The sequence below is a fragment of the Pelophylax lessonae genome (genome assembly GCF_965119305.1).
Source record: "Pelophylax lessonae genome assembly, chromosome: 1".
Taxonomy (NCBI): domain Eukaryota; kingdom Metazoa; phylum Chordata; class Amphibia; order Anura; family Ranidae; genus Pelophylax; species Pelophylax lessonae.
In genome coordinates this window covers 293,535,015-293,607,103 of record NC_138768.1, presented here as the reverse complement: position 1 = coordinate 293,607,103, position 72,089 = coordinate 293,535,015, and positions in this window count along the sequence as shown.

Sequence of the window (72,089 nt, the reverse complement as noted above, 5' to 3'; positions counted from 1 at the left end):
CCTCCTGTCCTGCCTGGGCCTGTACTCGGGGCCTAGGGATCCCTCCTGGGTCCCTGTAAGCCTTGCAGTGCTGCGCAGGGCCGTCATTTTGCTGTAGCTTGTGTGTTACTATGCACAGTGGCCATGTTTGTGTAGTCTGGCGGCGATTTTGCAGTGTTTTGTCATTGAAAATTGCGGTGGCCATGACAGTGAAGCCCTGTGGGCAACAATTTTGTCGGTGGAAGCCCCTGGTGCGGACTCCTGTATTCTTTCACTTCCTGATCACCACAAGTGAAGTTCAGTTTATCCTGGTGGCTGCAGGTGCCTTTCTCTGCTGGGTAGTGAGTCTGATGGGGTTCTCTCCCTCTCTTCTGAGGATTGTTTGGTGCTTTGTGCCTGGCATCTGGGTGGTGCTGCCAGCATGGTGGGGGTCCTCAAGGAGTCTTTGGAGCACATCTCCCCACCTGATTCCCCTCTTTAAGGCTGTGGATCCCTCTGGGTCCCAACCATCCATTGATGCACTGACGGTGGTCCTGGATTCCTTTGTGTCCCAGGTAGAGGCGGCTTTCAGCGACGGGCTAGCAAAAAGTCCTCCCCCCCATTTCCCCTGCCTCATCTGTCTCATCAGATCCTGAATCTGATTCGGCCGTCGCAGACACGGGTCACCCTGCTGGGTCTGCAACCACGCGCCCGGAATCCTCTAACAGTGAAGATAATTCCTCCACATCTGCAACTGTGCACAAAAAGGCGCTGGTGGAAGCACTGATTGTATATGTGCGTGAGACCTTGAAGATGGAGGACACAGCAAGCCATTCAGAGTGGCAAAGGTGTTTCCTTTCCCGCCTATTTTGACTGAACTTTTGCTAAAGAGTGGGGACGTGAAAACAGGGTATGCAGCGCTTAATAAGATAAATTAGCAGAGGCTAAAAAATGAAAACAATTCCATGCAAATGATGGCATCATGTGTTAAAAACATAACAGTCCCATACACCAGATAATAAAGTGATGATGAAACCTCCACCAGACACCAATGAGTGTGGCCTCTTACCAGATGCAGTTGATCCCCATTACAGGGATCAACAATCACTTCAAATGGCAATCTTCACAACTGCAAATAGGTGGACAGATGGATGATCCCTCCTGCTGATCAGACCTCAATACACTCAAGCATAGCAGACCCTCATGGATGATAGTGACAGCTCAAAAACATACCATGGATTGCAAGGAAAGAAATCCTCATAGTGCAGTAAGTTTGAACTTTAATAGCTTAAAAAATCAATTCAACACTCACATTTGCCAAAGGTATAAAAGGCGTCAATAAACAGGGTCCTCCAGGGGTGCATTCAGGCTAGTAGTGTGGAAGCAGCAGACAACAGCATCGATCCTGTATGGGAAGACGCTGGGGAGATGTATGCGGTGCAAATGATGCCGGTCTCCTACCGGTTTCGTCAGACACTGACGTCATCAGGGGACGACCAAAGCGTCTCCTAGGGGGTCCCTAATGGATTTTCTAGGTGTTACCCCTATAAGGAGTCCCTTATTAAGAAGTGGACTATTCCTCCGGAGGTGGACCCTCCAGTTTCCACATTCAAAAGGCAACCAGGATTCCAGTTGAAGAGTCACCGGCCTTTAAGGATCATAGAGATAAGTTGGTTCTATGCCCCTGTTCCTCGTTCCTCCCAAAGGTTGCCTCTGATTTTCATTTGAACGAAGACATTGTGTTGACTTCCCTGTGTCGCAGGCCTAAACATCTGAAGGAAATTGCCTTGCATGTCTTGAATGTGGTCCAGCAATTAGGGTGTACCTGGCAGCTACGGAGTCTTTTAGGAAGTCAGCCTCACTATTTGTGCTCACGGATGGGCCTCGTAAAGGGTTGTCTTCTTCCTCTGCGACCATTTGAACATGGATCAGACAGACGGTTATTCAGGCCTATTCTATCAGGGGTCAGGTTCCTCCTTTCCCTGTCAAGGCACATTCTACTCAGGCGCTTAGTGCCTCCTGGGCTTTCCGTCATCAGGCGTCAGTGACGCAGGTTTGCAAGCGGCCACCTGGTTGTCAGTGCACACTTTCACAAAGTTTTTTAAAGTGGATGTGTTGGCATCTGCGTATGCTTCTTTTGGCTGCAAGGATTTGCAGGCTGCTGTTTAGAGGACCTGATCCTCTTTGAGGGTATATTGTTTTTTTCAGATGGGCTTGGGTTTCTGTTGAGCTCCTGTTGCCTGGTTGGCTACCGTTTAGCCTTGGGGATTTTTTTGCTGTTCCCACCCCTCATGTTTAACACTGCTTTGGGATATCCCAATGGTTATGAAGATTAGGAGCTGTGTCCATCAATAAATGAAAGAGAAAATGGGATTTTTGACTTACTGTAAAATCCATTTCTCTGATGTTCATTGACAGACACAGCACCCACCCCTCTGGAGTTTTAATTCTTCTGACACTGCTTTTAACTAGACTGAGTACCTATAGCACAGAGAAGGAGTATACCCCCTGGGACTGCTCCATAGGCATAGCCATATTCTTTGTCTGCCTAGTGTCCTACTCCTGTAGGAGGCAGTATAACCCAATGGTTAAGAAGACCAGGAGCTGTGTCCGTTAATGAACATCAGAGAAATAGATTTTTCAGTAAGTCAAAAATCCCATTATTAGCTGCAATATACTTACTGGTTTGTTATTGAACTATGCAGACTACCGACCAAGAGCCTGCTGAGGAATATGAGATAGATGGATCCTTGCTATTTAATCTTCTTTTGTAACTCATTTTTAAATATGCAGCACATGTCTACTTTCTGACTCACAAAGTGTCTTGAAGTGATCAGACAAGGCAATTTTGTGCAGAGAAAAGGTAAATGCAATCTGTAAATGTTGTGCTTTTGTGCTGTCACAATGGTAGAGGTCAGTGAGTGACTTATGATAAATGCAACCCATAATAGAGGAGAGAGTGGCATAAGTAGCTGAAAAATAGACATGTAAGTCAACAGCAAGAAATCAATGAAACAGAAAAATAGGTTAGCATGTGCCTAAAGAGCTGGAGTTAGATTATTGAAAAACCAAGGTTCTCGCAAAGTAATATGGAGACATATTTTTAAGTCTAAGTTTACCTTTAGAACATGTTACCCGTCCCCCGCCCCCTCCTGTGACATCTAGTGGGTGTTCTTCTCCCCCGAAGCCACTGTCACATTTACAATCAGTGTGGCTGTGCCATTCATTCACAGAGATTTTTAACTGAACAAACCCTTGTAGTTTTCAATAGAATATAAGCAAGCTGAACAGCATGCTCACAGTCTATTCACTTTTCCTTTAGCTTTCTAACTGAAAGCCTGTACAGATGTACAGGCAGAAAGTTAGAGGGAGGAGTGACATTGAACCAGTTATCCACTGATCGTAGGTGCAATACTTTGCATGCTCCTGTAGAAAAAAGTAATAAATAGGCTTGAGCGAACACGGACTGTATTGTTCGGGATCGTACCGGACTTTTGGGTGTTCAGTACCTGGACACGGACCCGAACATTTTACTGTATGTTTGGGATACAGTCCGTTGTTCGGTAATTTATTTCATGTTTTGGCACGGTTTTAATGGCGCGGTTTCAACAGCTGCAGGGCAGCCAATCAACAAGCTTTTAACTAGTGTGCCCCTAGAACCCATCACAGCCATGCCTACTAATGGCATGGCTGTGATTGGCCAGTGCAGCATGTGACCCAGCCTCTATATAAGCTGGAGTCACGTAGCGCCGCACGTCACTCTGCTCTAACTACTGTAGAGAGAGGTTCCTGATGCTGCTGAGGGAGAGATAGGAGATTATTGTAGGGGCGGGCTGGAGATTGCTTTCAGGGAAAGAATAGCAAGAATCTTCTTTAATCAGACAGCGATCTACATCGATTTTATTGTGTGGGGGTGCAGTGTACAATCTTTTTGCCCTGACCTGAGCCATTGTTTAGACACTGCTGTTCTAATCTACTATTCAAAAAGCACCAATTTAAGGGGAAAAACATTTTTTTTTTTAAATCCAGATTAAGCAGACACATATGCACTGAGCTTGCATTACATGGCCTGCAGCACGCCGCACGCCGCCAACCTAACAGACTGATAAAAGTTTTTTTTTTTCTCCCTCCTCCTCACTGGGCTCAGGTCAGGGCAAAATACATATATACATATATATAAAAGACACATATGCACTGAGCTTGCATTACATGGCCGCTACACACCGCACGCCGCCCACCTAACAGGTTGGATACTGTTGTTGTTCTATTCCGCTATTGAATAAAAACCCATTTGAATGAAAAACTGAAAAATAATGATTTTTCCCTAAAAACTGAAAAATAATTATTTTCCCCTTAAATTGGTGCTGTTTGAATAGCAGATTAGAAGAGCAGTGTCTAAACACTGTATGTCACTGTAAAATATGAAGGACAAAACGTTTTTTTTTTTTTTAAATCCAGATTAAGCAGACACATATGCACTGAGCTTGCATTACATGGCCGCTACATGCCGCCCACCTAACAGGTTGGATACTGTTGTTCTATTCCGCTATTGAATAAAAACCCATTTGAATGAAAAACTGAAAAATAATGATTTTATCCTAAAAACTGAAAAATAATTATTTTTCCTTCATATTTTACTGTGACATACAGTGTTTAGACACTGCTGTTCTAATCTGCAATTCAAAAATCACCAATTTAAAGGGAAACATTGTTTTTTATTTTTTCCTTTATATGTCACTGTGAGATAAAGCCTTTAGACACTGCTGTGTTCTGCTCTTCATTCATATGTTACTGTGAGATACACCCTTTTAATACTGTTGTTCTATTCTGCTATTCAATAAACACCCATTTAGGGAAAAAAAAATTGTGGCCTAGTCTGCATATTTTACTGTGACATACACCCGTTGGATACTGTTGTTCTATTCCGCTTTTCAATAAAAACCCATTTAGGGAAAAAAAAATTGCGGCCTAGTCTGCATATGTTACTGTGAGATACACCCGTTGTATACTGTTGTTCTATTCCGCTATTCAATAAACACCCATTTAGGGAAAAAAAATGAAATTGCGGCCTAGTCTGCATATGTTACTGTGAGATACACCCGTTGGATACTGTTGTTCTATTCCGCTATTCAATAAACACCCATTTAGGGAAAAAATATTAAATTGCGGCCTAGTCTGTATTTGTACGTGTGAGATACACCCTTTTAGATACGTGAAAAAATAGTCTAAAGGGCTATTACCAAGGTGAAAAGTTGCTAGCGCACAATAACTGATAAACAAGTCATACAAATAAAAAGAAAAACATAAGTGCAGCGCTAATATAAATAAGAATGTGTGAAATCAAATTAATGACTGTGACATCAATTGTTGACATGGTTGATTGAAACAAATCAATGAATCAAAAACAGTAAATAAAGTCGCTTCCACCTACACCGCCACATCCACCGCCACCTCAACCTCCTACTCCATATGGGCCTCGTCCTCCTAGATCTAGATGATTATTTTTCTGTTTTTTATGTTATTTTAAGTTATTTCCCTAACCACATTTGTTTGCCATTTGCAGCCCTCTAGCCCTTTCCATGTTTTTTTTAGAGCCATTTTAGTGCTCAAACGTTTGGGTCACCATTGACTTCAATGGAGTTTGGGATCGGGGTAAAGTTCAGGTTAAGTTCGGGTCACGAACCTGGACTTTTTTTTCAAGTTTGGCCGAACCTGCTGAACCCGGACATCCATGTGTTCGCTCAACTCAAGTAATAAATGCACATTTTTTTTCTGCAAAAATATGTGCATTTAATAGTTTAACCTTACAGATGAACTTAGCCTTTAAACTCACAGAGAGGAATATCCAGCACTCAATAAAATATGCAATTTTACCATGTACCTGGGAAATAGTAAAAAACATGTACAGTTGGGCAAAATAAATGTAAGGGTTGCCCAAAAAATTCCTAATGTCACTATTAAGAGCGGTCCTAAAAATCATGATGTGGTCATTTTCCAAATGAATTTGTTCACAGGCTCATACTCTGTTTTTCATTGGAAAGTTTCTTTTATCTTAAAATAGTTGGTCCTAGCAAGATCAATACTATTATTAGTGGTGCCAAAATACTCAAAATACATGTATGTTAAGATTGGGAAACAGATGGTAGTCTGAGGAAGTGGTCACCAACCTTTCGGACCTCACAGACCACTAAACTCAATTATGAACAACAGTTTTAAATCCCGCAGACCACTAACATAAATGTTACATGCCTTATACACACAATGTTCCAGCTCTCTGCCTCCCTCCCCCTGGATCACACTGCTGCCTTATACACACAGTGCTCTGGTTCTCTGACCCCCCCATCTGCAATCTGCATAACATCTCATCATTGGATCTCACCTCATTAGCCAGCCATGTGATTGAGCCCCATGCTCCCTCCCACAGTCTGTGCTGAGTGCTGCTATCAGAAGTCCCCTCCTTCTTCACCTCCCGCTTTCTGCACTACTCCAGCATGCATTGAGAACAACACTAAAACAACATTGGGTAGTACACTTCTGCCACAATGTTGATTGATGACAGAACCCCTGGGGACCACCAACTTTTCTCTTGGTCCACTGGTTAATGACCACAGGTCTGAGGGACTAAAACTCAAGAGAGTAGGGTGGATGATGAAACAGTTCCATCCCTAATTTACTGGCAATCATGTCAGTAATCATGACAGATGTTGGTGTATGAATTATCTTGGTGGAAAATCCCCTCTTTGGCCAATGTTTCTCACAGTTTATCCCTTAAGATCATTTCAAAGTGTGCTAATGCATTATGCTTCATTTGTTGTTCTCATAAAGCAATGCATCATCAAAACCTCCTGTGCAACCCATCTAACCACCTTAGACCTGTGCAATAGGCGGTAGATGGCTACAATGCGGCTCTCTCGTTCTAAGAGGGTGTCCATGGATGTCCTCCTAGAACCAGGCATGTGATCGACAGCCACGGCAAGTCTTTACCATGTAATCAACTGTGTCCAATTACAGCTGATCACATGTAAACAAATGTGTTGGTTATTGGCAACCCTTTCCCCACGTGCTGTCACAGCAGAAGGTGACGAGATGCAGTAATCAGCAACTGTGAGAGGGGACAGTTTAAACAGATATTTAGGGCACTGATCATCAGTGCCTGATTATTAGTGCAGCCCAATCAGTGCCAATCAGTGTTCATCAGTGCTGCCTATCAGTGCCCATTAGTGCTGCCTATCAGTGCCTCCTCATCAGTGCCACCTATCAGTGCCCATCAGTGTGGCCTATCAGTGCCAACTATTAGAGCAAATCAGTGTTGTCTATCAATACCCATCAGTGCCGCATATCATTGCAGCCTCATCAGTGCTCCTCATCAGTGCCGGCTCATTGGTGCCCATGAGTTCAGCCTATCAGTGCAGCCTCATCAGCATACGTCAGTGAAGGAGAAAAATTATTATTTGCAAAATTTTATGACAGAAACGAAGAAACTTTTTTTTCAAAATGTTCAGGGTGAAAGTGCCCGGTATTGAAGTGGTTAAAAGGTATAATCACCTTTCCTTTATAAAAAAAATAAAAATCCATCTTTATTGGGATCACTGATAGAGATGGCCTTGCGGTTCGCGGCAAATTTTGCTTGTTCGCTACCCGCCAATTTTGCGAACACATGGTGTTGTTCGCGGCAGCCATATTAGTTTACATTGGGGAGAACTTTGACCCATGACACAGCCGTCAGGTGGAACGGGACAGCCAATTAAAACATTTCAGCACATAGACATGCCCCCTACCCTATGAATAGACCTAAGCTATCGGGCATTTCACATTCTGCTTTTTGCCAGCGTAGGGAGAGATTGCCAGACACAAATAGCTCTGTGAAGATCCACAAAAGTCCTTTTCAGGGCTGGTATTTCGGTATAGGTCTACTAGTATGTTTTCAGGTTAGGGGCAGGTATCCAGTCAGTGCTTTAGGGGCAGTTAGAGATCGGCAACAGTCACACAAATCGCTCTGTTAGTGTCCACAAAAGTCCTTTTCAGGGCTGGTATTTCGGTATAGGTCTAGTCTCTCTACAATATAGGGATAGGTATCCAGTCTGTGCTTTTAGGGGCAGTTAGAAATCTGCATTTGCAGTGACACAAATCGCTCTGTTAATGTCCACAAAAGTAATTTAAAGGGCTGCAATTTCGGTATAGGTCTATTACAGTCTCTTCAGTATAGGGACAGGTATCCAGTCTGTGCTTTGGGGGCAGTTAGAGAGATCGGCTGCAGTCACACAAATTGCTCTGTTAATGGCCACAAAAGTAATTTAAGCTGCAATTTTTGGTATAGGTCCAGTCTCTTTTCAGGTTAGGGGCAGGTATCCAGTATGTGCTTTAGGGGCAGTTCGAGATCGGCAGCAGTCGCACAAATCGCTCTGTTAATATCCACAAAAGTCATTTAAAGGGCTTTGGTATTGCTGTGCAGTGCACTAAAAAGGGGGGGGGTAATCCACAGTATAATATACTTTGTAGAAAGCATATTATAGTGGATTAGTAGTATTATTGTGCACTGTGCAGCATTGTGACAGGTGTGGTGACTGAGCGTTGCTGCAGCAATACTACACACAGTGACAAAAGCACTTATAATGTATTATAACTGGTGTGATAGACCAATGCCCCCCCCCCAATACCACATATTGAAGTGGGGCGTTATCTGAGTATACTTGTGTATTTGTGTCCTGCAACAATATTGCCTCTTTTGCTGAGTTAAGTCTGATACACACAGTGCCAAACTCACTGGCCAATTTTTTTGAACTGCTGTGATAGACCACCATCCATCCATTTGTGAGGACCACCTTCGGTGCCTGCCTGGAACAGAGAGCCTTCACACTTTTGCACAAATGCACTTCCCCTGTGTGTTGTAGGTAAGCGGCCACTACACACTTTACAGCACCGAGATTGGAGCGATATTTATTTGTTGCACCCTCACTGTATTACGTATTGATTTGGACACTATTTTGAAGATTGTATTTATACACAAAGGAGTGCACGATTCTTACACAGCTATCAGCCATCACTGGATTAATTTGGATGTTTATTTGCTAGCACAATTGATTTCTTCTATTTGAGTTATGGTTCACTATTGGATTGATTGATTATATACTATAATATTTGTTATACTGTATATACATACAGCACGTATTTAGATCTACACCATTGATTTTATATTTCCACCGTCCAGTTTTGTTTGAATTAGCACCAATCTTATACACTACACATATTGCAATTCACGGTGGGGACACCGATTCAGATTCGCAGCTTTTTCGTTTTTTATTTTTATTTGTATTTTTTTTTCATTATTTGCTCGCGTTCATCAAACCACTCAGGTAGCGCATTGATCCTCATTCTCATTAGTCTATTTAACAGTATAATTTTGTAAGAGTGTATTTTAGTCCTGCAAAAATTTGGCCTCTTGCTGTGTAAACTGTGCTACACACAGCGACAACAGTTACTGGCCAATTATTTGTAGAACTGGTGTAATAAACCTGTGGCCCCCCAATACCACACATTGAAGTGGGGTGTTATTTAACAGTATCATTTTCTAAGAGTGTATTTTAGTCCTGCAAAAATTTGACCTCTTTTGCTGTGTAAACTGTGCTACACACAGTGACAACAGTTACTGGCCAATTATTTGTAGAACTGTTGTAATAAACCTGTGCCCCCTCCCCCAATACCACAGATTTAAGTGGGGTGTTATCTGAGTATACTTTTACAAGTGTATTTGTGCCCTGCAACAATATTGCCTCTTTTGCTGAGTTAAGTCTGGTACACACAGTGCCAAACTCACTGGCCAATTTTTTGAACTGGTGTTATAGACCAATGGCCCCCCAATACCACATATTGAAGTGGGGTGTTATCTGAGTAAACTTTTACAAGTGTATTTGTGTCCTGCAACAATATTGCCTCTTTTGCTGTGTTAAGTCTGGTACACACAGTGCCAAACTCACTGGAAAATTTTTTGAACTGGTGTTATAGACCAGTGGCCCCCCAATACCACATATTGAAGTGGGGTGTTATTTAACAGTATAATTTTCAAAGATTGTATTTTAGTTCTGGAAAAATGTGGCCTCTTTTGCTGTGTTAACTGTGCTACACACATTGACAACAGTTACTGGGCAATTATTTGTAGAACTGGTGTGATAAACCTGTGGCCCCCCAATACCACAGATTGAAGTGAGGTGGTATTTAACAGTATACTTTTCTAAGATTGTATTTTAGTCCTGCAAAAATATGGCCTCTTTTTTTTTGAAGCCTATACAGGCCGACACTTATTTCTGTATCCTGTGAATGCCTAATGTACCTTCAGCCACGGAATACTACGTTCTTAGCTGTCAGGTAAACCCATGTGGGCTAATTTTTGGGCCCTTTTATGGCCGTGACTTACTTCTGTATCCTCTGAATGCCTAATGTACCTTTAGCTACAGAATACCACATTCTTAGCTGTCAGGTAAACCCATGTGGGCAAATTTTTGGGGCCTTTTATGGCCGACACTCCTATATCCTGTGAATGCCTAATGTACCTTCAGCCACAGAATACTACATTCTTAGCTGTCATGTTAATGCATGTGGGCTAATTTTTGGGGCCTATACTAGCCGACACTTACTTCTGTATCCTGTAAATGCCTGATGTACCTTCAGCCACAGAATACTACATTCTTAGCTGTCAGGTAAACCCATGTGGGCTAATTTTTGGGGCCTTTTATGGCCAACACTTACTTCTGTATCCTGTGAATGCCTAATGTACCTTCAGCCACAGAATACTACGTTCTTAGCTGTCAGGTAAATGCATGTGGGCTCATTTTTAGGGCCTGGAATGGCCGACACTTACTTCTTTATCCTGTGAATGCCTAATTTTTCAGACTGGAATTGAAAATCAATGGGTCTGTAAAGGTTCTGCCAAATTGTGAAATGGACCTATTTTACAGATGTGTGAATGGACCCTATATGTATTAAACATGTATTTACCGGCTGCTGTCAGTTCTGGCTGATTTATGAAAAAAATATATATATTTTTTACTGTAAAAAAAATAAAAATTTTAGGGCAACTTTTTTAATGTTTGTCCATGTGCTGGGACTATTTTTGCACAACTAGTATGTCTTTTGTGGCTGCAAATATGACCTAAAGGTTTTTAAAGTTCGCCTCCCATTAATGTCAATGGAGCCCGCCGCCGCGGACTTTTGAGAAAATTTGCGGCTGACGTTCGCGAACAGCCCCGGCCGATTTTCGTCCATCTCTAATCACTGACATACTTTTATAATTTTTCGTATTGTTTTGACACTTGGGGTATACTTTACATGTGGGTATACAAGTATGAAATACACTGTTACAAATCATTCCAAATTTGCAGTGGGAATTTGGAGTATTGCTTTGTGCATCTTGTCCTGGTTTTCTTGAATGATTGCCTTGTATGGTTTACCTGTCTAAGTGACAACTTCAAAAGTTGTTGTTGCACACTTGATTTTCTATTCACACTGCTACAAAACAATATGAATGGATATGTCCCTGATAATTTTGTTATGCAAGTTGTTTATATCATAGCTTCTCAACGGTTCTTTCTTTGGAACATCCAGTAGCAATTTAGTATATGCTAGCTGCTTGTCTATTGTGCTGACCCATTGGTTTCAATGTTATCAAAGTCATTGCCTTTGAACAAATATACAGATCATGATCTGGGAAAGTGATTTAAAGTATTATAGCAATAGGATCAACATGACAGGCCACATGCATTTTCAGAAGAATAATGGTGGGATTACCTTAAAGTGGGTTTTCCAATTACTTTGGAATTGCATTTTAATCTTGTTTTATTGGGATCAGTTACATTTCCCCATGTGTATGCTTATTCCGCCTGTCAGCATATACTACACCCTTTGAAAAAAAGGAGAAAGTTGAAACGTAATTAAAACTGGTTTCAATGGATAAATATAATAGAATAAGCCAGAAGTGGATTAATGCACTAGGAAATATGACCAATATCAATTACAGTTTGATGGGTGCTGGCACAAAGTCACTTGAGTGCTAACTTAAGTGGCTCAAGAAATTATACTGTGAAGTTTAATTTTGTTAAACAAAAACCTGGAAAAATAAACAGTTTCAGAGTAAATTGCACATGAAACACATTAAAATAATTGATTATTGGAATAAAATATCAAAAGATAAAGTTGGCTATATACAGCTAACTTAAAGTGATTGTAAATGATCACCTTGTAAAACAGCCCATTCAGTTTAAAATAGAATTCAAAGACAAACATTTGTGTATAGATATAAAAAAAAGAAATATATATGAATACCCTTTTTCCCTTGTTTTATAAATAATCACATTCCCTCTGTTTTCAGCTGCTTAAGAGCTTAGGAAGGAAATACAGCAGTACACTGAACTTCCCAGTGAAATGCTGTGCAGGGGTGTGTGTCAGGACAAGTCTGATTATTGGAGGAGAGCACACTAAATTCCCAGCATAGCTAGAGAACTACGGTTTGCTTTCCTTCTTAGTGTGGTCCGTTTTTAATAGAAAAGCAGAGGGATTGACAGAAATACTAGGGATTTCACAAGGAAGCGATACAAGGAGAATGGGATACTTTTTCATAAAAGTACAGAGTACAGCAGGCACATATCAGGATATAAAAAGTTGGGTTTACATATTCTTTAAATGATAATTTGGAATATTTTATTGCTGAGTGTAACTGGCCTGAATTGTGGAGCACAAATGCAATATTCCTTGTCTATTCAATTTCCTTTGCCCATTCACTATACTACCAATTCTACTCTCCTGCAAACAGCTAGCCCATGTTCTGCTATGGAAACAGATGCTGTTAACATGCTAATATGTTTGAGCCATATAGATTGTATCTGAATATTGGCGTTGCCTAAACTTGAGATAAACGTTGATCAGCTCTGAAGTCTGGTGAATGTGAACTCACTGGATCCCACTAGGTGTGATGGCAGCTTGCATTCAGTGTAGCAAATAGCTTTCCAAACTGGAATTATTGTGTATAATTAATGAAGTCTGCACTGCTTTGTCCCTCAGGGGTTTATTGTACACATGAAAAAAAAAAAAAATGCAGCATGCAGAAGACAGCTCCACGTGTTTCACTTAAGAATGTGTTTATTCATTAATAACATAGTTCTTATATAAAAGATATTGTCATGACAATGCTGTATCCTCTTTTACACTTTATCAATTGCTGGATAACAGAACAGCTGTATGGGGACTGCATTTATTATGAGCAAGGTGGACAAAATAAATATGATGGCCTTTCTCTGGAGTAATTTTGATGTAGTGTCTCAGGACATTTCATGTTCTTGTAACATCTTTCATAATTTAGCAGTCATCAAATAAAAGTAGCTAATGATTTAAACCTTTCAGAAAAACAAGCCAATGTTTGGTTGCTATAGGACATCAATTTTCTGTTATACTAGTGTTTAAAAAAAGGCTCACACTAACTTTTTTATGGGCCATAGCTATCTTCTATTAAATAGCGAGCCAACCATTTTTTTTGGACAAAAAAAAAAAAATATGAAAATTAGTACAAATGCCACACACCAGAGGTCCAGACTTGTGAGATTTCTTCAAAAAGAGGAAGTCATTGGTAGTCTTGCAAATGTGATCAAAACATACACTTGAACTGGCCATACTGTATTACCATTTTTATTGTTAAAAAAAGCTATGCCTTTACTACATTTTCTACAACTCAGGATTTTGAAGTCTGTGGAATCATCTATTTATGAGCTCATAAAATACACATGTATGATACAATTAGTATGTTTAATAAATGTAACAATTGTACCAGAATGGCTCTCACCATAGCCTCTCAAAATAACAAACAAAACAAAAAAGGTAGAACTGTTTTCCAAAGAATGTTTCATCCTTTGTGCAAAAACAGCATCCAAGCATTTTAGTCAAAATGAATAGATACAGTTGTAGCACTGCCCCCTTGAGCACTGTCACATTTTCGGATCCCCCTGAGTTACCATTAGCAAACTTGATATACACAGTCTCTCTCTTCTCCTCCTCGGCTCGCTCCAGAAACCAGTCCAGGGGTATGTGGTTGTTTTTATGTTTTATTATAAATTAGGGATGGGAGAAGGGAATAGTGGGATACTCCGAATTAACTATTCACAATGTTGGAGGACCTCTATCTTTAGATACAGCCAGGCTGTTGATTCACCCTGCCACTGATGTGAATTTAGTTTTAAATCTCTTTCTTAAGACGACTTGATGAACTATGTGTTATCTTAGTTACATAGTTACATAGTTACATAGTAGGTGAGGTTGAATAAAGACAATAGTCCATCTAGTTCAACCTGTGTAGTTGTGTGTGGCTGTAATCATCTCACATACCCCTGAATGTTCTGATCCTTGAGATGTAAGTCTAAGAGTCTTTTGAAAGCCACCATACTACCCGCAGAAACCACCTCTTGTGGTAGAGAATTCCACAATCTTGTTGCCCTAACAGTAAAGAACCCCCCGCGTTGCCTGAGGTTAAAACGCTTCTCCTCTAATCGCATTGTATGCCCTCGAGTCCTCATGCAATCCCTTCGAATGAACAGCTTTTTTTCTAAGCTGGGATTCCCATTAAGATATTTATAAATTGCTATCATGTCCCCCCTCAGACGTCTCTTCTCCAGGGAGAATAAATCGAGCGATTGTAGACGCTCTTCATAGTCAAGGTCCTCCAATCCCCTAATTAGTTTAGTTGCCCTTCTCTGGACTCTCTCCAGCTCCAACACATCCCTCCTGAGGACTGGCGACCAGAACTGGACGGAATACTCCAGATGCGGTCGGACCAGAGTTTTATAAAGTGGAAGGATTATAGTCTTATCTCTGGAATGCATCCCTTTCTTTATGCATGCTAATGTTCTGCTGGCTTTGGCAGCTGCCACTTGACATTGCATGCTGTTTTCTAATCTATCATCAACCAAGACTCCCAGATCCTTCTCCATTTTTGATTCCCCCAAGGGCTCCCCTCCTAACGTGTATTGTGTTTTTATGTTTTTAGTCCCCAAGTGCAAAACCTTACACTTCTCCACGTTAAACCTCATTTGCCATGTCGTTGCCCACTCCGTTATTTTGTCCAGGTCATTCTGTAGGATATCTGCTTCATGTTGTGAAGTTATTGCCCTGCCCAATTTTGTGTCATCTGCAAAAACTGATATCGAACTACTGATCCCGACCTCAATGTTGTTTATGAATAAATTGAACAAGGTTGGTCCCAAGACTGAGCCTTGGGGGACCCCGCTTACCACCTCAGACCAGTCTGAGTATGCGCTGTTTATTACTACCCTTTGGACACGCCTTTTTAGCCAGTTCCGTATCCAAGAGCAAACCCTGCTATCGATACCTGCAGACCTTATTTTATCTTCAGGACACTCTCCTCAGTATCCTCTCTCTTGACTGCTGACACCCGTCCACTGACTATCCTGCTCCTGGGGTGGCCCCCCTCAGGTCAGGCCCCTTGACACGAGCCCCTGTACTCGCAATACTGTTTTTCTAGGGTCTCCAGTGTCTCCCCTCCAGTCAGCTCTCCTGGACCTCTGGGTTCAGCTCCGTTTCTCTGGCCCTCAGAACGACCTCCTGCGACCATGTGCCACTGCTACAGAGGAGGAGGCAGCTCCCCCCTTCCCTCCGGGACTCTGCTCTCCAGCCAAAGACCCCGCAGCACATGTGCTCTTGGCTTCAATACAGTATCCCAGAATGCACTGAAGCGACCCACCTCTGCCAATTACCAGGACTGTATCAAAGCCTTTGCATTTGTTTGTCAGGGTTCCTCCCACTGTCCAACATGCCTCCCTATTTGACCAGTGTGAAACACTCTCTAGAGACAATAAATCGCATACTGAGCACAATGAGCAGACCTCACTAACAGACCCTGCTCTCTGGTAAGCAAAGAGCAATATAGCTTTGCCTGCAGCCCCTCTAGTAAGTAGACAGAACCAAAAACTATACTCTCTCACTAGTACCAACCTAGGAGGGTGCTGCACAGTTGATACAGTTTCTAATACATTTATCAGACAGTATTACTTTAAATAGAAAAAATATATATATTTTAAATGATAGAAATGTTAAATATTCAATACCATTTCAATTGAGACTTTTTAGGCAATTATCGCATACATAAAATGTATATTTTTATTTTTACATAAAAAAAAACATGAACATAATTTAAGCCACATAGCAGATTACATTTTTTTTTTTACATTAAAACAATTACTATTTGTTTTACATTATATCATATATTTAATTTTGACTCAGGAGGGATCATATTTAAACTGTTTTATGCTTGAGGTTTCTGTATTTATCCCAAGACCAGGATGCATCTGACATGTTTTGAACAATGTCCTTAGGGGTGAGGGTATGCAATATCTCTACAATTGAATTTTGAAGTTTTTACAACATGTTCCTAAATATTCATCCTTTATAACATCCATCTATGTTCAATATACATTTAAAATTGCATAGTGATGTAAGTAAATACACATCAGCCATTTAAAATCATGATGAATTATTCCTTGCTGAAGGGGCCATTATGGCCACCAGGACTAGAGTGTATGTACATAGAGACCACATGAACAGCATCTGAGGGGCAGCTGCATTGGTAATCAGTTATTAAAAAATAGGGGAGTTATTGCAATCACCGATTTGCAACTGATAGCTGACCAGCAAAAGGGGTTATTTCATTAAAATCCCTGTTTCAAAACATTATGTAACTCTAAGTATAAAGTTTGCCTTTAGCCCCCAATCAGCTATGCATATTTTAAAATCCATACTGTATATCTCAATAAATGTAGGAGGGAGGATTGAAGTGCCCATATAACCATGGAGATAATGTAGTCAGTGCCATGTTCTAACTTTAAAAGTAGGTAATACACATGCATAATAAAGTATGTCTATACTAATGGGGAAACACCGATATATATTGTTATAAAGGAGGTGTATAATCTGACCTTTAGAGAAAGAGAGAGTGGGCAAGTATCAACCAATGAGTTAACTTCATCAACATTGTTCCCAGTATTTTCCCTTCATACATCCCCCTTGGAGCAAAACCAGAACTAAAATATAAAGCACCAGCAACACAAGCAAAATCGCAAATTTGGTTCTACCATATTTAACAATAGTAACTCACATGTGGCCCATAGAAGAGGGCTTCCTAAAAAAGACAGACACCCCAGTTGAACATAACCCCATTTCCTCTTAAATGAAAAGTATCAACATTTTCCTTTCCCCAGTGTCAAACAAAGCTGTTTTTCTCAAACATACCACTAAGGGAAATGCTAATTTAAAGCAAAACTTCATCCAGAAGGGAAAGTTATGCTTGTTTGCCAGCACCCCTTCTCCTCTTTGCCATTTGCCACTTTGTTTTTTTTTAGGGAAACAGGAAGTTCACACCCTCTCCCACCTTGACCTGCAGCCTTTTGGGACACATCACATCACAGTTGGAATCCCTTAGTTAATATGCCAGCACTAGTGAAGAGCAGGCTCAGATGAGGACAGCGCCAGACCCTGGACAGGTAAGTTTCTTTACATTAAAAGTCAGCAGCTACAGTATCCATAGCTGCTGACTGTTATTTTTATTTTTTTTGGGGGGGGGGGGGACTGAAGCTCCTCTTGAAGTACATCTGAGAATAAATAACTACGAGAACTGCCAAAAAATGATTCCCTTACCAATAAACCCTCTGATAAAGGGGGGAATATGGTGGTAATATATAATAGTTAATATGAAACTATGTACAGTACCTCAAGAAAAATATGAACTGGTACAGTCCTATTCCTGTTTCATTAGTAAATAAATTCATTAGGACCAGGTTCCCTAGAATACCAATACTTTGCGGGTTATCCTAAAGCCATAAGAACCCTCAAAGCCCTTCAGGGAAACCAGTTATATTGGACAGAGGCAGCATAGCTTGATAAATGCCCATTTAAGACCACATGTTGTCAGCTTATCCACATACACAATTTGATTTTTTTCTTGCGAATAATTAAACAGTCTTTTAATTCCATAGGGAGCACCTCTCATTACCATCGATGTGGAGGCACTCTACATCTCCATACCTCATGATAAAGGCGTACTCATCAGACATGCCCTTTCACAAAGAATGGCAATATAATGGATTCATTAGAGATGTCCCGAACTATTTCGCCCGCGAACCTCGCTTGTTCGTGTTCGCCGTGGCGGGCGAACATATGCGAAGTTCGGTCCGCCCCTATATGTCATCATTGAGCAAACTTTGACCCTGTACCTCAGAGTCAGCAGACACATTCCAGCCAATCAGCATACTCTCCCTCCCAGACCCTCCCACCTCCTATAAAAAAGCAAGGACAGCATCCATCTTAGATTCATTCTGAAGCTGCAGTGTTAGTTAGAGCAGGGAGAGTGCTGCTGCTGCTGAATTAATAGCTAGGCCAGTGTTCTGTTTCCACTGCAGTCCTCAAAGACCCATCTGCTGTAAGGACAGCGTCCTGACAGCACCCCAAAAAGCCCTTTTTAGGGCTGGTACATCAGTCTGCTTTATATATATATATATATATATATATATATATATATATATATATATATATATATATATATATATATATATATTGCAGTTGCCTGCCCGTGTGTGAGAGGCCACAGGCCCACAGACTGTACTGTGTGCACACCACTCATATAGGGTGGCACAGTAACTTGCGCGGCACACGCGCAGTGCCCTAAATTGGAAGTAAGAGGACCGACCAACCATCTTTTTCCATCTCCCAGTTCCTAAAATCTATTCCATACACTGGCCCCTGATAGGGGATGTAACAGGGATTAAACTGATAAGAATAGTACTACTTAACACACCACTCATATAGGGTGGCACAGTACATTGCACGGCGCACACGCAGTGCCCCAAATTGGAAGTAAGAGGACTGACCAACCATCTTTTTCCATCTCCCGGTTCCTAAAATCTATTGCATACACTGGCCTTTGATAGGGAACGTAACAGGGATTAAACTGATAAGAATAGTACTACTTAACACACCACTCATATAGGGTGGCACAGTACATTGCACAGCGCACACGCAGTGTCCCAAATTGGAAGTAAGAGGACCGACCAACCATCTTTTTCCATCTCCCGGTTCCTAAAATCTATTCCATACACCGGCCCCTGATAGGGGACGTAACAGGGATTAAACTGATAAGAATAGTACTACTTAACACGCAACTCATATAGGGAGGCACAGTACATTGCACGGCGCACACGCAGTGCCCCAAATTGGAAGTAAGAGGACCGACCAACCATCTTTTTCCATCTCCCAGTTTCTAAAATCTATTCCATACACTGGACCCTGATAGGGGACAAAACAGAGATTAAACTGGTAAGAACAGATTTTTTTAATTTAAAAAAAAGAGGACAGCCTCTGCAGAGCTGGGTATTTTTTGGCCGCGTTACTGAACGCTCATGCAAAATGGCTGTAGGCTCATGCGTCCTTTTGCGGAGGTGACAACCCTGGTCAGTCAATCCCAAGGCAACATCATTGACCTCATCCCATATGCGTTTTTTCTGGAGCGTACCCTGCGAGGAGTGCTGGATCAGGCCGTAGATGAGCATGAAGAGGAAGAGTTGTGGTCCCCATCACCACCAGAAGCAGCCTTGTCATCGTCGATTGCTGGACCTGCGGCAACGCAGACCGAGGAGTCTGAAGAAGAGGAGTCAGAGGAGGAAGGTGGCTTTGAGGAGGTGGAAGACCAACCACAGCAGGCGTCCCAGGGGGCTTGTTGTCACCTTTCTTGGTGTTGTACATGGCTGGGTGGAGGAAGAGACCTTCAATGACATCAGTGAGGACAAGGAATGGGACATGGCTAGCTTGGTATCCAACGTTGTGCAAATGGGGAGTTTGCGGTTGTGCAAATGGACTGTTTGCGGTTGTTTGCGGTGCGTTAAACGGGGAGTTTGGTCTGTCAGAGTTTGGTCTGTCACTGTGAAGCGGGCGTAACCCTTACACTATCTGATCGATACAACATCATACCTGATCGTATACACACACTGGATGTTTTAAAGCACGTTATTCCAAACAATTTAGGAATGCTAGGTGATTTATGCCCTTTATGGATTAAAACCAGACTCTGCGTCAACTACGTAATTTTCCATGGGAGTTTTGCCATGGATCCCCCTCCGACATGCCACAGTCCAGGTGTTAGTCCCCTTGAAACAACTTTTCCATCACTATTGTGGCCAGAAAGAGTCCCTGTGGGTCTTAAAATTCGCCTGCCTACGGAAGTCTATGGCGGTTCGCACGGTTCGCCCATTCGCGAACATTTGCGGAAATTCGCGTTCGCCGCTCGCGAACGGAAAATTTTATGTTCGCGACATCTCTAGAGTTCATCCTACAGGCACTAACATTTATTTTTCAGCACAACATATTTATGTTTGATGGTCCCCACTACCTCCAGGTACAGTGCGTAACAGTGGGAACATGTTGCACAGGGAGTGGGGATATTATTTTCTCTCAGATGGGGGTTTCTCTTGCAGAACGGATACACTGGGATGGTAATGAAGAATTAATATCACAGTGCTTAGTAACAATGAACTCAAATGTGTACAATTTGAACTTTACTATGGCCTATTATCCTGTGGTGATTACATTTTTGGATGTGGAAGTACATAGGAAACTTGATAGGTGCCTCTTTAGCAGCCTATATTGTAAAGAAACAGTAGGAAATGCAATCCTGCATGCTGTCCTTTTCCACCCTGGCCCTCTCAATACCTCCATCCCATATAGTCAATATTTACACAAACACATTTAAAAGAGAGGCTGACAAATTGAGAGGATGAATACTAAATAGAGGGTACACAAATACATGCCTTAAAAAGGTGTTTAATAGAGTTAAAAAAAATAACAGTCACATAACAGCCTAATTTTTCAGAAGAAAGCTTCTTAACAAGATTATTTCACAAGAATTCACAATAAATGTAACATTTGCAAGACAGAAAGATCGTTCTAAAATATTGGCCATTACTGACAGAGGATTCAATAGTGGAATAGTTAGTCTCCAAATTGCCATCTATCGCTTTCAAATAGACCACTTCAGTTGGTAGACATGTGGCAACAGTGCATAATTACAGGGCTCCCAAGATTCAAATTTATAGCTCTGGACAGAGTACATAAGCCTATTTCAGGGGGCAACTGGAATAAGCTATAATTACAGAGAGAACTGAGATGGATCCATTGCTTGAAGGCCACAGCCCTCCAAGGCCTCAGTAAGTTAGTTAGCTAAAAACCCTTCATTGAAGGATTTTTATCTGGGGATGGAGAAAAAGATGACCTATGTAGTTCAGTGGGTTCTTCATTGGACAACGTGCATTATATATCTGGATTTGATTATTCTTACAGGATTTACATTTTGTAATAATGTAAATAGGACCGCCCTTTTGTTTCCTTGATGGCCCGGGGCTCTGGGCTTCCACAAAATATGTTAAAGGAGCTACATATTTTTATTGCTTTGTTTTTCTTTTTCTTTTTTGTTTTGCCTTTTTTTTCTTGTGCTTATATATGAATAACTTGATATTTATATGTACCACCCTGTTATGTACTGTATTATACATATTACCACATATTATTACATTATCTCTTTGTAATTTCAATGAGTACAATTATATGCAGGCAGATGTCTTTCCTTGCTGGTGTTGATGAAGTATGGGCTAATGGGGGCCTTGCATGTGCCACTCCGTATGCAAATTATTTTTTTGGGGGGCTGGACCCTCTTTTTGCCCTAGATGAATAGTATTGGTCCCTCCTGAGATACATTGGAAATCCAGTTTCCTGATGCACCTCCTATAGGCAGGCATTGATAACTGCTCACAGCTGTTCCCCTACCAATGATCAGATCAGAAGGGATGGCACCACATTCCTTCCTTGGTGGCAAAGGATAGCAGCTTTCCCCACATGGTGAGAGATACCATGCTATACAAATTTGGAACTGACGCTCCTCCTCCTCTTTTAGGGGAATCTCTTGATCTGATATTAGAGCTGTTACCAGTGGACTAACTAGCTGGAATCTTTATCTTTTATCGGCCACATGAGTTACTTTGTTGTTTGATATTGTGGTACTGAATTTGAGTTTTTTGCTGGAGCTTTATATTTAAGTTCTGGATTTGCTCCATGTGGGGATGTATGGGGGGAATGATACTGGGAACTACATTGATAATATTAACCCCTTTTTCGATACTTGCCCCACCTTTCTTCATCAGGGGGCCATATTATACATCTCATTTCCCCACAAAAAATACCTGGGTTATCCCCATAGTACAAACATACTCTATTGTGGCTATGTATAACTGTTTTAGAACATGGCACTGACTACATTATTTCCATGGTTATATGGTTACTTCTCTCCCCCCTTAAATTTATTGAGATATATGGTATGGATTTTATAACATACATATCTAATAGAGGGATAACAGCAAGGTTTATTCTTATAATATACTTTGGAACAAAGATTGCATTGGGTCCCTTTCTCCTCTCGCTTTTTTTATGAAATGTCAACTTTTGCTGGTCATTTAAAAAATGATGACTACAATCCCCCCTTTTAGGTGATTTCCAATGCAGCCGTTCCTGGATGCTGTACTGCATGCACATACATTGGTTCTGGTGGCCATCTTCAGCAAGGAATAAGGCATCTTGGCTTTTTTTTTATTATTGTATTTTTTATTGAAAATAGAAACAAATACAAGTAACAAACTAGGGGTAGACCACCCCATAAATAGAACATTGCAAAGTATAACATAGCAATCTCAATAGGTGTAAGCATAAAAAAAAAAACACCAGAGCATGAAACAGATCGTAAGAATAAGTAGCATACAGGGAGGAATAGTAAACGAATCAGTATTGTATAAAGGTACAATCATGTCAGATTATAAACATGAAGGTCCCAATCTGCCCAAATAGTATTGAAGCGAGAAACTTCATCATGTACCGTAGCCATCAAGAATTCTATTCTCCGTATCTCTATCACCAATCGCTGCAAAAGAGCCACGTCAGGAGGTCCTGTTTGGCACCAGCACAACGGGATTGCTCTCCTGGCCGCAACTAGAAGGTAGGAGATCAAGCGCCTGGTGGGTTTGGAAACCCCAGGGAAGGGAAGGCCCAAGAGATAATGAAGAGGGTCAAGCAGGAAAGACAGGCCAGTCACCGACTGTATCTTAGACCCCACCATGTCCCAAAAAGGTTGGAGAGGACATTGCCAAAAAATGTGATACAGTGTGCCCAGACCATCGCTTCAGTGCCAGCAGGTGGCCGGACACGATGGATCAATTTTATGCAATCTAGCCGGAGTCCTGTACCAAAACAGCAAAATCTTCAATGTCATCTGTTTCTGCACCACACATCTAGAGGACTTAAAGGCAGAAGCCCAGATCTTGTCCCACAGCTGCAAGGATTAATTTGTAATTATGTAATATATTATATATAGTAGAGACCAAATGTCTCTGATGAGGCCCCTGTGCCGTCAGTTGCTCAAAGGCAGTGGGCCTCTCCAGGGACAAAGACCTCGTCATTGAATGAAAAAGGTGACGAATTTGCAAATAAAAATAAAAAGTGTGTTTAGGAATGTTACATTTCTCCCTCAAGGTTTCAAACGAATACAAGATGCGCAAGACCGGGTGGACAAGATTACAGGGCTGAAAAAGGGGTGCCCGCGTCCATGTCCACACCCGCCCCACCTGCAGACTTTCAGGCATAGAGAGATTAAACAAAACACTAGTGAGCGGTGGGCATGGTGAAGAGAGAGAGTACTTACGATAACACCTGAGCCATACATCTATAGAGCAGAGCATGGGTGCAAGACAAATACCCTGTAAAATTATATCCATGTGGAGGTTGGCAGACCACAATAAAGAGCAAGGATGAACCGGAAAAAGCACACCCCTCTCAATCTCCGACCACCGGTTGGGGGCCGTCAATGAGGACCATGAGGCCGCCACCCAGAGATGGGAGGCAAAATAATACTTAACAATGTCTAGAGCCCCCAGCCCACCTCTGTGTTGTGGGGAGAAGACTACCGAACTAGCTATTCTGTGAACCTTATCATTCCAAATAAAATTCAGAAAACTATGCTGCAAAGTTTTAAGTTGTGTCATTGGAACCTGAATCGGTAGGGTGTCAAAGTAATAAAGCAGTCTAGGCAGGATGGACATTTTAAGAACATTGATCCGACCCAAAAGTGAGAGGGGGTACCCCATCCACTGACGCAGGGAACCTAAAATCTCCCGAAACAGTGGGACAAAGTTGTGTTGATAAAGGGTATCATGGGAGAGCATAAGTTTAATCCCCAAGTATGAAAGGGTTGACGTGCACTATCTATAGGGATAAGACCGCTGCAGCTGGGACAGGTGATCCGGGGACATATGGAGCGGCAAAGCTTCTGTTTTCGTACTATTAACCTTATATCCCGAGATGGTGCTGAAAGAGGACAACACAGAATGGAGGGATGGCAAAAACAACAACGGATTAGTCAAGGTCAACAGGATGTCGTATGCAAATAATGACAAAGTATACTCCCTCTGTCTCATCAGTACCCCGCTGATGTCCGGATGCTGTCTAATTGCCTCCGCCAGGGGCTCCAAGCAAAGTATAAAGAGCAGAGGAGACAGAGGGCATCCCTGGCAGGTACCATTGTGCATAGTGAATGAGGGTGACATAAAGGCAGACGACATCCATACCTGAGCCGTAGCTAGCGAATACAAGGCCTCCAACACCCTATAAAAGGAGCCCCGAAAGCCAAATCGCTTCAGGGTCGCAAAAAGGTACGGCCAGCTCAAGCTATTAAATGCCTTCTGGGCATCCAAACTCAGCACCAAAGCTGTACGGGGGAATCTGTTAATGAGATCGATCAGGTCTCTGGTGCGTCTGGTATTGTCACCCGCGTGCCGGGACGGAACAAAACCTATCTGATCTCTATTGATCAATTTGGGAATAAGGAGAGACAACCTATTAGCAAGGATTTTAGTGAAGATTTTGTGGTCTGAATTTAGCAGTGCTATAGGACGATAATTTTCTGGCAGGCAAGGATCCTTCCCGGGCTTCGGGATAACGGAGATATATGAATGGGTGAATTGGGAATGGGGAATCTTCCCCTGAAGCAAGGAGGTGTACAACTCTATCAAATGGGGTGCTAAAATAGGCTGGAAAGTTTTGTAGTAAAGGTATGGCAGACCGTCCGGACCAGGGGATTTATTGGACAGGAGATCTTTGATCGTAGCAGCGAGTTCCTCTACAGTTATGTCAGCGTTTAGTTTAGATAAGGCAGAGGTAGACAACTTGGGGAGGGATAGGTCCTTAAAAAAATCATCAAAATGTTCCTGAGTGAAAGTAAAGCGATTTTCAGGGGTAAGGCAATTATAAAGTTTGCTGTAAAAGGTACCAAACACTTTAGCCATAGTATAGGCACAGTGCGTAGGGGTACCATCGTGCTGGACCAATAGGTCAGGGATGGAGTGGAAGGGACGAGGTCTAAGTTTATTAACTAACATCCTATGTGGTTTTTTGAAAATTCGTAAAATTTTTTGTTTCGCCCAGGTCAAGGATTTGGTAATCTTTGACAGTTCCAGAGTCTTGATGTGATCCCGAATATGGACAACTTTTCTAAGCTTCAGCACTGAGGGGGAGCCCAGAAGCTGGGATTCCGCCAACTGCAAATCGGCCAGCAGGGAGGCCCTGAGGCTTCCAGCCTCTTTCTTCATCCTGGAACTCTCGGCGATGCAAGAGCCCTGGAAAACAGCCTTGTGTGCCTCCCAAAGCGTGGAAATATCGTCCACTGAGCCCGCATTGAGAGCGAAAAAATCCGCCAGGACAGCAGCCAGTCTATCACGAATGAAGAAGGGGTCTGAAGAAGGTGGTCATTCAGACTCCAATGACAGGCCCTGGTGGAAGAGGGGGCAATAGACAGGTCCAAGATCACGGGTGCATGATCCGACCAAGTGATCGGGAGTATTTCATAGTTTACCGTGCATGGGATCAGTGGAGAGGAGATAAAGAAATGATCCAATCTGGAGTGCATTTTATGAGCCGCAGAGTAAAAGGTGAACTGTTTACATGTGGGATGCTTAACTCGCCATGAATCAAAAAGTTTATGTGCCCAAATGCATTTACGAAAGGCCCTAGACTGAGCCAACAGGCGACGGGAGGGAGTTTCCTAGACAAGGAGCTGTCTATCATGGTGAGGGGACATTACCAAATTAAAATCCCCGCCAACTATCATAAAGGGCTGAGTGAAGTGGGAAACCTTCTCCAACAGCGCTTCTAAAAAGGTTATCTGACCTGAGTTGGGTGCATAAACATTGAGCAGCGTGAAGGAGGTGGACTGATAGTCACAAACCAAGGCAATGGCACGTCCCTGAGGATCCAGATACTAGTCCCGAATCCTGAGCGGACAGGTTTTCTTGATCAAGATCGCCACTCCCCCTTGACCAGAAGGGTCACTGGCAATGTAGGAGGTGGGGAAAAACCTGGAAGCAAACTTAAACGAACCCCCAGCGCGGAAGTGCGTCTCCTGAATCAGGACGACATCTGCACCCGAGGAGCGAAACTCCTTAAGAGCCAGCCAATGCTTCTGTACCGAGTTCAGGCCCTTAACATTATAGGATAGAATTTTCAAAGCCATCTATAAAAGGAACGTGAACAGAGGACAGAAGCAGTGAACACATTATGTGTAACGTAAACATACATCTAAAGCAAGGTAAAGGTACAAACAATCCCTTCAGCTGTCTGTGACAGATCTAACGACCAGGCACAGAGGCACCACCCCAGTGTAACCACCGTGCCCAGAGGGGGTAAGATATAAACAGGCCCAACAAGGACTAGAGAGCAAGTAATACATTGCAATGACAATGCAAATCATTGAAGGAGAGCCTGAGGCGTCGTAACACCTCAGGGCGCGGGGAATTAAATCCCGGGCATAATAGGGCAACATGGGAGCTCCCAGGGGCAAACTCCAAGGAAAGGAAAAGAGAGGAGAGCGGGAGACCCGCTGACATTCCAGCAAATGACGGCGTTGAAACAGATGAAGTAAACGGTACCAGGACCCCCCATAAAAAAAAGGAGGTGAAGTAAAGTGCAGTGTCTACCTGTTGAAACTAGGACATCTTTGAGATCCAGGGGAAGTCCAAAGTACCACTCCGAATGTATGGAAAAAATCAAATGGCAAAAAAAAAACAGTTACCCCATGGGTGGGGGGGTCATAGCTACCCAGAGCACGGTAGCAATAAGCAAACTGAAAGGCCACGTAAGGCACAACTCCTTGAGGGGAGAGAGAGAATCAAACAGCCACCCACAATAGTTGTTTCAGGTGGGGGTCTGGATGGCCTTGAACGCTGAGGAGTGGAAGATGTTCTCCGCTGCTGGCTCTTGGCAGGGGTCCACATGCGATTCGGTGTTGCTGGCAAGGGGCGGTTGGGAGGTGGTTGTTGTGGCAGCTCTTCATCTTGGAGTGGGGGTATGCCCAGACCCTTCACCCTCATGAAGATCACGCATACTGTGTTGAACCCCATCTTTGGAAACAACGAGGCGGAAAGGAAAGCCCCAATAGTAGGGGATGCAATGGCATTGAAAATGAGTGGTCACAGGTCTGAGATTCCTTCGCTTGCCCAGGGTTAGCGGGTATAGATCATTAAAAATCTGGATCCGGGCTCCCTGCTAATCCACCTGGGATCTCGTGCGGGTAGCCAAGGTCAGGGCTGCCTTGCTATTGTAATAGTGGAAACGAATGACAACATCGTGTGGTCTGGCCCCTGTCGGGGGTTTTGGGCCGAGGGACCTGTGGGCCCGATCCAATCGCCAGTCAATATCCACTATATTAGGCGCCAGATTATTAAATGAGCCAAGAAGATATGCACAAAGATTATTGTCCCCCATCGTCTCATGGATGCCCCTGAATCAGAGATTTTGGCGTCTCTCCCTGTTTTCCAGGTCTTCTTGTTGCAACTGGAGCTGTGTCACTGAGTGCTTCAGGGCCGCGTTTTCGCCCTCCAAAACTTGTACATATTGCACCAAATCATCCATTTTAGTCTCCAGGGCATCTGTGCGTTCCCCATTTCAAGTGATTTCCCCCCTAAGCTCCTGAGACAGCTTGCCCACCTCTGCAGCAATATTGTGAGTAATCTGGTATAACAGGGCCTGAAGTTTATCATCCATCATGGCCGGGGTGAGCACCGCTTGATCTGACAGCGGCGACTGGTGCAGCAGGGCCGGAGTACCCAGGGGAAGGGGGATCCGTGGCCATCCCATTTCCTACCCTGTGGTCCGTGGAGGAGAACGGGTCCAGCTGGGAAATCAAGGCCGGGGATTGCGGCCTATTAAGGAACCGGTCCATGGCAGCCTGTGAGCGCGGCTCCAGCGGCGTGGAATATGCCTGCTTTTGCTGGCCAATCTTCCCCATGGGGTGCCCCAGATGTTCAGGGTGTGAATGAGCTTACCCCTGTGGCTTTTGTTGCGGCTGGAAGCAGAGCAGGGGTCACGGAGAGTCGTCAGGGTCCGGAGCTCAAGAGTTACATGTCCACCATGTCTGGAAGCCGCACATGTGCCCAGGCATCTTGCCTTTAAATGTTTGATATGTGTGTACTCACATCACTATAAAATTGTATACTGAATACAGGCGGTCCCCAGGTTACAAACAAGATAGGGACTGCAGGTTTGTTCTTAAGTCAAATTTGTTTGTAAGTCGGAACAGGTACATTTTTTAAGTGTAGCCCCAGCCAAAAGAATATTTTTTAAGGTTTTTGCATAGCATAGGGAAGGGTTAACGCCCCTGTACCATTTGTTTTGCTGTCTGTACCCCTGTTCAGAAGATGTCACCTCACTTTCTGTCCCTAGGACAATTGGATTTTGAAAATTTTGGATTGTTGTGGAAACAAGAATTAGTGATAAAGCTTCAGTGGAGACACTTTTTTCCCCGTGAGAGCTCTTAAAGGAGTGAATTTCCCTTCCTAGGGCTAGATTTCTCCTCACTTCCTGTTGTCTCCCTCCATTTGTAAGTAGGAGTTGTTTGTAAGTCGGATGTTTGTAACTTGGGGACCGCCTGTATAGATAAATGTTATACAGGATGCGTTTCAAGGAACATGCTGTAAAAATGTAATGATTCTTATTATAAATATCACATACCCTCACCCCTGAAGCAGACATTGTTTGAAACGCGTCTAGTACATCCCAGTTTTAGGATACATATAGAAACATCAAGCATAAAGCACTTTATACAGTATATGAACACTCCTGGGTCAAAGTTTGGTATATGATATATGATGTACAACAAGGAGTAATTGTTTTAATGTGAAAAAAAAATAATATATATATATATATATATATATATATATATATATTGTAAAGTTTGGGGGTTCTAGCTCCACCGGATTGAGTGCACAACCGTTTAAAACATAAACAAAAAGGCTTTATTTCAGCAAACTTAAACAGGCTTCCAGCAGTGCATAAAACAAACACAAAATAAAGTCCGCTTTTCTTCAGCACAAAGGAATAAAGCAAGAAAAAAGGCACATACGGTTTTGTGGATGGGTCTTCACCCCAAGGTTTGTAACAGTCCTTAATAGACCTCTCAGCAGCTTCCAGCAAACTTGCAGCTCCTTCAGACAGGTGCAACCACCAAACTACTCCTCCCCCACACTCACCTATTGCTGCTTCCTGTCTCTTAAGGACTGCTTCTCATGGGTCTTAACCCTGTGTGTGCTGGAATCCCTTATGGTCAGGGGTGGGGGCTCTTTCCCACCCGAATATCACTACAGAGCCCCCCAAATTCCGGGTCCCAAATATCGCTCTATTCAACACAGAGAGAACTGCGATTCAGTCCTCCTGATTTTAGCTATTTCCAGGAATTTCTCACCCGTCTTGGGTGACCCCCTGAACATTTCCCAACTTCCCTTAAAGAGACCACAACCCAAACACAGGAGATATATAGCGATTGTCCAGGACCCAACCTTGGCGTCCTGTACATATCCCCCCCCTCTGCCTCAACGCGGAGGTGTTGGAGGCACCACACGACAGCATACAGTGGACTCGGGAGAGGGCATCGGCATTCTGATGCTGTCTCCCGGGTCTGTGTTCTACCACAAAATTAAACTCCTGGAGAGAAAGGAACCACCTTGTCACCCTGGCATTGGTGTACTTGTTCTGTCTCATCCAGGTCAATGGGGCATGGTCTGACACCAGGCGAAACCTCCTACCCAGGAGAAAATACCGTAGGGAGTCCAAAGCCCACTTGATGGCAAGACACTCCCGCTCCACCACAGCGTAGTTTCTCTCTGCTGTCGTTAGCTTCCTACTCAGAAAAACCACGGGGTGTTCTTCCCCATTGACCACTTGAGAGAGGACCGCTCCTAATCCTTCACTTGAAGCATCTGTCTGCACTACAAAATCCTTGGAGAAATCGGGAGCTACGAGCACCGGATGTTGGCATAATGCCGCCTTAAGCTTCTGAAAAGCTTCTTCGGCATTCGCGCTCCACTTTATCATCACTGACTTTCTACCTTTGGTCAAGTCAGTCAATGGTGCAGCAATGGTGGCAAAGTTGGGGACAAACCTCCGGTAGTAGCCAACTATGCCCAAAAATGCTCTGACCTGCTTTTTGGTTAGGGGACGGGGCCAGCCCTGTATGGCTTCTAGCTTATTCATTTGGGGTTTAACCAGCCCTCTACCCACAATGTACCCTAGGTACTTGGCTTCCTCCATCCCAATTGCACATTTCTCTGGATTGATGGTGAACCCTGCTCTTCTCAAGGAGTCTACAACTGCCTGAACCCGGGGAAGATGGGACTCCCAATCAGTGCTGAAGACGACTATGTCATCCAGGTAGACGGAAGCATATCTTTGATGTGGACGTAAAGTTTTATCCATGGCCCGTTGGAATGTGGCAGGGGCAGAGTGCAGACCAAATGGCATCCTTTTGTACTGGAAGTGGCCTTCCGGGGTGGAGAAGGCTGTTTTCTCCCTGGCCTCCTTGGTTAGGGGAATCTGCCAGTACCCTTTTGTGAGGTCAAGCGTGGTGATATACCTGGCTGGACCCAACCTCTCAATTAACTCGTCTATCCGGGGCATAGGATATGCATCGAACTTGGAGATTTCATTAAGCTTTCTGAAGTCATTGCAGAAGCGAAGAGTGCCGTTGGGTTTAGGCACCAACACAATTGGACTCGACCACTCGCTCTGCGACTCTTCAATGACATCAAGCTCAAGCATTCTTTTTACCTCCTCAGACACTGCCACCCTATGAGCTTCTGGGATACGATACGGCTTTAACCGGATTTTTTCATTGGGCTCGGTTACAATGTCATGCTCGATGACATTGGTGAGACCAGGTAACCCTGAAAACATGTCCCTATTTCTTTGCAGAAATTCTTTTGCCTGTTGGGTTTGGGGCCTAGACAGGGTAGCAGCAACCTGCACTAGGTCAATCCCTGCAGGGTCCCCTGACTGGACACCTATCACTGCAGACACCTGTTCTCTGTCTCTCCAGGGTTTCAACAAATTTATGTGGTAGATCTGGTATGGCTTTCTTCTCCCAGGCTGGTGTACCTTGTAGTTCACTTCCCCCATTTTTTCCACTATCTCAAACGGACCTTGCCACTTGGCCAAGAACTTGCTCTCCACCGTTGGTATTAGGACGGCCACCCGGTCTCTTATTTGAAATTGTCTGATTTTAGCCGACCGGTTGTACACCCTTCTTTGGGCATCTTGAGCCTTCTGCAGATGCTCCCTCACCAACGGCATTACCTTAGCCACTCTCTCTCGCATTTGGGAGATATGCTCTACCACAGTTTTGTGTGGGGAAGACTCACTTTCCCATGTCTCCTTTACTAGATCTAGCAACCCCCGGGGCCTTCGCCCATACACTAACTCAAACGGTGAGAAACCCGTTGATGCTTGTGGAACCTCCCAGATGGCAAACAACAGGGCAGGGAGTAACATATCCCAATCCTTCCCATCTTTCTGGACCACTCTTTTTAACATGCATTTTAAAGTTTTATTGAACCTCTCGACTAGGCCATCAGTCTGCGGGTGATAGACGGACGTCCGCAACTGCTTAATCTGGAACAGTTTGCACAAGTCCGCCATCACTTTGGACATAAAAGGGGTGCCCTGGTCCGTCAATATTTCTTTGGGGAACCCCGTTCGGGAAAACATTTGAAATAGTTCCCTGGCAATGGCCTTAGAGGAAGTTTTCCTTAAAGGGACTGCTTCTGGATATCTAGTGGCATAGTCTAGGATGACTAGTATATATTGGTACCCCCTTGCTGACTTCACCAGGGGTCCTACGAGATCCATTGCGATTCGTTCAAATGGTACCTCGATAATTGGCAAGGGTACCAGGGGGTTTCTGTAATGGGACACCGGGGCAGTTAACTGGCAAGTCGGACAGGACGCACAATACCTTTTAACCTCGGCCTTTACCCCTGGCCAGTAAAACCGGTCAGTTACCCTGGCCTCTGTTTTTTCTGCCCCCAGGTGTCCTCCCAGTGCATCATTGTGGGCTAGATCGAGAAGCATCCGCCTATAAGGCTGGGGAACCAGCAACTGCTCGACAGTTTCCCCTCGGCTTTCAGCCACTCGATAAACCAAGTTATCTTTCAATGCAAAATGAGGAAACCTCTGGTCTGCACCTGGTATTTGTGGGATCCCATCAATAACAGAAACCTGCTCTCTAGCATTGACCAAGGTAAGATCCTGCAATTGAGCGGTGCCAAACGCACCCCTGGATACGTCCAGGTCTGGATGCACTGGCCTTGAGGAGGTTTCCCCTTCACTCTCCTCAACCTGGGACTGTGGTGGGGAGAGTTCCTCATCATCCTCTCCCAGCATAACCTGTAACGGGGAGACTTCCCCCCCCTCAGAGGTCAGCTCGGTCTTGCGACCTGAAACAGAAACAATATCGTCCACTTTAACATTTTCTGCAATGTCATTGTTAGTGACAGGTACCTCCCCATCAGGGGGTTGTGTTGTGGGGATTTCAGGCCCGGACCCCTCAGACTCTGTTCCTTCGAGGCCGAGGGTCCCCAGTCCCCTTGGTTGTCCAGGCTGTTCACACTGTACCTGGTTCCATAGTTCAAAAAACAGTGGGCAGTCCCGCCCCACTATGACATCATGTATCAAATTTCTTACCACCCCGACTTCTTGTGTCACAGAGGTACCACCATAGGCAACAGTCACTGGCACCAGGGGGTACTCTCTGGTGTCCCCATGGATACATACTACCCGTAGAGTCTTACTTACTGGGCCGAGTCTTCCGATCACCCTGGTATGTACCAGCGTTACCATGCTACCAGAGTCCAGCAGAGCCTTGGCAGGAAGGTGGTTCACCCATAGTTCACATTCAAACTGTCCGGTCGCTATATCAAGATAGGTGGCACATGCTCTTTGCACATAAAAAGAGCTTCTCCGAACAGTCCCACACTCCATAGGCTCCTCCTGAAGTGGGCATTGTGCCCGGGTATGCCCCCAGGACCGACATCGCCAGCACTGTATGTCTCCCATCCTTGGGACAGGAACCAACCTCCGTGGTTCTGCTGAAGAAGATACCGGTTTGTGGGTGACAATGTCTGGCGGAGCTTCTCTCCTAGGTGCTGTGGCTGGCCTGGTTGCCCTATGTGTGGGTTCCCGATGCTTGGCAGGCCCGAGCAGGTCTTCCACCACAGTGTATCTTTCGACCAACTCTACCAGCTGGTCAGCGGTTGCAGGGTCGCCATGGCTTACCCAGCGCTGTAGGTCATCTGGTAGGGACCGCAGGTACCAGTCCATCACTACCCGTTCCACCATTTGCGGGCCTGTCAGCTTCTCTGGTTGCAGCCATTTTTTCACCAGCTGTACCAGTTCGTGCATCTGGGACCTGGGTGGCCGATTAGGTTTGTACCTCCAGCGGTGCACCCTCTGAGCCCGGACAGCTGTGGTCACCCCCAGGCGGGCCAAGATCTCTGCCTTCAGACGCTCATAGTCGCTGATGTGCTCAGTTGGAAGGTCAAAGTAGGCTTTTTGCGGGTCACCAGTAAGGAAAGGGGAGATAATGCCAGCCCATTGGTCACGGGGCCACCCCTCTCTCTCCGCTATCCTCTCAAAAGTTGTGAGAAAGGCCTCCACATCATCACTGGGGGTCAGTTTTTGCAAGTAATGGCTGGCTCTCACAGATACTGGGTTGCCATCGGCAATGACTGCTTGCTCTCGTCCCTGAGCCAAACGCTGTACTGCCTCCTGCAAGGCAGCCACCTGTGCTTGAGTGGACTCCTGCTGGGCAGTAAAATGAGCAGCTAGCAACCGTGTGCTTTCCTGTTGTGCCTTTACAGCCTGTGCCAGGGCTTGCTGCTGCTGAGCCATTGCTTCCTCATGGCGACGGTTTGCCTCTACTGAGGCTTGCTGCTGGGTCACAGTGGCTTGCACCAGTGCTTTAATAACCTCCTCCATGCCTGCTGTTTGCAGTGTCTGAGCTGTTTTCACCCAAGACATGCCATAGGTATACTGTCTCTTTAAATGTCAGTTTTTTGGTTTTAAACGGCTTTTGCGGCTGCAAAATGCACTCTGCCCGCATCCGAGACACCAGTTGTAAAGTTTGGGGGTTCTAGCTCCACCGGATTGAGTGCACAACCGTTTAAAACATAAACAAAAAGGCTTTATTTCAGCAAACTTAAACAGGCTTCCAGCAGTGCATAAAACAAACACAAAATAAAGTCCGCTTTTCTTCAGCACAAAGGAATAAAGCAAGAAAAAAGGCACATACGGTTTTGTGGATGGGTCTTCACCCCAAGGTTTGTAACAGTCCTTAATAGACCTCTCAGCAGCTTCCAGCAAACTTGCAGCTCCTTCAGACAGGTGCAACCACCAAACTACTCCTCCCCCACACTCACCTATTGCTGCTTCCTGTCTCTTAAGGACTGCTTCTCATGGGTCTTAACCCTGTGTGTGCTGGAATCCCTTATGGTCAGGGGTGGGGGCTCTTTCCCACCCGAATATCACTACAGAGCCCCCCAAATTCCGGGTCCCAAATATCGCTCTATTCAACACAGAGAGAACTGCGATTCAGTCCTCCTGATTTTAGCTATTTCCAGGAATTTCTCACCCGTCTTGGGTGACCCCCTGAACATTTCCCAACTTCCCTTAAAGAGACCACAACCCAAACACAGGAGATATATAGCGATTGTCCAGGACCCAACCTTGGCGTCCTGTACAATATATATATATATATATATATATATATATATATATATATATATGTATATATAGATATATATAGATATATATCTATATATCTATATATATATATATATATATATATACTGTATATATATATATAGTCAGCCGCTATGTGATTTAATGATGCCTTTGTTTTTTTATGTAAAAATATAAAAAAAAATTTATATGATAATTGCCTAAAAAGTCCATTGAAGACGGTACTGAATATTTGGCATGCATAGGCAAAACAACAGTTCCTTTAGTACTTTTATCTCTAGTGCATAAAAGCCAAATGATACAAATATGTTGGATTTTTTTCAATAGACCTTGTATGTTGCAGAGTTGGGTTATAAAAATACTGACCATTAACAAGAATCAGCCTGGCTATGGATCCCCACACTGCAAAAAAAAAAAAAAGCGTCCTTTAAGTCACCAAGTGTCTTCTACAGCAATTCTGTACTTTGTATAGTTACAGTGAATTTCTAGGCCATGAATGATGACCAGTGAGTGCTGAATTTTTGGACAGCATATAATTAGCTATTAAGCTGTCAAAGCAATGAAACCCTTTCCCTAAGTAATGGAGATTAGTGTACTATCTGGGCTTTAACCCAAAATATCTCTTTGTGCCATTCTGAAAAGCAGCCACCAATATTTATTAGGGTATGGCACTTGTATTCAGTGTATGTGTCATATTTTATGAGGTGAAGGCATTAGCATAATTCCACAATGAGAAGAACAAAGTGCTTTGGGCAATTAAGTAAAAGCAGATTAAAATAAATGTTTTGGCACTTAACAAAGGAAAACTTTGAGACAATTACTCTTTAATGACTTTCTTTAACATTTTTGTTTCTGGATTAATTTAGCATCAAATCCATGCATCTTGGTATTCTGTATCTGACATGTATTTTATTTCAAATCATAATTTTAGTAGAAGTTAAATTGTTCAAAGACTATTCAGCTATGTTTAACAGGTTCTTGATCCTAGTTCAGGTGTGCAATTTTGAAAAACAATTTAGGAAGAAAATAGATAGTTAGCTTGATTGTTTTGTCAGTGAGGAAATTATCTGAAGTAGTTGTACTGTATGTATGTCATTGTGTGTGTGAGTGACATGTTCAGTGAGAAAGCATGGTCATCTTTCATGCTTGTGCATGGTTGAATCATCTGTGGGCATAACGTGTCTTTAAAGTGGCATTAAACCCAAAGCCAAAAATATAATATATTGCAGCTTGCCAATTATTAGATGTGGTGGCTGCATTATTTGTCTTTTTTAGGCTTTTTCTTCCATCTGTTTTGGTAATCTGTCCAGTACCATACCTCCTGTATTAGAGTGCCTCCAATCTGGATAAAAAAAGGAGCACAGGGGGCACCTTTGGCCAGCAGCATTATCAGTCTGGGGGTAGAGGAGTGTTAGATGTACTATCAGCTTTAGATACACTGACAAACTGAAGCCAAACTCCAGCTAACACTTTAAAAGCAGTTACAGAAAGCATTTTTTTTTCCTTTTGGGATAAAGGTTTTACATAAATAAAAACAATAATCATCGTAAGCACCCCTGCCACTGTTGAATGGTTTGTCTCTTCCCTGTAACTGATATATCTGCAAAAGAGCTTGTTCTTTTGAAAAACAACAGACTTACTGATCATCAAATGAAAGTAGAAAAAGAAAGCCTAAAAGAGAATACAAATGCAGTCCTCACATCTAAGAATTGGTAAGCTGCAATATATTAAATGTTTGCTTTTGGGTTTAATACAGCATTAATATTTTATTGGCTCTGATCTATTTGCAAGACTAGGTTTTATTTGAATTGAATTAGCAATTAATTGCAAAGTTGTCAAGGACTCGGAACATTGTTTAAATTGTGATAGTGCTATTGTTTATCTTGCGCAAAGGACTTGCTGAAGGCAATCGGGACTTATCCATTTGTAGATGAAGCATGGAGTATAAATTTACAAAAGTAAACACATGGACTGTATTTTTCCAAAAGTTTATTTCTCAGTACATAAATCAAAAATGTTAAAGTGGTTGTACACCTCAGACATGAAATATGGACAAAGCATATCCCTCGATAGTTTGTACTTGTCTTAGTTAAGAGCATTATGTGTCATTTCTGTCTGCTTTTTGATTCCTCTGCTATCAGCATGAGTCAATTCTGACAATTTCTCCCGACACCAAGAGAAAAAGGGTGACAGGGGAGAGATCTCCAGCTGATTGACAGTCTCGGCCCTGTTCCTGTTTGCTGTGTGAAGGGGTGTGTCTTTTCCCTCCAATAAACTCTCAGAGCTCTCCTCACTGAGCTCTGCAGAGTATAAATTCAGCCCTCTGCCCCCTTTTCTCTGACAGCTCAGAAATGCTTTATCAATTCTGAACTTTGAACAGATGTAGACAAAATGCACAAAAATATACAAAAAGAGTGCTAATACAACTTATGTAGGAAGGTTTGTTTCATGTCCATGTATCACCTAAGGCCAGTCACTTCACTGGGTATATGCAAGGGTTTACAATCATGTTAAGTGTGACAGTACGAGGTTCTGTCACTATGGAGACGGAAAGGAAAAAAGACAGAGATTTTGCATATCTGCTGACTGCAGGGCTACAAAGCTAAGGTTTTGAATGGAGAAAACTGCTTTTGCAGCTTTCTCAGGATCTTGGTTTTTCTGGATGGGGCTCTGTAGTTTGTAGATTCCTAAGAGTCTTGGGTGGCACAGTATGTCCAACCCAGTATTCGGGTGTTGTGGGCGACACCCTTTTCCTTTAACTGAATCAGGTGTTGTGGGCAACCAGCAGGGTGTGTGCTCAGGTGCACACAGCCCTTATAACAATGGGCTGGTGAGAGCAGTAGGTAGTGGGAGTTGGAGTTTAAGCTGTTTAAAGACTAGACCCTGTCAGGAGAGCTGAAAGTACCTGGTGGAGACTGCAGCCTGTGTGAGGGGGATTCTAAGCCCAAGGACTGGGAAAGTATGGCCAGTTCCAAGAGTCTGGGAGATTGAGGAAGCTGCGGAGGCCAGTGAGTCAGGGGGGACTGGAGAGAATCCGAAGGTTTCTGGTAAGTGCAAGCTGGAGATACTGGGAAAACCCTGTCATGAGGCCATGTGGGCCGGAACAGCAAAGTGCTATCACCTAGGCTGAGAGAGAGCCTGAATAGCCAGTGGTCTGGGAGACCAAAAAATTATTTGTGTTCACTGACTGAAGTCGAAACCTCTGCATAGGAATCCTGGATGGACTTTTGTTTTGTTTTTCGCTTTGAATAAAGGTGGGCTACCAGGCTCTTAAGAACTCATGCACACTGGACATTATAAAAACACCAGTAGCAATAGCTGTAGAAAGCTGTAGCTGTAGAATGAGTTTTGCAGCATTTTTGCAGTAGCGTTTTTCAGCATTTTTAAGCTATAATCAGATGTAGAGCATTTTTACAGCTAGAAAACTCCTCCTAAAACCCACTAGTTCTGAGTTTTTTTCCTGTCAGAATACACCCTGCCAAAAAACACTGATAAAAGCCTATGTGTGCATGGACACATAGAATAACATGCTGGGGAGTTTACTGGCTGCAGAAAAAAAATGCCTGAAGTAAAAAAAAGCAGCTGTAAAAACATCCAGTGTACATGAGGCCTAACTATAATGCCTATGGGACATAGACTCTCACTGAACAAAAAATAGCATCTACCACTGAGCTAACCATTCCGCCTATCACATAAGATACATGCTTAGTTTACATGTTTTCTTTTATAACACCCCCAGACATGCAATGTCAATGCCTTCAGCAAAAAACTCCTACCATTTCCACATTTGATATGCAAGTATCCTTTAATATAATTATGTAATCTGTTTTACATGTTTTTTACCAATACAATAGTAGACTCCATGCGGTGTAGCATCTCTGGAATAAATGTAAACACAGCATCCATAATATAATCTACTCATTAAAATGGACCTGTCAATAACTTTACAAGTCTACATTATTCAATTTCTAGCCTAGCCTTTATTAAAAAAAAAAGGTACCTTTTACCATTAAAAAGCTATTTATTGTCCCTTTAAATAGTTTGTTTGGGTATGTTTTGCTCAATTGAACTATTTAAAGGGACATAAAAGGTTAAATGATAACCAGCTTTTAAACCACATGACTATGTGTGTCATAATATAAGTTGGTGGTAGAAGGATACTATAGGAGATCACCACCTGATTAGCGAATTGGGAGTTTGAAATGGTTCTTTCTGCAAGCTTTATTTGTATATCGCTCCAGATATAGTGCTGTGAGATAATTCATATAGCAGGAGTTCTGGTAAAACATAAAAGGCTAAGCAATTTATTATATAGGGTTCAAAATTTAGTATTCGAGTACTGCTATTTCAAAACAATTTGTTGTGCACATGTTTTATGACAGTTGTTCTATAAGGAGAGACAAAACAATTCTTGGCCATTATGAAATTTGCATGAAAAAGAATACAGTGTAATAATTATAAGCAATCTTTTACATCTGGGATAGTTAACCAATTGTCCTTGGTTATTGACTTGACACGCTTTGCTTATTGTATTTATAGGAAAAACGTTCTTTGTCTTTCCAACAATGTATTCATTTCTCTGTGTTATACTATGAAGAATGTAAAAAGATATAGGAAATATTGTTTAAGGACATGGACAGTAATTAAGATTGATTTGCATTTTACAGTGCCATCATTGTCCGTGAAAATGGAATAAAGGCTGTTAAATATACAATTACCATGGTTCCTTGGGTGAAATTGCTTAAATCCATGGTCCAAGTGTATAACCAATTTTGCAGTGGAAAAAGAAATAAAATCACCAGAGGTCATCCTGATAAATGCACTATACCTTTACTTAAATACACAATAGTAGTTGGAAAGGTTTGCTTCTTTGTAAAATTCCACGGTACAATTCTTCACATACTGTAAGCATTCATATATTCAGACCTTCATGTATTCAGAGTGTAAGAAGAAATACAGTTTCATCTTAATACTTAAATATATTTGCTCAATAGGTGATTTGGTTGCCATAGTAACCTAGTAGGACATCAGAAAATTACTGACATGGCCATTTTTTTTCTTAGCAATGCAAATGTCTCTTTTGCTGTAAACGTCACATGAAAAGTTACAGGGAGTTTGCCAAGATCACTGAGAAATGTATTATGCCAGGAAATTATTATAAACCCAGCAGATATTTTAGCTGTTTGAATTAAAAAGATAAATGAGGCACTTTTACTTTTATTTTTAGCAGCCACAAGAGCACAGAGACGTAGGAGCTCCTGCAATCAGTCCAGTAATCCGTGTGGCAGCAATCAGCAGAAGGATGTGCAGCAGACAGGCTGGTGGTAGGTAAGCTGGCACAGAGCTTGGCAGACTGGCGCCAGGCAGGCTATTTAAACTGGCTGCAGTATGTGCTGTATGGTCTGCATCTTCTGTGTGTTATTCCTGTTTCCTGTGCTTACCTCTGATTCTGATCCGGCTTACTCCTGACTTACTTTTGTCTGCTTAATACCCCGACCTGGGCTTGTTTTTGGATTCTTCTTCTGCCTGCTGCTTCTGCTCGATCTACCTGAACGTTACTGACCCGGATCGTCTGACACTGCATCTGCACTTACAGTCTGCTTCAGCTACTTCTTCAGTCTGCTAACCTCTATGCCAGCTTACCTACCACCAGCCTGTCTGCTGCACATCCTCCTTCTGATTGCTGCCACGCAGATTACTGGACTTATTGCAGGTGCTCCTATGTCTCTGTGCTCTTGTGGCTGCTGTCTTTAAATCAGTAACTACTGAGTCGGTGCTGTATGAGAGGCTGGTGCAAGACGCCTGGAAGGAGCAGGCTGGTGGTCCAAGACGGCTGGAAGCAGCAGGCTTGATGTCCAAGATGGCTGGAAGGAGCAGGCTGGTGATCCAAGATGCCTGGAAGGAGCAGGCTGGTGGTCCAAGATGGCTGGAAGCAGCAGGCTTGATGTCCAAGATGCCTGGAAGGAGCAGGCTGGGGGTCCAAGATGCCTGGAAGGAGCAGGCTGGTCCAAGATGGCTGGCTGGAAGGAGCAGGCTGGTGCAAGATGGCAAGTCTAGTAAACTTAACCTATACATAAACAGGAGGGAGAAAACCTAAAATGAGAATATAGCACCTAAATGATAAAACTCTCTCCACAAAACAATTTATGTACTTACCGTAATATGTAGCTGTGGTATTTGTAGGCAGGTAGCCCTTTCCCCAGGGCAGTAACTTGGTACAACATGGCTGAAAGGAGCAGGCTGGTGGTCCAAGACGGCTGGAAGGAGCAGGCTGGTGGTCCAAGACAGCTGGAAGGAGCAGGCTGCTGGTCCAAGATGCCAGGAAGGAGCAGGCTGGTGGTCCAAGATGCCTGGAAGGAGCAGGCTGGTGGTCCAAGATGCCTGGAAGGAGCAGGCTGGTGGTCCAAGACGCCAGGAAGGAGCAGGCTGGTGGTCCAAGACGCCTAGAAGGAGCAGGCTGGTGGTCCAAGACGCCTAGAAGGAGCAGGCTGGTGGTCCAAGATGCCTGGAAGGAGCAGGCTGGTCCAAGACCGCTGGCTTGAAGGAGCAGGCTGATGCAAGACAGCAAATCTAGTAAAAATTACCTATACAAAAACAGGAGGGAGAAAACCTAAAATGAGGATATAGCACCTAAATGATAAAAAACACCCCACAAAACAATTTGTGTACTTACCATAATATGTAGCTGTGGTATTTGGAGGCAGGTAGCCCTTTGCCCAGGGCAGTAACTTGGTGAAAGATGACTTGAAGGAGCAGGCTGGTCCAAGACGGCTGGCTTGAAGGAGCAGGTTTGTGCAAGATAGCTGGAAGGAGCAGGCTGGTGGTCCAAGATGGCTGGAAGGAGCAGGCTGGTGGTCCAAGACTGCTGGAAGTAGCAGGCTGGTGGTCCAAGACAGCAAGTCTAGGGAAATCTACCAATATAAAAAAAGGAGGGAGAAAACCTAAAATGAAAATAAAGCAGCACCTAAATGATAAAAAAAACAAACTAAATGTGTACTTACTGTAATATGTAGCTGCAATATTTGCAGGAAGGTGAATTGGTCCAAGACGGCTGGCTGGCTGGCCAGCGAGAAAGAGACCCATTGCACATAGTTGTAAATGTTTACAGTTGTATCATGAATTTCAGGAATTTGTAGATGCAGCTTGTTTAAAGATTCAACAGCTTTGTTCCACCAGATGGCTTTCAATGCTTGATTGTGTCAACCACATTCTGAATCATTATGATGCCCTGTTAAGTTATTTTCAGTCAAGTGATGATACGGATCGCTTGGTAACTGTGGACAGTATAAGCATTAAGCTACAGGATCCTATCACTATTGCTACTTTTTGTTTCTTCAAGCAGTTTTGCCAAATTCACACAATTCAATAAAAATTTCCAGAGCAATTCACCTATGTTACCTGACTTGTACTTTAAGTACTGCCAACTGCTGAAAAGTCTTATAGGCTACTTTATCAGGCCAGACCTGTTGGTTTCCATTCAAAATGATGCACTGATTCAATTTGACCACACTAATAGAGCACACTTCAAATTGACAGATGGCATTTTTATTGGATACCAAACAAGAGAACAATTATCTACAGTAGATCATTTGTCAGCTGTTCACCAGTTCATGGTGCAAGTAATGACATTTTACACAAGAGCTGTAACTGCAATTAAAAAACAGATGCCCATTGGAAACCGAATCATTGAGCTGTTGGCTTTACTAAAACCTTCAAACAGGTCTACTGTACATTCTGGAGACCTTATAGAACTTGCCAAGCATTTTCAACAAATTGTTCCCCCATCTGAGTTTGACGCGCTGCATACTGAATTTATAGAATACCAAGTGACAGATTTTAGTGATGATTTTAGTGATGATTAGTAGAGATTTTAGATGATGACTCACACTTTATGATTTCTAGTGGCACATGGTAGGACAAAGCTGTAGTATCGATCTGGACAGTCTGAAAATACCTAAATTTCCACATCTGGTTAAATTTGCAAAAACTCTGCTTTCCCTACCCCATGGGACAACTAAGGTAAAATGTGTGTTCTCATCTGTAAAGTTAATGAAAGCTGATCACGGGAACAAACTTTCCACTCCAATGTTGGAAGGACTGCTGTCAGAAAAGAATGGCCCAGGAAAGATTACTCAACACATGATTGAATAGGTTGACATCACAATGTATGACCACAAGGTTGACACTTTATTAAACCGTAAACGTAAGCCACAGTGTGTCTTCTGCTGCTGGTAAGGACAAAGATGTAGTGGTGATGGAGGAAGAAGAATGACTGCAGAAGAAGATCCATTTGATTCCTTTCAGATGTGCAATACATTTTAGAAGACAGGAATATTCTGTTCTGTTACATTTTTTCAAACATGGTTTACTGTTTGCATTGTAAAAATTATAGGGATAACTGTCTCCACAAAAGCTGCTAAATGTGTGCAAAAAAGTAATTTGTGCTTCAGTTTTTGAAGCAGTTATCTGTCACTATGTTAGGAAAGTTCACACTTTGTTCTATTGTCAAAGGGGCAAAAATGGCACATTTACAAAATAACAGTTGTCAGTGGAACAGGAGGTGAAGGAAAAACTTCACATGGGGACACCTGTTCCATTGTCCCCTGCTGTAAGGTAGAAAGTACATTCTTTCTTGCTATTTTGTAAAAATGCATTACTTTTGCTAGTTGATATGTTGAAAAGACTGTTTGCTGCCTGAGACCCAGACTAGGGAGATTTATTCCCTATGTTTGTCCTGTTTACTTCTATCAACAAAAGCAAACTTGATTCCACAACAGACATAGAGGTGAATTTTCAGAATTTTGTAGACATAAATACCGGTGATCCTGTTGGCTACCAGAGATTTCACCTCACTTTCTGTGGTGGCCATGGCATGGAACAGAAATGGCATGGAACAGAAATTAGGGGGAAATTTCTCTGGTTTGACATACAGTGGGTATAGAAAATAATTTCCCCTCTTTAAAAATCACATTTTTGTTGCTTTGCAGCCTGAAATTAAGACAGTCAGTTTTTGTTTTTTCCAGCTGTGTTTACTTATAGCATCCAAATGAAAGATATACCACCAGCGTGTCAGAAAATAAAACAGAATCCGTGAGTTGGAAAAGATCGCACATCCCCATGTGTCATTATTGTAGTCTAGATGTGCAAAGTTAGTAGAGATACATATCCCAACAGACCAAAGCCTGGAATTAAAGCAAAAGGAGGACCAACACAACAAAATAATGACACAAAGGGGTGGTTCTTTTTACAACTCAGTTTGATATTTTTTGTAAACATGTTTGTGTTTTTGGCTGGCATCTTCTAAGAGGGAGTGTTACTGGGGCTCCCCACTGATAACCAGTGTAACAGGGGATGTTACTGGGGCTCCCGACTGGCAGGTAATGTTAGAGGGGATGTACTGGGGCTCCCTCCCCACTGACAACCAATGTAGAAGGATGTTACTGGGGCTCCCCAGTAACAACCAGTGTATGGGATGCTACTGGGGGAAGACTCTGATGTAGGGGGAAGCTTTAATGTAATGTAATGTAAATGTAATGTAAAGGGGAACGCTAAAGAGAATAAAATGTGATTATTTTAAAAGGGGGTAATTCTTTTCTATAACCACTGCAGGTGACAAACATGATGGGTTATTTTAACCCGCTCTTACTATATCAAAAATAATAAATATTCTTTTACCTTAAAATCTACCCTAAATCCCATTGTTAATTGCATATTGTATTTGTAACATAAATACTGAAATTTGCACTTAAAAATTAAATTTTTGTAAGTTTTGGAAATGCCAGTAAAAACTTTGCTGTTCCAGTAAATTTTGGGTGTCGTGTCAGAAAATTTAATCTGATAGGTTGGAAACACTGCCACATTGTCACTTTGTCAGATGCAACCTAACGGAGACTAGAGTAAAACACTATACAGGTATGTTCCACTCTTGTCATTATCAAAAAGCTGTTCTTGAGCAGTCCATACTGGAACAAATGTACGCAGACAGAAAACAGCTAAACTAAAATGGAGGGGATCAACATGGATGAGATGCAATGGGTTTTAAAAATGATGGTGTGGAAGAAGAATGAGGGGAGGTAATTTAAGAGCAGTTTAGTTTTGCTTTATTGTAAACAGTTAGTACATCATCAAAACATCTACTGTCTGGGAGACATGGCTTTTTATCACATTTGTTTACAACCAGCAACAAGTATTTATATAATATGAAGCACAGCCTGTTTCGAATTGAGGGCTTTTCTGGTTTTGTGGTCTGTGGGTTGATTTCTTAGTGTATGGATTAGTATAGTCCTCGTTTGCTTTGTGTTAAGTCCGGTACTGTTTTTCCTTAGCCATCCTGGCAGTGCCATGAATAATACTGCTTTTCTGCGTGGTTGTACACCTCATACAACAATAACTACTGACCAAAGGGGGAAAAAAAAGCCTAGCAATATCATAGCAGTGAAGTCAATAAAGTGAATTTGCCATCCCCAACATTTATTTATGAGCATCTTGCCAAAAACTCAATGTTTGTATGGATACCTTTCAAGTTTAGAATTATCTATCAAGATTTTCTACTATACAACCTGTGGGCCACAACCTGTCCACAACCTTTTTTATGCAGTCCAGCCCAAACCCACGCCAAACAAGTACGTTTTATACAGACTAACTTTTGACTAAAGACATTTTTAGGGTAAATTTAAATATATGTGTACCCTTACTTTTTAAAACCATTTTGGTTTTAAATAGAAATGAAAGGTTAAACGTGATCACATAATCTCTGGACTCCGCTGAAGATAGATTTAACATAGCATTTCTAATATGCTGTACCTGGTCAGGTTTTGGATAATACAGCCCTAGGGGAAAAAATATACTTTAAGCAACAATTAGTGCACATTTTGAGTGTCCTATATCTTTTCCCTGATGGCAACAAGACAAACACATTGTAATCTGGATGAGTTACATCACTGTTCATAGCTTTTTCTTGCTTCTTTATGTCGGCTGACATATGCTGTGTCCAAATTCAGTGGCTCCGTACCTTTGATCCACTGTGCTGTTTTCACCACATGAGACAGGCACTTCTTATCCTTCACCCTGCAGCTGGCATACTACACTACGGCTTACTGGAGAAGAATACTCACAATGGCGCAGTGATAGAAATTGATCAGAAGCCCTAAGGGCAATCCAGCCTGCTTCAGTTTCTGAAAGAAAAAAGTCTCTGCTGAGCTTTTTTCACTAGAAAACAAGTATTTTGAGACCATAACAATTCCCTTGTAATATGCACTCCTAAAAATGTAATAGTGTCCACCCTTTCCACCTCTCCACCACCCATATACTGTATACTGGGCAATGATTGATCTTTCTTAATCTCCTATAATCCACTATTATTTCTGTCCTTTTTGCAGTATTGAGTATGAGATCATTTTCTGTACAAGACTCAATCAAATGTTGAATTTCCAGCCTATAAGCTGTCTCATCATTATCTCGTAAGAGTCGAGTTAAAGTGGTGTCATCAATAAACTTAACCATAGTGTTTGATGCATGTATGGGACTACAGTCATGCATAAACAATGTTGAATCTTTTCAGTTCCAGGGAGTGTAAAAAGACACGGCACCACATGATGAGGCTAGTAGAGAAGCGGATTAACCTTAAGCTGCATAGGTGGTTTTTCACTGCCAGTGCTGTAAGGATGTGGAACACTCTTCCACAATCGGTGGTGTCGGCAGGAAGTGTGGATAGTTTTAAAAGACTCTTGGACGTGCATCTTAGCGGAAACAATATGGGAAATAATTTTCTACACACACACATACATACACACACACACACACACACACACACACACACACACACACATACACGCACACACACGCACACACACACACACACCAACACAGGTTGAATTAGATGAACTGTTGTCTTTATTCATCCTTACCAACTATGTACCTATGTAATGGAAACAGGGCTGAACTCGGCACACAATCCCTGCGGTACCCCTGTATTCAGAATAATAGTATTAGACACCTGATCTCCTATTCTCACTATTTGCTGCCTGTTTATTAGGAAATCCATAATCCATGAGCTCAGCAGGGGGTATACACCCAAAGCATTTAACTTTTTCACTAATTTGTCTGGAACTACTGTGTTAAATCCTGAGCTAAACTCAATGAATAACATCCTAACATATTTGAGTGCTCAAGATGTGTCAAGGCAGTATGCAATACAATAGAAATTACATTATCTATGGATCTGTTTGCACGATAGGCAAACTGATACTTATCCAGATTAACAGGAATGCTTGCCTTAAGATGTGATAATACAAGCCTCTCATTTCATTTCATAAATATATAGGAGTTATGACAAATGGACAGTAACCATTTAGGCATTTTCTTCTGACTTTTTAGGTATTGGGACAATAGTAGTTGATTTAAAACAAGAAGGTGCTGCAGCCTGTTACAGTGACAGGGTAAATATATCAGTAAAAAAAACCTGATAACTGGTCTGCACATCCTCTCATTATACGGCTTGACACGCCATCTGGTCCTGCTGCTTTTCTGATGTCAATCTTCCTCAAATTTGATCTGACCTCATGTGTCTTTAGTACCAATAAATGTTCCTTCTCCACTAGTACTTTACTATGGGTTTTACATCTCAGATTTTGATCCTCATAGCAAGCAAAAATTTGGTTTAGGCTATCAGAAAGCACTTTATAAAGCTGTGTATAGCTAGATTTAAAATCTACCGTTGCTTTAATCCCCTTTCACATGTCATGAGAATTTCAATTTTCTAAATAAAATTAAATGTGCTGTTTATATTTACGCTTAGCCTCCTTAATGCCTTTCTTTAATTCATTCCGAGGTTTCCTGTTGGCCATAGGGTCGCCTGATCTAAAGGCCACATCTATCACTCTAAGCTGAGACCTCAATTTATCATCGAGCCATGGCTTTTGATTTGGGAATACCTTAATAGTTTTTTGTAACCAGGAACATCTCCATACAAAAGTGAATATGAACTAGAACAGATGAAGCATATGCCTCTAAGTCTGAGTCCTGTGTAAATACATTCCAATTAGTTGATTCACAGCATTCTTGCAGGAATGAATTTGCCTCCTCACTCCAAACCTGTATAATTTTATTATCAGGTCTTGTTTTAAAAACAAGAGGCTTATAACATGGACTCATCATTAAAGAGTAATGATATGATGGACCAAGATATGGCAGCAAAGTAGCTATATATGTACCAGAAACATTTTTATATACCTGATCTAGAACGCTGTCCTCCCTTGTTGGAGAGTGCAAGTTCTTATGAAATTTAAGAAGAACCATTTCTAGCTCTACATTGTTAAAATCGCCAGACACAATCAAAACCCTCTCTGGATTCACATTCAGAGTGTTAATAGTGTCAAATAGTTCCTCCAGAGCCAGCTTAGCCTAATCAGGGAGCTGTGTAAACTGGTTGTTAGTGATGGATGAACATCGGCCGGGGCGGTTCGCAAACGTTAGCCGCAAACTTTTTCAAATGTCTGCAAACGCAAATGTTCGCGGCGGGCCCCATTGACTTTAATGGGAGGTGAACTTTAAAAACCTTTAGGTCATATTTGCAGCCACAAAAGACATACTAGCTGTGCACAAATAGTCCCACCACATGGACAATGTCATAACTGAAGTATTGCAATTGGAAAAGTTGCCCTAATTTTTTTTTTTTTTTTTACAGCAAAAACATTTTTTTTTTTTCCTAAATCAGCCAGAACTGACATCAGCCGGTAAATACATGTCAAATACATATAGGGTCCATTCACACATCTGTAAAATGGGTCCGCATCCATTCCACAATCTGGCGGAACGTTTACAGACCCATTGATTTTCAATTCCAGTCATTCACAGGATAAAGAAGTAAGTGTTGGCCATTCCAGGCCCCAAAAATTAGCCCACATGCGTTTACCTGACAGCTAAGAACGTTGTATTCTGTGGCTGAAGGTACATTAGGCATTCACAGGATAAATAAGTCAGTGTCAGCCATGAAAGGCCCCAAAAAATTAGCCCACATGGGTTTACCTGACAGCTAAGAACGTTGTATTCTGTGACTGAAGGTACATTAGGCATTTACAGGATACAGAAGTAAGTTTTGGCCATAAAAGGCCCCAAAAATTAGCCCACATGAGTTTACCTGACAGCTAAGAACGTTGTATTCTGTGGCTGAAGGTACATTAGGCATTCACAGGATAAATAAATGTCGGCCATGAAAGGCCCCAAAAAATTAGCCCACATGGGTTTACCTGACAGCTAAGAACGTTGTATTCTGTGGTTGAAGGTACATTAGGCATTCACAGGATACAGAAATAAGTGTCGGCCATAGAAGGCCCCAAACTTTAGCCCACATGGGTTTACCTGACAGCTAAGAACATTGTATTCTTTGGATGAAGGTACATTAGGCATTCACAGGATACAGAAGTAAGTGTTGCCATTCCAGGCCCCAAAAATTAGCCCACATGCGTTTACCTGACAGCTAAGAAGGTTGTATTCTGTGGCTGAAGGTACATTAGGCATTCACAGGATAAATAAGTAAGTGTCGGTCATGAAAGGCCCCAAAAATTAGCCCACATGGGTTTGCCTGACAGCTAAGAACGTTGTATTCTGTGGCTGAAGGTACATTAGGCATTCACAGGATACAGAAGTAATTGTCGGCCATAAAAGGCCCCAAAATTTGGCATTCAATGGCCATGAAAAGCCTTTTATGCCGCTGTATTTGCTGAAGACAAGGACCATGAATTGTTGTGGGTGGATGGCGGTCTGGCGGATAAATTTTTATAAATGTGAGGTAGTTAACACTGTCATGAGCTAGGCGAGTGTGCTTATCGGTCACAATCCCCCCTGCTGTGCTGAACGTCCTTTCGGACAGGACACTGAAAGGGGGGCAGGCCAACAGTTCTATTGCAAATTGTACAAGCTCTGGCCAGAGGTCAAGCCTGCCCACCCAGTAGTCCAGGGGTTCATCACTCAGAAGTAAGTGTCGGCCATAAAAGGCCCAAAAATTAGCCCACATGGGTTTACCTAACAGCTAAGGACGTAGTATTCTGTGGCTGAAGGTACATTAGGCATTCACAGGATACAGAAGTAAGTGTCGGCCTGTATAGGCTCCAAAAATTAGCTCACATGGGTTTACCTGACAGCAAAGAACGTTAGTGTATTTGATCGCTAGATGTACATTAGGCATTCACAGTATACAGAAGTAAGTGTTGGCCTGTATAGTCCCCAAAAATTAGCCATTCAATGGACATGAAATGCCTTTTATGCCGCTGTATTTAGTGAAAACAAGGACCAGGAATTGTTGTGGGTGGATGGCGGTCTGGCAGATATTTGTGGCCTGTCATGAGGAATTTCAATGAAACATGGTCTACTGGTCACATGTGTTGAATTCCTCAGAGATCCATGCCTCATTCATTTTTATAAATGTGAGGTAGTCTACACTGTCATGAGCTAGGCAAGTGCGCTTATCGGTCACGATCCCCCCTGCTGCACTGAACGTCCTTTCGGACAGGACACTGGCATGCCAACAGTTCCATTGCACATTGTGCAAGCTCTGGCCAGAGGCCGTTAACCCGATGTAGTCGGACACCTGTCGGTCTAGGCGTTCCCTGATGCTGGATCCAGAGTACAGCTGTCGATGGGTCGGCTGAAAGAAGGACCTCATATCTGAAGTGACCAGCACATCTTCAAACCGTCCTCTTCTTGCAGGAGCTGTTGGATTGCTACCCGCAACTGTCTCTCTGTGACTGGAAATTCCTCTGCCAGCGCACGCAAAAGCAGAATGCAGCATTTCTCGCAGCAAGGCCTGGAAGTGTTGCATTCTGACTGCCCTCTGTGATGGTGGTTAGGGATGATCGAACGGTTCGGGTCGACCATCGGTTCGACCCAAACATTGGGTGTTCGAAATTCGGCCGAATTCCAAACTTTTTGCGGTAAAAGTTCGGAATTCGGGTCACCCAAACCGCCCAAAATACAATGGTACAGGAAGTGGGCTTTAAAAGCCCGTGATTGTCCCAGAAACGTCAGTAAAGCCAATGAGGGGGCAGGAGTCTGCTAGGAACGTGATTGGAGTGACTACAGGGACCAGAGGCCAATCAGGAGTGAATACCCCCCCAGTATATAACATAGCCCCGCCTAACCTCTAGCACTGTAATACGGAGGCTTTGGAAGAGACTGGAAGCATTTGTGTTTCTCCTGCTGTGTTAAACAACGTTTGCTGCATAGCCGATTGCTTGTAGAGCTCGAGATCAGCAGAAGAGCAGTCAGCTTACAGAAAGATTGTCAGTGTAGTTAGAAATACAGCAATTGTGCTGTTTGAGTTAGAAAAAAAAAAAAATTTAAAGGGACAGTGTCAGTTAGAAATTATCTTCTGCTGTATGGAGCTGTTCTTTTAGTGTGAGGAAAGGGATATGCAGTGTAGTTAGGGTACTATATACCACTACAGTTAGATTCAATAATCTAGTTTTTGTAGGGATAGTTTTAAGTGTCAGGGTTCCGTCTAGTGAGCACGTTGCACTGCTGATATATCTACAGCAAGTATGCGTGCTTGCTAGTCAGCTATTTTGCAAAATACATTTCAGCGATACACACATCTGCTGCATTTAGCGACAACTTTGGGTCGCATAGCAGTGTGCGTTTTGCAGGTGAATTTCACCGCACAGAGTTGCCAAAGCCTCAGTGACAACTTAACGGCAGTTCTTGTTGTAAGCGTTAGGTCCACTGCAAAAGGCTTTGCTACTCTGCGTTACACACATCTGCTTTATTTAGCGACAACTTTGGGTCACATAGCAGTGTGGGTTTTGCCGGTGATTTTTACATTGCACTGTTGATAAAGCCTCAGTGACAAGTTAACGCCTGTTCTTGTTGTAAGCGTTAAGTCCACTGCAAAAGGCTTTGCTACTCTGCATCACACACATCACAGATGCGACACTGTGTGCTATATCATCATCCCTGTCAGTGGAGGCTGCCAACAGGTGACTATAGCAGGGACAGACTAATGTGCAGGTGGAGCACGAGGAGGAGCGCGAGGAGGACTAGGAGGCCGACTGACCGATCTTTGGCCCTTTTGCGGGTTCTTCAAATGCACCAGCCAACGGGCCAAGTGGTGGGTTGTCAAATGCCTGGTTAGGCAGCTTGTACCCAAGTGTTTGACCTTTTTGCCACGTTTTATTCCCTTATGACAAATCTTGCAGATCGCAACTGTTCGATCTGCATGAGATGTCTCAAAAAAGGCCCAGCAAGAAGAGGTTTGTATAGTGGCCCGGGAGACAACAGGTGCGGCCTTAGATGGAGTGGACCGTCTACTCTCCCCTCTTGCTTGCTCTGCCTCCTCCTGAACCTCAGACCCAACATCAGACTCCATAAAGGACTGAGCATCAGGCAGGAGTAGATGGCCGACACTGTGGTCAAACAGCTCAGCTGACTCCTCTGCCATGTCTGAAGTTGGGTCTAAGGGAGGACTTGAGGTGGACATGGACTCATCTTTATTTGCAGAAGATTGACCACTTTTCTCTGCCTGGGTCACTGTAGTTGCTGATGATGATGATGATGAGGGTTTGTTAATATAGTCCACCACCTCCTGTACATACTGTGGACGTATAGCTTGGCCACTGTGGGAGAACAATCAAAATGGTGGCCTGGCTGAGGACTGACCACCACATCCACCCTTGCCTGTAAACACCCTAGAAGCTTTGCCCCTTTCTGCAGCAGGGCCACGTATGCCTTTCCTTGGTCTACCTGACATAGTTGTCACTGAGGCTTTATCAACTGTGCGATGTGAAAATCACCTGCAAGACGCACACTGCTATGCGACCCAAAGTTGTCGCTAAATAAAGCAGATGTGTGTGACGCAGAGTAGCAAAGCCTTTTGCAGTGGACTTAACGCTTACAACAAGAACAGGCGTTAACTTGTCACTGAGGCTTTATCAACTGTGCAATGTGAAAATCACCTGCAAGACGCACACTGCTATGCACCCAAAGTTGTCGCTAAATAAAGCAGATGTGTGTGACGCAGAGTAGCAAAGCCTTTTGCAGTGGACTTAACGCTTACAACAAGAACAGCCGTTAAGTTGTCCCTGTACTTTGGCAACTCTGCGGGGTGAAATTCACCCGCAAAATGCACAGTGCTATGCGACCCAAAGTTGTCGCTAAATACAGCAGATGTGTGTATCGCTGAAATGTATTTTGCAGAATAGCTGACTAGCAAGCAGATATATCAGCAGTGCAACGTGCTCACTAGACGGAACCCTGACACTTAAAACTATCCCTACAAAAACTAGATTATTGAATCTAACTGTAGTGGTATATAGTACCCTAAGTACACTACATATCCCTTTCCTCACACTAAAAGAACAGCTCCATACAGCAGAAGATAATTTCTAACTGACACTGTCCCTTTAAATTTCTTATTTTTTTTTCTAACTCAAACAGCACAATCAGCTTCTCAGGCCTTTGCAAATTTGCAACGCATGGCAAACATCATGCTTCAGAGCCTGCGAATGGACCCCAGAAAATACACCCATTAATTATATCCACATTTAAAGAAACAGCAACTTTTTCCAAAAAAAACCTCTAATCTTGTTCCCAGTGCACTGCATTATGTCCCCATCATACACATTGGCTGTGCAGTTGATTAAGGAGCAAAAGAAAGGCGCGGTTAAGCAAAAAAGTCATTTTTGAAGGTTTGGCATGCTATAATTCTGGTTCTGGACATGCTACAGAGCTGAATCTTCACAGGTACACTTTTTAGACCACCCAGACACTAAATCCAAAGAAATCTAATTTTTTCAATAATTGGCTCTCTATCAAAAATGACAATTTTTAAGAACTTTTTTTGCCTTATTCGTAGTCCCTGGGGCATGACCCAGAATCCTAGGCACTTTTTAGGGGCGTATATTAGGTTTTAGGGCTTCAAAGTTGTGTTTTTTTATTCCAGAAGTTCGGGTCACATTGATTTCAATGGGGTCTGGGAATCCGAACCGAACTTTCGGGAAATTCTGGTGTTCTGGTCGAGCCAAACTTTTCAAAAGTTCGATCATCCCTAATGGTGGTAACATTTCTGCCATTTTTTGTTTGTACTGGGGATCTAAGTACGTTGCCACCCAGTACTGGTCCTTGCCCTTTATGCTTTTTATACGGGGGTCCCCCTTAAAACACTGGAGTATGAACGCCCCCATTCGCACTAAACTGGATGCGGTGTAGTGGCCTGGCTCCAGCTCATCATCCAGGATAACGTCGTCCTCCTTCTCCTTCTCCTCCCCCCATCCACGGACAACACCAGGGATCCCAGACAGGTTTAAAGCATGCTCTTCTTGCTCCTCCTCATCTGCCCCGGCACCATCCTCCTCTAACTCCTCTTTAGACTCCTGTTGTTGACTTGCCTCAGATGGAGTATCCCCCCCTGGGAATTCATCCGCGACTTCCTCATCTTCCTACTCCTGCTCCTCGACGGCTTGATCAATGACATGACACAATGCACGCTCCAGAAAGAAGGAGTAAGGTACGATGTCACTGATGGCGCCCTGGCCGTGACTGACCAGTTTGGTGATCTCATCGAATGGCCGCAGAAGTCCTGCATGAGCAGCCACTGGCGAGGTGAAAAAAACCCAAGCTCCCCAGAACCTGTCCTGCCGCAGAGTTCGTACAGGTAGTCGTTAACTGCAAGTTTCTGCTGGAGCAGCCTATCAAGCATATGCAACGTTGAGTTCCATCACATCGGGCAGTCACAAATAAGATGCCTGACGGGCAGGTTGTGTCGCCGTTGAATGTCAGCAAGGCGAGCCATGGCTGTGTAAGATCTTCTGAAATGGCCCGAGATTTTCCTGGCCTGCCGCAAGACGTCCTGGACCCCAGGGTATTTGGCAACGAATCGATGCACGACCAAGTTCAGGATGTGTGCCATGCATGGCACGTGTGTTATTTTGCCCTGTTTCGTCGCGCTCAGCAGATTGGCACCGCTGTCGCGCACCACTTTACCAACTGTCAAATTGTGCGGTGTCAGCCACTGATCTGCCTGTGAACGCAAAGCTGAAAGGAGTGCAGGACCAGGCTCTTGGCTTCCAGGCACAACAGACGCAGCACAGCCTGGCAACATTTCACCTGGAATGTGGAATAGGTTCTGGGGATATTGGGCGACGCATCGGAAGAGGCGGTAGCAGCGAAAAAGGAGGAGTCAGCCGAGGAGGAGAGGGAGGATGGAGTAGGAGGAGGAGAAGAAGAGGCAGGCTTGCACGCAATCCGTGGTGGTAAAACCAAATCTACATGGGTGCCACGGTTTACATGCTTGACGGCCGTCAGAAGGTTCACCCAGTGGGCAGTAAAAGTGATATACCGTTCCTGCCCGTGGTTGCTAGACCATGTGTCTGTGGTCAGATGTATCTTGGCACCGACACTGTGTGTCAAAGATACATTCACTTGCCGCTGAACATGGCCATACAGCTCTGGAATGCCCTTCTGCGAGAAATATTTCCTGCCTGGGACCTTCCATTGTGGTGTTCCAATGGCCACAAATTTACGAAAGGCCTCCGAGTCCACCAGTTGATATGGCAGTAGTTAGCGGGCTATCAGTTCCGACAAGCCAGCAGTAAAACGTTAGGCAAGAGGGTTATCCGGCGTCATCATTTTTTTACGCTCTAACATTTGGGCCACGGAAACCTGCCTTTTCCAGAACAACGTGCGGACGGCATGATGGAAGGTGGAGTGGAGGACAATTGTGAGGAGAGAGGAGAAGAGGCTGGACGGTGAGAGCCTGGAGTGTGGCTTTGTGGGTTCTGACGGCGTTGCTCCCACTGGGCTCCGTGATGGGAGTTCAGGTGCCTTCTTAACCACTTAAGCCCCGGAGGATTTGGCTGCTAAAAGACCAGGGTTTTTTTTGCTATTTTATACTACGTGACTTTAATGGACAATTGCGCGGTCGTGCGACACTGTACCTAAACGAATTTGACATCCTTTTTTCCCACAAACAGAGCTTTCTTTTGGTGGTATTTGATCACCTGTGCGATTTTTTAATCCTGCGCTATAAACAAAAAAAGAGCGTCAATTTTGCAAAAATAACAATATTTTTCACATTTTTTTATATGAAATTCCCCCCAAAAAAATGTAAAAATCAAAATTTTTTAATGCTACCTATGTTTTATATTAAAAAAGAATAGCGCGCAAATGCAAAGGAAATTACTACCAAATCTGAAGAGAGTCCATAAATAAAAATGGGGGTTTGGTCCCACCATATGGCCATATCGTGCTCAAGCCCACTACTGCGTCAAAGTACCCCATTATCAGTGGGTCCTACACTATCCATGAAAAAGAGATGAATCCAGCCTTTCTAACCCTTGGAGATAATACTCCTTGCTGGGAAAAATGTGCAAATGCACTACAGGGGACTCCTCCTATATCCACTTGATGGTGGACACTGATTGAGTACAGTTGTGTGTGGGGGGTGGGGAGGGCTGCTCAACCTCGATAGTCTGGTCAGACCGAATACATAATAAACAGGCAAAAAATTTGGGGGAGCATACCCATGTATTTCCAAAGCTGCTGCAGCTATGAACCAAAAGACATGTATATTAAAAAAGAATAGCGCGCAAATGCAAAGGAAATTACTACCAAATCTGAAGAGAGTCCATAAATAAAAATGGGGGTTTGGTCCCACCATATGGCCATATCGTGCTCAAGCCCACTACTGCGTCAAAGTACCCCATTATCAGTGGGTCCTACACTATCCATGAAAAAGAGATGAATCCAGCCTTTCTAACTCTTGGAGATAATACTCCTTGCTGGGAAAAATGTGCAAATGCACTACAGGGGACTCCTCCTATATCCACTTGATGGTGGACACTGATTGAGTACAGGTGTGTGTGGGGGGTGGGGAGGGCTGCTCAACCTCGATAGTCTGGTCAGACCGAATACATAATAAACAGGCAAAAAATTTGGGGGAGCATACCCATGTATTTCCAAAGCTGCTGCAGCTATGAACCAAACGACATGTATATTAAAAAAGAATAGTCCCCTGTAGTGCATTTGCACATTTTTCCCAGCAAGGAGTATTATCTCCAAGCGTTAGAAAGGCTGGATTCATCTCTTTTTCATGGATAGTGTAGGATCCACTGATAATGGGGTACTTTGACGCAGTAGTGGGCTTGAGCACGATATGGCCATATGGTGGGACCAAACCCCCATTTTTATTTATGGACTCTCTTCAGATTTGGTAGTAATTTCCTTTGCATTTGCGCGCTATTCTTTTTTAATATACATGTCTTTTGGTTCATAGCTGCAGCAGCTTTGGAAATACATGGGTATGCTCCCCCAAATTTTTTGCCTGTTTATTATGTATTCGGTCTGACCAGACTATCGAGGTTGAGCAGCCCTCCCCACCCCCCACACACACCTGTACTCAATCAGTGTCCACCATCAAGTGGATATAGGAGGAGTCCCCTGTAGTGCATTTGCACATTTTTCCCAGCAAGGAGTATTATCTCCAAGGGTTAGAAAGGCTGGATTCATCTCTTTTTCATGGATAGTGTAGGACCCACTGATAATGGGGTACTTTGACGCAGTAGTGGGCTTGAGCACGATATGGCCATATGGTGGGACCAAACCCCCATTTTTATTTATGGACTCTCTTCAGATTTGGTAGTAATTTCCTTTGCATTTGCGTGCTATTCTTTTTTAATATACATGTCTTTTGGTTCATAGCTGCAGCAGCTTTGGAAATACATGGGTATGCTCCCCCAAATTTTTTGCCTACCTATGTTTTATGCTACCTTGTTTTATGCTACCTATGTTTGGTAAAAAAAATCGCAAAAAGCGTATTTTGATTGGTTTGCGCAAAAGTTATCGCGTTTACTAACAAAGGGAAAGATTTTTGTCATTTTTGGTGTTTTTTTTTTAACGCGTAATGGCGGCGATCTGCGATTTTTTTCGGTACTGCGACATTGCAGCGGACAGATCGGACCCTTGACTGACATTTTTGACACTTTTGGGGTTACCAGTGACATTACTGCAGTAATCAGTGCTATATATATGCACTGTTACTGCAAAAATGACACTGGCAGGGAAGGGGTTAACTGTATTGGAGAGGGAGGGGTTAAGTGTGTCCTAGGGGCGTGATTCTAACTGTATAGGGACATGGCTATTGGTGTAAAAACAAAGATCAACGGTCCTACATAGTAGAACCGTCTGATCTTCATTTTTACACCAGGGAGAATGACGGGCGGCTTGTTTACATAAGCCGTTCCGCCTTTCTCCCTTCACCGGAGCGATCGTAGTGTGACCGGCGGACATTGGGTCCGCCGGTCACATGCACTGACTTGTCAGTGAACGAGCCTCGGCGGGCGCGCGCCCGCAATTGGCTCTCAAGTCAGTGACAGGCGAGTGACGTACCCATACGTCACTCTGCCTGGCCGGGGCTGACCGCCGCAGTATATAGTCGTGCGGCGGTCGGCAACCGGTTAAGGCGGTTGTCCCTAGGTGAGTGTCGGGCTTACCGCGACTGCAAAGGCTGCAGATGGCAACACTGTTGTCAGCAGCGGACACATTAAAAAAAGCGCACATTGCGGAGCCATGTGGAGGCATCCTGGGAGTGCCAGATGTGACCGTACATGGTTGATGGCTCGCTCCTGATACATTTCCTCTCCTGTGGGCACCCATGTGACGTTCATAGACACATCATCATCCACGTCACCTTCCCCACCACTATCATTCAAGATCTCGGAGTAGGCAGCAAAAACGGGGACCAACCTCCTTGGGCTGATCTGGGTACTGTCGTCAGACTGCTGAGTGGCGGCTGTTGCTACCTCCTCTTCCTGATCCGATGCCAACAATGGCTGCGCATCGCAAATGTCTTATGATGGATCGGAAAACAATTCCAGTGACTCAAGCGGAGGGTATATGGTGGTGGTGGTGGTGTCTTTGGTGGTGGTGTCTTTGGGGGTGCACACAGCAGACAGTGAAGAGGGTGCAGATAGAGAGGATGAGGAGGGTGCAGAAGAGGAAGGCAGAGTGAGCCCCTCAACCAAGTCTGTAATCGAACGCACCTTCTGAAACGTCCCACTTTGGCCCTGGCCTACTGCTCCTGCCCTACCCCTACCACCTGCGTTAGGGCCTGCCTCTTCCTCTGCCTGTCATTTTTTAAATGACCCTGTGACAAAAGTCTCTAGAGAAGCGGAGTATATGTGGAAGAAGGTATATAACACCCCGCTTCAATCTATGGTATTGGGGGGCCACAGGTTTATCACACCAGTTCTACATATAATTGGCCAGTAACTGTTGTCACTGTGTTTAGCACAGTTAACGCAGCAAAAGAGGCCAAATTTTTGCAGGACTAAAATACACCCTTAGAAAAGTATACTGTTAAATAACACCCCACTTCAATATGTGGTATTGGGGGGCCATTGGTCTATCACACCAGTTGTACAAAAAATTGGCCAGTGAGTTTGGCACTGTGTGTAGCAGAGTAAACACAGCAAAAGAGGCAATATTGTTACAGGACACAAATACACTTATAAAAGTATACTCAGATAACACCCCACTTCAATATGTGGTATTGGGGGCCACAGGTTTATCACACCAGTTCTACAAATAATTGGCCAGTAACTGTTGTCACTGTGTGTAGCACAGTTAACGCAGCAAAAGAGGCAATATTGTTGCAGGACACAAATACACGTATAAAAGTATACTCAGGTAACACCCCACTTCAATATGTGGTATTGGGGGGCCAGTGTTAGTTTGTAGACGTGTTAACTTTTGTGCAAACCAAATAATATACACTTATTGGGTTTTTGTTTACCAAAAATATGTGGCAGAATACATATTGGCCTAAAATGATGAAAACATTTGATTTTTAATTTTTTTTATTGGCTGTGTTTTATAGCAGAAATTAAAAAATATTTTATTGTTTTTCAGAATTGAAAAACAAAAAATAGAAACTGCAGAGGTGATCAAATAGCACCAAAATAAAGCTCTATTTGTGGGGAAAAAAAGTACATCAATTTTATTTGGGTACAGTGTCGCACGACCGCACAATTGCCAGTTAAAGTAACAGTGCCGTATCACAAAAAATGGCCTGGTTATTAAGGGGGTAAAACCTTCTGGTCCAGAAGTGGTCTGACCCCTTAACATAGTTATCTGAAAAGAAAAGCATGGAAGCTTGGAGACTTAAGTTGGATACACACTACAATTTTCTTTAGATTTTTTCCTTTAGATTTACCAAAACCATATAATATGAGGTCAGGCCTAAACACTCTCAAATTATATGCAATCAGGCAGGCTCTTGCACTACAGTTGAAGGTAAATCTAAAGGAAATCTACCAACAAAAGTTGTATAGTGTGTATTCAGCTTAAATTACTTAAAAGTAGTAGGCATCAATTCCACACTCTCCGTCACTATCTTTGCTCTTTCCTAGCCAGTCACTGAGGCAGACAACTAACATCAGCACTTATGGGCCATACACACTATCAGATTTTCTGAAGACTTTTTCCTTTAGACTTACCAAAACCATATAATATGAAACCTAAACACTTTAAATTTGTATGCAATCTGGCAGGCCCTTGCACTACATAGAAAAGGTAAATCTGAAGGAAAAAGTCTTCAGAAAATCTTATAGTGTGTATGGCCCTTTAGGCTAGATTCAAGCTTGTGTGGGTTGGGAACCTGTGCATAAATGCACGTGTTCCCAACATGCAAGGAAAACATGCTGCTGTTTATTAGATGCGTGGGGATTATTCTAATTGTTAATGGCACCCCCATGCATGGAGAAAAGCAGCACATTTTTTGTGGTGCAAAAGAAATACATGGTGCTGGTTTTATGTGGCCATTTTTTTAAAAAAAAGGGTTGGGGACTTTTTCCCTTTGTTTGCAGCAGGTACAACAGCCTACAAATGTGGAAAGCAGCATCCACACAAGTGTGAACCTAGACCTAAGCTGCATACACACTATACAATTTTCTTTAGATTTTTTCCTTTAGACTTACCAAAACCATATAATATGAGGTCAGGCCTAAACACTTTAAATTTGTATGCAATCAGGTAGGCCTTTGCACTACATAGTTGAAGGTAAATCTAATGGAAATCTACCAACAAAAGTTGTATAGTGTGTATCCAGCTTTAGTGTCAGGAATAGAACAATGCTCTTAATTTCTCAATCTGGAGCAGGAGACCTAGGGCACATGTCCAATGTTTAAGGTCATAGTCACTTTTATTCCACTATGTACAGGCAACTGTTTGTTTTAAATATCATGTTGTAGCTGGGAAGGTGTCTTCAGAATGAAATATTGCCTGTATCTGGTGTAATAAATGGCACATGAAAAAGACTTTCTGCTGGTGATGATGTTTCTTGTGTCCATAAATCAACAACTTAAAACGAAAACAACCTTTTATCAGTGGCATACACCTTTGCAGAGCAACCCAACCTGGAATGTTTTGGGGACTTGAGTGATTAATATTCAACTTATATATAGAACTAGTCTTTGCTGCTTTTTATGTCATGTGAAATCATTTTAACAAAAGGAGAGAAAAAATGAATAAATACTGTACATAGCTGGAGAAGGAAAAAGAACCCAATTCAGCTGCTCACAATGGCATACATTACTGGTAGGAAATAATCCTACTGTCTACATTTAATCAAATAGCAAATCCACATATTCATATAGGTAATTACATAGAAAGATTATGGGTACCCAGAATCTCCTTGGATAAAGAATATTTTATACTATACTGTACTTTATGCTACTTTTAAAGTTAAATTTGCAGTATGGTACAAGAAACTGTTAAAACATCTTTTTGTTAGGAAGAGTGATTGTCTAAACTTGAACATTTGCAAGCTGTATATTTCTGCAATATCTGCCTACAGAGTATAATTTATTGTGGAATGCAAAGTTTGAATTATCCTTTAAAAACCTTGTGCTTGAAAGCTTAATTAGTGCAATATTATTGAGCATCCTGTGAATAAGTTGGGCGGAATGTTAAGTAGTAGTACATAATGTGGGAGCTAGTAACCAAATTTTTTGCATCAAAGCTGATGATAGGTTCGCGATTCACTGCTCCCCTGATATAGCAGCCACTTTCAAATTGTATTACTTGACATTGTATAACCTCCCCACATCAACATCAACTAATTATGTAGATAGGAACGCCTCTATAGCTGACTACCTCCAGAGACTGGGCATGCAAAGCCGCACATGATCTGGAACAACCTATCACTATAGAAGAAGTATGTCAAGTGAATAAAACAATGAAATCAAGGCTTTGGAACTTGATGGGTACACCTTGACATAGTACAAGACCTTCCACGACGCCTTACCAAAGACATTAATGGAAGCTTACAATTTGATTTTAAAGGATAGTACCCTTCCTAGGTCTATCTTACATGTGCTGATCACATTTATCCCCAAGGAAGGTAAGGACCCCCAACACTGTCTGAGTTACTGGCTGATATCCTTTTTGAATGTAGATTTAAAGATTTTTACTTGGATTCTAACTAACCGGCTACTTCCCTACATTGCCAACCGAGTCCATCCTAACCAATCTGGTTTTGTATATAAAATGGAGGCCAGGAACAATACCCAAAGATTAATAAAGTGATACACTTTGCCCCAGAGAAAACAGCCCCTCTCGCTCTGCTAACCACAGATTCAAAAAATAAATTTGATAGGGTCATTTGGGATTTCTTACATGCTACCATGTCACATATAGTATTAGGATCACACATGCTAAAATGGATCCATGCCTTAGGCTGGCCATACACTATACAATTTTCTTATTCAATTTCCTTTAGATTTACCTTCAACTATGTAGTGCAAGGGCCTGCCTGATTGCATATAAATTGAAAGTGTTTAGGTTTTAATTCTATTACATGGTTTTGGTAAATCTAAAGGAACGTTGAACAAGAAAATTTTATAGTGTATGGCCAGCCTTATACTCCTGTCCAACAGCATCAGTAAAAGTCAATGAAGCCATCTCTGCCTCTTTTACGATCCGTAACTGGACCCAGCAAGGGTGTCTGCTTTCGCCTTTGATCTTTATCCTGACTATAGAGCTGTTCTTACAGATGGTTAGTGTACACACTGAGATCTCTGGTCTCACAGCTATCTCTGGCACTTACAAAATAGTGGAGTATGTTGACAGCCTCATTTTCTTTATCACCACATCAACCTTTTTGGTCCCGGCGCACCTTGCAAAACTAAAAAGATATGGATCTATTTCAAATGTCAAAATTATTATTAATCCAAGGCCATGAATATAGATACACCACATTCACAACATGAATGAATCTGACATAACTTCCCATTTAATTGGTCAAGTTGACCTATCCAATATCAAGGTACCAACATTCCCATTAACTTGAATATAATTGTTAGTTAAATAATAGTTACATTTTAACCCTATAGTAAAAATAATCAAATCAGACTGTAGGGATGATCGAACTTTTCAAAAGTTCGGTTCAGCCAGAACATCCGAACTACCCGAAAGTTCGGCCCGGATTTCAGAACCCCATTGAAATCAATGGGACCCGAACTTCGGTAATCAAAAAACACAATTTTGAAGCCCTAAAACCCAATAAATGCCCCTAAAAAGTGCCTAGGGTTCTGGGTCATACCCCAGGGACTATTAATCACACAAAAAAAGTTCTTAAAAATGTTCATTTTTGATAGAAAGCCAATTATTGGAAAAATTTAAAAAAAAAATGTATTTCTTTGGATTTAGTATCTGGGGGGTCTAAAAAGTGTACCTGTGAAGTTTCAGCTCTGTAGCATGTCAAGAACCAGAAAAAAAGATAATTTTTCAGTAGAGCAGGGATGGTGGGACCCTCATTTTAAACCTATATGATCTTTTTTGGGGGGTTCTGGACATGCTACAGAGCTGAAACTTCACAGGTACACCTTTTAGACCCCCCAGACACAAAATCACACAAAAAAAGTTCTTAAAAATGTCATTTTTGATAGAGAGCCAATTATTGGAAAAATTAAAAAAAAAAATAAAAAAAATTATTTGGATTTAGTATCTGGGGTGTCTAAAAAGTGTACCTGTGAAGTTTCAGCTCTGTAGCATGTCCAGAACCATAAAAAAAAGATTGTTTGTTTTAGAACACTTTCAGCACAGGATGTTGGCTTCTCGCTTTTCACACTTTGCCGGTTTAATAGCAGGCGTTTTTTTGGGCATTTTTTTGGGTTCTTTTGAGGCAGGAAAAACATCTGAACTGTGTATACGGGTATATATACCACTATACACAAGTTCAGATGTTTTTTCTGACTCCAAAAACCCCAAAAAAATGCCCAAAAAAACGCCGGCTACTAAACCGGCAAGGTGTGAAAAGAGAGAAGCCATATTACAGATCTATAATTGCACTAATACAAATGATCTTTTTTCTGGTTCTGGACATGCTACAGAGCTGAAACTTCCCAGGTACACTTTTTAGACCCCCCAGACACAAAATCGCACAAAAAAAGTTCTTAAAAATTGTCATTTTTGATAGAGAGCCAATTTTTGAAAAAATTAAAAAAAAAAATTAAAAAAAAAAAAAAAAAATTCTTTGGATTTAGTATCTGGGAGGGGGGGGGGGGTCTAAAAAGTGTCCCTGTGAAGTTTCAGCTCTGTAGCATGTCCAGAACCAGAAAAAAATATAATTTTTCAGTAGAGCAGGGATGGTGGGACCCTCCTTTTACACCTATATGATCTTTTTTTGGGGGTTCTGGACATGCTACAGAGCTGAAACTTCACAGGTGCACCTTTTAGACCCCCCCCAGACACAAAATCACACAAAAAAGTTCTTAAAAATTGTAATTTTTGATAGATTTTTCATAGAGTGCCAATTATTGAAAACATTTAAAAAAATTAAAAAAAAAATGGATTTAGTGTCTGGGGGGTCTAAAAAGTGTACCTGTGAAGTTTCAGCTCTGTAGCATGTCCAGAACCATAAAAAAAAGATTGTTTGTATTAGAACACTTTCAGCACAGGATGTTGGCTTCTCGCTTTTCACACCTTGCCGGTTTAATAGCAGGCGTTTTTTTGGGCATTTTTTTGGGTTCTTTGGAGTCAGGAAAAACATCTGAACTTGTGTATAGTGGTATATATACCACTATACACAAGTTCAGATGTTTTGCCTGCCTCCAAAAACCCCAAAAAAATGCCTGCAACAACACACCTGGGCGTTTTTTTTTTGGCGCTAGCGTTTTTTTGGGCATTTTTTGGGTTCTTTGGAGGCAGGCAAAACATCTGAACTTGTGTATACAGGTATATATACACACATACTTATATGTATATACACACCTAGACATATATAGGTGTGATAGTAGCAGAAATATATGCTTGCGCTAATGAAATCATTTACACTAATATGGTTATGCTCCTATAACACCTATATATGTCTAAGTGTAAAATACATTTAAGTATGTGTGTATACACAAGTTCAGATGTTTTGCCTGCCTCCAAAAACCCCAAAAAAATGCCCTGCAACAACACACCTGGGCGGTTATTTTTTTGACGCTAGCGTTTTTTTGGGCATTTTTTGGGTTCTTTGGAGGCAGGCAAAACATCTGAACTTGTGTATAGTGGTGTATATACACACATACTTATATGTATATACACACCTAGACATATATAGGTGTGATAGGAGCGTAACTATATTGGTGTTAATTATTTCATTAGTGCAAGTAGTTTTTTCTGCTCCTTTCACACCTATATATGTGCAGGTGTATATATACAGACATGGATGTGTATATATACCCCCTATACACATGTTCAGATGTCATGCCTGACTCCAAACATGTGCTCAAAAAATGACTATAGACGCCTGCAGCCAAAAAGAATGCTGATGGGTGAGAAGCCATATCCCTGCAGCGAAAGTGACTTGAGAGAAACTAGCTTTTCTCTATAGCGGTCACCCTGATATGGAAGGGTTTGGTCACCCTGCCATAGCAGTCACTGTCAGGTCACCCTACACTACATTACGGTCACCCTGATATGGAAGGGTTCGGTCACCCTGCCATAGCAGTCAGTTAACCCTACACTACATTAAGGTCACCCTGACACTTCACACTTTCCCTACAGAAACTAAATTTTTGAAGCTAACTAAAGTGTAAAGGAGCACTCTAACTACACTAGATATCCCTTTCCTCACACTAATAAATGCTAAATGACACTTTTAAAGTAAAATTAGCAGAACTGCTTCCACTCTCTTCCATGTCCTGTATAACAATGCTAGGAATTTGGCGGGGGCTATCTTATATACTGGGGGGGCGTATTCACTAATGATTGGACTATGGACCCCCTAGTCAATCACATTCCTAGCATTCTTCTGCCCCCTCAATTGGCTTTTGCTAATGGTTCTGGTCCAATCACAGGCTTTTAAAGCCCATTTCCTGAACCATTGCATTTTGGTCGGTTCTGGTTGCCGAATTCCGAACTTTTTGGGCAAAAAGTTCTAAATTCGGCCGAACCTCGAACACCCAATGTTTGGGCCGAACCGATGGTCGACCCGAACCGTTCGATCATCCCTATTTAAGAGATAGAACAGATATGCCTTTAACGATCAGGTGCCATAACGATCTTAAAATGGACATTCTTCCGCTCTTATTGTATTTACTACAAACACTCTTTTAAACTCCCACCTAATTTCTTAGGAGATATGATGACTCATTTTCTCTCCCTATCTATGACAGGAGAAGTAGGCCATGATAAACAGGACTATACTTACCTTACCTAAACATCGAGGGGATATTTCCAGATCCAGTAAAATATCATGCTGCTGTCCATCTGACCAGGCTTCTTGATTGGTGCACCCACAAAGAAAGGAAAGCAAAGATTTATTTAGAACAGTCTTCAGTCCTGTGCTCATTCGAATGTCTGTCATTGGTTGGCACCCCCACTGAGCTCTCCAGACAAGCCTCATCTCATCATGTAATAAGACCTATGATTGCCACTGTAAAAGCCTTTTGAAAGCCATTTCCCTTTCTCCATCCCCTAGTCCTATGTAGGCTCACCACTCTTCCCAAATAACAGATTTGCAACTATCTCAACTCTTAGGGAGGGACTTGTTTTGCCTAGATCATTTTACCCATCAAAGCTACTGACTATGACTATCTCCATACAGGAGACTCACTTAGGCTCGGTTCACATATATGCGATGCGGGAAGGCTGCAAATTCGCAGCCTGTTCCCGCATCGCACACGCACCCCCGGCAGTTCACACTGCTATATGCAATACGCTGGGGGTGTCAATGTAATCTTAACGACACCCCCAGTTTGATCGCATATCGCAGTGCGATCGTGCAGTTCGCACAGGATCGGATCACACAAGTGTGAACCGCTGTGCGATCCGATCCTGATGCGGCTGCAAAAATGCCTCCTGTGCGTGTTTGATGCGGGAGCGATGCGAATTTAGCCATACAGTTTGTATGGCTAAACTCGCACCGCACAGCTGATCGCATGTAATGTCGGAGCAGTGCGCTCCGACATTACATGCGAACCCCGCACACGCACAAGTGTGAACCGGGGCTTAGACTTCATGTGATTCATGCACTGTGGTCATTCATTAAAACAAAACCCAATATATCCCAGGGTACTTGTGATAATACCCCTTTCAAAACACTATGTAATTGATTTATTAAAACGGGAGAGCACAAAATCTGGTGCAGCTGTGCATGGTAGCCAATCAGCTTCTAACTTCAGCTTGCTCAATTAAGCTTTGACAAAAAACCCTGAAGCTGATTGATTTCTATGCAGATTTAGCACTCTCCAGTTTTAGTAAATCAATCCCTATGCCTCGGTAGATCTCCAGTGACCTATGTTTGCTTTACTCTGTGATTGTCTCTAGAGAACACACAAAAGATCCCAATTTTCTATTGAAGTTGAATCATGACCTGCCAATCACATTTTCCCAGGCTCAAAAAGACTGTGTTCTTCTTTTTGCACATAAGGCAGCAATAACAAATATACAGTATCAAGAAAATGGTTACAAAATTCCAACATGCTGATACAAAATCTCCCACCTATTACACAAAACAGATCCACAAGTCCCATCCCTTGTTGAAGGTGCCAAGAAAGTGAAGGTAGGCTTCTACACATATTCTGGGAGTGCCCACACCTACAAGACTTTCGAACCGCATTCACAATATCTATTCATAAGGTGTGTCCCTTACAGATAGACCAGCAGCTTATTTACTTCATGATACCCCAATATCCAATAAAAGATACAAGAACTCTCTCCTCAGACACCTATTCATACCTACTATGTGGAAAAGGACAGACCTGCCTAGCATAAAACAATGGAATTCCAGAGTTGCTGATATCCAGCTAGAGACAGCTCAGGCAAACACTTCAAGATTTGATTACTGTGTGAGGATTCTTTGTAATACAGTAGATTAGAGAACAGAGGCTGGCAGAGAGAGAAGAATATATATTGCTTTTTTTCCTCCTTTTCCTGTAGCTTTAATGTTTCATGTTTATTTTAACCCTCAACAATGCCAGGCCTAATCCTTGTTACCCTGGTAGCTAACTACCAAACATTTTAACAGTTTTTACATTTGATGCAATATCTAAGATGCTGAAGAAAACTGAAAATGGAGAAGTTGAACAAAATTCTGCTTATTAACACTGTATGAGAAATGAGTCCATGCATAATTGCTTTTGCTGTTTTAGTCACCAGAGTACCTGCATTCAGGTATTTTTTTAGTCCGATAAGTTTTATTGAATATGCACAAACTTACAGGTTCCAAATCCAAGCAGATACCCAAGTACATCTGTTACATAGATTTACAAAAACACACATTATCAATACTTAATACCATTTGTGGATGAAATTTCTACCAGCCACACTGAGCCACATGGTCCCACCCAGAAGTCAAGTCTAATAACTTCAAGCATGCATAATTCCAATAGTGTGATTTACAAAGGCATTGTGATATACAATGTAAGAAAAGGAGCAACATATTATCCCAACAGTCTATGCATGACTAATTCTAGTTGAGCCAGTCCTGGAATATCTTAACCATCCACCCCACACTTTTTCAAATGTGGCCGGGTATCCTCTATGTTAATAAATAACATGGTTTTATCTAAGGGTGGAGCCCATATGATTTACCCATTCCCTAAGGGTGGGAAGAAAGTCCCTTTTCCATGAAGCAAGATGATTCAAGCATGGTGAAATGCTTGAAACAAGGCCCTGGGTACTGCTTCCTTACCAAAAGCATCAGGTATTACATAATCTAGAATACCCAATAAGCAGCACTTAGGATCAAGGGGTATAGTACACCGAAAAGCTTGATTAATGCTTGAATAATAGTATGAAGGATGGATTCCCAGTATCTATGTAGTTTTGGGTAGCGCCATAACACATAAATTAGATATTCGTGATCCCTACTACATTTAGGACAGGCAAGTTCAGGGAGAAGTCCCATCTTAAACAGTTTGAGAGGGGTATAATGTACTCCCAACAAAATAAAGAGTTGCAAAAGATGCTGGGAGGTATTTAACCACCTAAAGACCGCCCACCGCAGATTTACTGCGGCAGGCAGCCGCTCCTGGGCAAACCGACGTAGTACTATGTCGCTCGCTCAGGAGACTCTAGGGGGCGAGCGCGCACCCCCGCCCGCGCGCTCCCGTCCCCGTTTGTCAGCCGGGGAGCCAGTGTGTGTGACCGATGGCTCCGATGGCCGCCGGCCATTCGCGATCTCCCGCAGCTGAGTGAGAAGGACAGACAGCTGACGTAAACACAGCCATCTGTCATTCTACCTGAAGTGATCACAGAGGCTATGTGATCCTTTTATTTAGGATCGCATGTCTCTGTGATGACTTCACAAGCCATGCCCCCTGACAGTTAGAATCATGCCCCTAGGGACACATTTAACCCCTTGATCACCCATACTGTTAACCTCTTCCCTGTCAGTGTAATTTTTACAGTAACAGTCCATATTTTTAGCACTGATTACTGTAGTAATGTCACTGGTACCCCCAAAAGTGTCAAAAATGTCAGTCAGGGGTCCAATCTGTCAAGCGCAATGTCGCAGTCCCATAAAAATCACAGATCGCTGCCATTACTAGTAAAAAAAAACAATAAAAATGACATAAATCTTTCCCATAGTTAGTAAACGCAATAACTTTTGTGCAAACCAATCAAAATATGCTTATTGCAAATGTTTTTACCAAAAATATGTAGCAGAAAACAAATTGGCCTAAAATGTAAAAGAAAATTTAGATTTTTACATTTTTTTTTTGAGAATTTCATATAAAAGTATGTGAAAAATATTGTTATTTTGTCAAAATTGTCGCTCTTTTTTTGTTTATAGCACAAAAAATTAAAAATCACACAGGTGATCAAATACCACCAAAAGTAAGGTCTATTTGTGGGGAAAAGGAGGACGTCAATTTCTTGGGTACAGCGCCGCACGACCGCGCAATTGTCCGTTAAATTCACGCAGTGCTGAATCGCAAAATAGGGCCTGGTCATTGAGCAGCCAAATCCTCCGGTCTTAAAGTGGTTAAAGAACTAATATGTACCGCCTCTAGTGCCATCTCCAACTTATCACTGGTTAATTCCCCCAGATCGGGCTGCCACTGTTCCATGGCCTTACAGGGATACACCTCCCAATTAATGGAGAGTAAGGATGCAAAAAAACTGGATACAAGACCTTTCTGTACCGTACTGTGTTGCAACATACCAGAAATGGGAGTTGGAGAGAGAGAGAAATCTAACGATACATTTTGGGCCACAACTGCACGATGCAACTGTAGGTAGTAAAAATGCATAGACTGTGGTACATGGTACAGAGCGTGTAAGGAGGAAAATGGCAGCAGTTTTCACTCACTAAATATATATTTTAAATGTGTAATGCTCTGTGTGCACCATTTGTTTGCATAGGAAAATCAGGGAGAGAGGGTGAATGTGTATGATGTAACAAAAGGGACAGGGAAGAATCACGAACCATCCCCTCTACCTGAGTTATACCCACCCCCATGTGTTACAATTGAGCAGCCAGAAAATATATCCAGGCATTTGTGAATGCAATCCCGCAGCACTTTTTGGGCATTGGAGTTGTTTCAAATGGATTATGAGTGAGCTATGTCTCCACAACAGCTGATGAAAAAATTTAATTATTTACCCTAAACAGTTTAAGAGGCAGAATGACTGAGGCATTACGCAGAAAGTAAAGCAGCTGGGGCATCATATTCATTTTCACCATGTTTGCACGTTCCACCATTGAGTGCCACAGTTTTTGCCAGAGTTTTATTTTATCTCGAAAAGTAATGAGCAGTGGGGATATATTCAAGCGGGAGTAATCTGTAAAAACAGGGGGGATGACCACTCCTAAATATCTAAAAGAATCAACCACAGGAACTGGGGAAAAAGGAGGTTAGACGAGGCCATCTAAGAGTAATAATGTGGATTTGAACCAATAGTTAGCCCAGAATAAGTACCAAAATCCATAATCACAGACACCCAACAACTCGCAACACCAGCAGCATATCGTCTGCATACAGCATCTATTTTTCATGCAGGGTACCATAGGAGAAGACCACTCAGAGAGCTAATGCAAGCTGCAAGTGGCTCTATAGCTAGGGTGAACAGTAGGGGGAAAGAGAGGACACCCCTAGTGCATTCCCCTGTCCAATGGGAAGAAGGGGGAGATTATCCCCCCCAGCCGCTGCATTTAAGTAATAGTATATGATTGACATGAAAATTGCAATTCATGTCATTGTAACATCTTGTAGTTGTAACTGTATATCATATAAGCTTCTGTTTAACCCTTTCACTGCCAGGCCCTGTACTCCACTTTTCTGCCAGGCCCTGTGCTCCACTTTCAAACTTAACTGGCCAGGCCATTTTTGCAATTTTTCCATTGCTTTTTTATTTTTCCCTTACAGATTTCAGAGTTTGTTAAAGACCCCCAAACCATATATTTTCTGAAAGGATGTGATCAGTAATATACAAATAAGGTGCTACTTATTTCTAGGGCA